General features: G+C 41.4%; 10 protein-coding genes across 21 annotated transcripts in view; 3 read left to right on the forward strand and 7 right to left on the reverse strand.

The window, feature by feature from the left end:
* Positions 1-4897, reverse strand: part of thoc3 (THO complex 3) — a 5396-nt gene extending 499 nt beyond the window's left edge. The window contains exons 1-5 of the mRNA XM_074647605.1: positions 4535-4897; positions 3087-3243; positions 2522-2726; positions 1042-1203; positions 257-357 (exon numbers count right to left, since the gene is read on the reverse strand). Of these exons, the coding sequence (XP_074503706.1) occupies positions 257-357; positions 1042-1203; positions 2522-2726; positions 3087-3243; positions 4535-4720 (811 nt within the window). The 5' untranslated portion in view covers positions 4721-4897. The remainder of the gene's footprint in view (positions 1-256; positions 358-1041; positions 1204-2521; positions 2727-3086; positions 3244-4534) is intronic.
* A 568-nt stretch (positions 4898-5465) lies between these two features.
* Positions 5466-11869, reverse strand: sqstm1 (sequestosome 1). Of its 2 annotated transcripts, none has more exons than XM_074647603.1 (8): positions 11477-11869; positions 8432-8527; positions 7772-8052; positions 7342-7498; positions 7054-7122; positions 6530-6729; positions 6136-6325; positions 5466-6024 (listed from the first exon to the last, which is right to left on the reverse strand). In XM_074647603.1, the coding sequence occupies exons 1-8, from the start codon at positions 11637-11639 to the stop codon at positions 5861-5863; spliced, it is 1320 nt and encodes a 439-aa protein (XP_074503704.1). In that variant the 5' UTR covers positions 11640-11869; the 3' UTR covers positions 5466-5860. The 2 variants fall into 2 exon arrangements, with proteins under 2 accessions (XP_074503704.1, XP_074503705.1); XM_074647604.1 differs by lacking the exon at positions 11477-11869 and adding an exon at positions 9431-9488.
* Positions 11870-15200: 3331 nt separating this feature from the next.
* On the reverse strand, positions 15201-19944 carry rnf4 (ring finger protein 4). The gene is made up of 8 exons (XM_074649478.1): positions 19723-19944; positions 17860-17890; positions 17512-17752; positions 16915-16997; positions 16677-16689; positions 16473-16596; positions 15692-15743; positions 15201-15607 (listed from the first exon to the last, which is right to left on the reverse strand). The coding sequence occupies exons 2-8, from the start codon at positions 17869-17871 to the stop codon at positions 15458-15460; spliced, it is 675 nt and encodes a 224-aa protein (XP_074505579.1). The 5' UTR covers positions 17872-17890; positions 19723-19944; the 3' UTR covers positions 15201-15457.
* Positions 19945-22306: 2362 nt separating this feature from the next.
* On the reverse strand, positions 22307-28526 carry selenot2 (selenoprotein T, 2). Its single transcript, XM_074647607.1, has 6 exons — positions 28273-28526; positions 24084-24194; positions 23878-24004; positions 23706-23793; positions 22894-23029; positions 22307-22766 (listed from the first exon to the last, which is right to left on the reverse strand). The coding sequence occupies exons 1-5, from the start codon at positions 28491-28493 to the stop codon at positions 22908-22910; spliced, it is 669 nt and encodes a 222-aa protein (XP_074503708.1). The 5' UTR covers positions 28494-28526; the 3' UTR covers positions 22307-22766; positions 22894-22907.
* Positions 28527-29863: 1337 nt separating this feature from the next.
* On the forward strand, positions 29864-34726 carry cox18 (cytochrome c oxidase assembly factor COX18). Of its 2 annotated transcripts, XM_074647601.1 has the most exons (8): positions 29864-30079; positions 32322-32704; positions 32741-33081; positions 33231-33331; positions 33689-33843; positions 34005-34120; positions 34203-34310; positions 34441-34726. In XM_074647601.1, the coding sequence occupies exons 2-8, from the start codon at positions 32335-32337 to the stop codon at positions 34600-34602; spliced, it is 1353 nt and encodes a 450-aa protein (XP_074503702.1). In that variant the 5' UTR covers positions 29864-30079; positions 32322-32334; the 3' UTR covers positions 34603-34726. The 2 variants fall into 2 exon arrangements, with proteins under 2 accessions (XP_074503702.1, XP_074503701.1); XM_074647600.1 differs by having other exon boundaries at positions 32322-33081.
* Positions 34727-36147: 1421 nt separating this feature from the next.
* On the forward strand, positions 36148-42722 carry igfbp7 (insulin-like growth factor binding protein 7). Its single transcript, XM_074647606.1, has 5 exons — positions 36148-36731; positions 39252-39361; positions 40703-40810; positions 41013-41136; positions 42011-42722. The coding sequence occupies exons 1-5, from the start codon at positions 36302-36304 to the stop codon at positions 42031-42033; spliced, it is 795 nt and encodes a 264-aa protein (XP_074503707.1). The 5' UTR covers positions 36148-36301; the 3' UTR covers positions 42034-42722.
* Positions 42723-43107: 385 nt separating this feature from the next.
* polr2b (RNA polymerase II subunit B) lies at positions 43108-54027 on the reverse strand. The gene is made up of 25 exons (XM_074647592.1): positions 53873-54027; positions 52706-52778; positions 52210-52360; positions 51960-52072; positions 51636-51855; positions 51391-51549; positions 51109-51273; positions 50609-50805; positions 50215-50334; positions 49869-50055; positions 49562-49705; positions 49282-49421; positions 49011-49122; positions 48733-48887; positions 48100-48298; positions 47752-47920; positions 47407-47503; positions 46422-46516; positions 45999-46249; positions 45800-45889; positions 44449-44556; positions 44113-44226; positions 43809-43969; positions 43502-43697; positions 43108-43336 (listed from the first exon to the last, which is right to left on the reverse strand). Exons 1-25 carry the CDS (start codon positions 53895-53897, stop codon positions 43247-43249), a joined length of 3531 nt encoding a protein of 1176 aa, XP_074503693.1. The 5' UTR covers positions 53898-54027; the 3' UTR covers positions 43108-43246.
* A 970-nt stretch (positions 54028-54997) lies between these two features.
* On the forward strand, positions 54998-57205 carry LOC141775798 (putative pancreatic secretory proteinase inhibitor). Its single transcript, XM_074649484.1, has 4 exons — positions 54998-55243; positions 55394-55425; positions 56686-56798; positions 56931-57205. The coding sequence occupies exons 1-4, from the start codon at positions 55192-55194 to the stop codon at positions 56974-56976; spliced, it is 243 nt and encodes an 80-aa protein (XP_074505585.1). The 5' UTR covers positions 54998-55191; the 3' UTR covers positions 56977-57205.
* Positions 57206-57390: 185 nt separating this feature from the next.
* Positions 57391-60075, reverse strand: mrnip (MRN complex interacting protein). 5 transcript variants are annotated; one of them, XM_074649481.1, is made up of 8 exons: positions 59842-60072; positions 59418-59477; positions 58858-58964; positions 58697-58745; positions 58394-58545; positions 58135-58216; positions 57778-57822; positions 57391-57543 (listed from the first exon to the last, which is right to left on the reverse strand). In XM_074649481.1, exons 1-7 carry the CDS (start codon positions 59899-59901, stop codon positions 57805-57807), a joined length of 528 nt encoding a protein of 175 aa, XP_074505582.1. In that variant the 5' UTR covers positions 59902-60072; the 3' UTR covers positions 57391-57543; positions 57778-57804. The 5 variants fall into 5 exon arrangements, with proteins under 5 accessions (XP_074505582.1, XP_074505583.1, XP_074505580.1 ...); XM_074649482.1 differs by having other exon boundaries at positions 58135-58198; positions 59842-60071; XM_074649479.1 differs by lacking the exon at positions 57778-57822 and having other exon boundaries at positions 59842-60071.
* Positions 60076-61255: 1180 nt separating this feature from the next.
* Positions 61256-68362, reverse strand: part of tbc1d9b (TBC1 domain family member 9b) — a 12121-nt gene continuing 5014 nt past the window's right edge. Inside the window, exons 12-26 of one of the 6 annotated variants that reach the window (XR_012595687.1) lie at positions 67963-68165; positions 67738-67820; positions 67485-67614; positions 66740-66838; positions 66581-66649; positions 66130-66370; positions 65952-66017; positions 65291-65359; positions 64355-64408; positions 63982-64026; positions 63678-63775; positions 62446-63106; positions 62331-62353; positions 62277-62299; positions 61256-62130 (exon numbers count right to left, since the gene is read on the reverse strand). Coding sequence is in view for 5 of the 6 variants with exons in the window: in XM_074649487.1 (XP_074505588.1) it covers positions 62465-63106; positions 63678-63775; positions 63982-64026; positions 64355-64408; positions 65291-65359; positions 65952-66017; positions 66130-66370; positions 66581-66649; positions 66740-66838; positions 67485-67614; positions 67738-67820; positions 67963-68165 (1799 nt within the window). In the remaining variant the exon portion in view is untranslated. Of the gene's footprint in view, positions 63107-63677; positions 63776-63981; positions 64027-64354; positions 64409-65290; positions 65360-65951; positions 66018-66129; positions 66371-66580; positions 66650-66739; positions 66839-67484; positions 67615-67737; positions 67821-67962; positions 68166-68362 lie in introns of all 6 variants that reach the window. The other 5 variants (XM_074649487.1, XM_074649488.1, XM_074649486.1 and 2 more) reach the window with 5 other exon arrangements.

A 68362-nucleotide genomic window follows, 5' to 3' on the forward strand; every position in this document is an offset into this window, starting at 1 on the left:
AGCTGTAGATTCCATTCTTCTCATTTAAACTTTAGTTTTCTAAATGTTGCTGCGCTGACTTGAAGCAGGATTTTTGAGCACCATATTTAATTGAAAAATAAGAATCTCTTGACACTTTAGACCTGTGAAAGCCTACTGTGGATAAGTACCTCATACAACCCCACTTCAAAACACCCAAACCATCCCTTTAACTGCATTTTCTTCTCAGATGCAGCAGACAAAAAGCCCATTGTGCTGTTGGGTCTCTCATACTGACCCGTTTCCACCTCGGCGATGTCTATGAAGTGATCCTCGGAGGCCGACGCCAACATCTTGCCGTCGTGGCTGAAGCTCAGCGTCCTCACCGGCCAGTCCAGCCTACAACGTCAGCAGCAATGAAAAGAAATCCATGATTCAATAAAAAGGATAGATTCAACCAGAATAACTTTACAGAGTCATGTCATAATAAAATAAAGTGGTATGAGTCATATTTAGGGCTGGACAAAATAGTTCAAAGCTTCATGACGTTGACATGCAAACTCTAAATCAACATGTGAATGCTGCGCAGCTTTTGCGTGTCTACTCGTTCAGTTTAAAGACAGTATTTCTGCGAGGATGCATTTAGTGTTGCCAACTTTCTTGCTAGATTTAGGGACGTTTGCAATGCTGCTAGTTAACTTCTTTGGAAAAGAATTAGCAACACTAGTCTTGTTTTTTTGGTTGGATCATTTTAAAAATGTTCTCGCTAGTTTCTCAGCATTACCGACCTTGAATGTGATGAATCACTTTATTAAATTGAGGATTTTGTTTGAGGCTTTTTAGGGTGATGACGTCATAAAATATGACGACAGGCATTCAAAGCTTCATTCAAAAACCTCAACAGAAGCTACAAATGTAAAAAAAAAAACAACAACATCCGGTACAGCCCTCGTCATATTATCATGATATACACATATTTATCAATAAATACCAAAATATAGATAGACTTTTTATATATATTTCCAGATGAAAATTCGAAATATAGTGTTTTGCCATTGAAACGTGAAGCACATAAACACTGACCTGGAGAAGCAGCGGACACACACCAGTTCCTCCACGTTCCACAGGCTGACGAGGGCGTCGGCACTTCCTGTGGCGAAGTATTTCCCCGTGGGGTCGAACTTGATGCAGATGCAGTTGGACGGGTGAGCGTTGATGGACTGGATGGGCTTCAGCTCTGGATAACTGCAAACAAACACGCTGGTCATTTCAGCTCCGAACCACCACAACGACTACAGACTTTAATACAGAACAGCATACGGCACCGGAGACTTTACACAAGTTACAATAATCTTAAAGATCTTGAACACTAGGTGCGTTTGAGTTCGTTTCAACGCTGCATTCTTAACTTACATGAAAAAAAAGAACCACAAATGTGCCGTACTCCGGTTAACACCAAAGTGAGAACGTGTCAGTTAACAGGTGAAGAACACATATTGTGGAATACCCAAAGAACCCTGAGAGAAAAAGCTCCATTTACCTGGCTGGGTTTTCCTTTGGGAATCACAGTGTTGTGTAGAAGATGGGTCAGAAATTAAAAGGAGTGACGACATCGTGTTTCAGCTCACGCGCGTTTAAATTTAGGGTAAAAAAAATTTCCTTTAGTGGTTTTAAATAAAGACACCGCGACGGATGAAAATTAAATCCTTTAAAGAAAACGATCCCACAATGAACGTACTTACAGGGTCGGAGGATATTCAAGATGTTTGGAAAGTTAAGCAAAAATTACAGACAGGTCTTCAGTGGCTCCCTTCACAGTGATGTCAAACTAATTCAAACAGCAGCAGAAGTCATGTGGCGCTGCACACATCATCTCTGCTGTCAGACAACTAAACAGTTTCTCTCTAGTTTGCAGGATGTGATGACTGTGGAACATCATATTCTGCATCCTGATAAAAATGTCTGGTAAATCCATAACTTCACCTACTTCTATCAGTTGCACCAGTGACCTGCATTTTCAGAGCAAAGTTACCAATAAGTGCACCAATATTCTACTTAAATTAGGATTATTGTCTTAAAACATACAAGTCAATTTAAAATTCTTGAGCATAATTTGTTGGTTTGTTGTTGCATTAGAGCCATTTTAAGGCCTTTTTTTCATGGAAAAAAAACCTCGACATATGTACTTTTGATGATGAACAGAGGTGCGTTTTTAGGGGTTTAATAAATGCCAGGAGAGGAACTCAAAAACAAAACAGAACCCATCCTGTGTGTCACCCTGATGCCAGCAATGTGAAAATATTTGGGGGAACAGCATAGAAAATAAAAGATACACAACTATAGACTTCAATCATCAGACTTGAGGATCTGCCTGTAGTATGAAAAACTACAAAAGTATCCAGCGTCACACCTTCAGCCGATAGTGGCTTCACTCGGCAGCTGGCAGGTGTCAGAATGTGAAAACTGACTGAGAGCACATCAGTACTCAGACAGCTTTTCATGAACATATGTGGAGGCTGGGAAGCTTGCAGAGGAATTCTGCAGGACCGTTTTGGTTTCCTACCTCAGTATATTGATGCAGCCGTTGCCGTTTGTGAGGAAGAAGTTGTCGTTGTCGTTGTTCCAGGAGATCTCGTTCACCTCAAACTTGAACTGCTCCTCCGCCCTGGAGCGATGTGTCTTGGCGTCGATGAAGGTCACCACATCGTCTTTGTTCCCAACAGCGATGGTCTGACCATCAGGGCTCCAGCAGATGTTGATGTTCTCTCCTAAAAAAAACATTATACAAGACTTTTTTTTAAATCTTGGAGAGTTTTTGTCGTGCCCTAAAATCGTGGTTTTAGGACTCAGAAGACGCAGGGTGTCTCGTCGGTTCTGTCAGTCGTAGGAGGTGTAATTCAGAACGTGTTACTGTAAAAACTAGCGTCTGGAGTCCTGCTGTTGAGCTTCTGGCTGCAGGTCTGCAGCCATGCTATCTTTGACAGATGTTCTCACATACTGTTGCTGTTGACATGACTACTTTTTTACATTTTATATTTGCCATTTCTGTTTTACATAAGGATGCTTTAAAAAAAAAAAAAAGCTTCTGTGGATCAAAACCCCCGCCACCATATGAACCAAGGCTTCACCTTTCGTATTGACGGTGGCGATGCATTTGGTGGTGCGGACGTCCCATATGCGAATGGTCTTGTCTCCGGATGCTGTGACAAACAGATCTGGGTTGGTTGGATGCCAGCAGAGCTGATCCACGCTGTCACCATGACCTCTGTAGTTGTTCTCTTTCACCTGGGGAGAGACACAAACAGAACATTTAACATGTAATCATCAGCCCACTTCCAACGTCTACCCTAAAGCCCTGAACCCTTATAGACTAAATGACACCTCCGTATAACCAACAGACCATGAGTCGGGGATATAAGGAATGAAAGAACTACAAATTTGCACACAAACTGGTAACAAAGCGGCTGCAAAATCACCATCACTGGTAATTACATCTAAATAAAAACTCCCATATTAAAGCTAATACAGTCCATTCAGATCTTTAAAAATGGGCAACATGCTGCTTGTTTATTTCACTATTAAATTAAACACTATAATATGCAACAATAATTAAAAAAAAGGCTAATTCAATATGAGGTGAAGTGAAGTGTACACATCTTTCGGATCTGTTCATTCGCCATGGACAGGGCTCAGCAACCTTTACTATCTAAAGAGCCATTCTAGGCAAAAAATAAATAAAAAATCTGTCTGGAGCCTCAAAACATGTGATCATTGTGATGAAGGTAACACAGTTTATAGTCTAAGTATATAGTATATCAGTCTAATGCAGTGAGGGCCAAAGAGACAATGTACTACGGAGTATTAGGGCCACATTGAGGGAAAACACATCTGAGATTTACAGAATAAAGTCAAAATATTACAAGAATAAAGTCATAACTTTACGAGAAAAAAAGAAAATAACACGTAAAATGAATACTTTAGTATTAGTATACTATTAGTATACTAATACTTTAGTATTTTAATATTATGACTTTATTCTCTAAATCTCAATCGTTTAAAGTCATTTATGAAGCAAAAATACAAAATATTCAATGTTTACATATTCTGAAAATAAAATAAATTGAATATCTTTAATCTTTTAAAAACAATTGGTCAATTAATCAAAGGGTCAATTGACAGAATAATAATAATAATCAACTATCATGATATTTTTTTTTAAATATGGCAAATATTCCCCATTTTCAGCTTCTCAATTGTGAGTTTTTTTGTTTTATTTGACATTAAATGTAATATTTAGTTTTTTGTAATGCTGGTGGGATAGATTTCACTTTGCTTCTTCTGTATGTACATGTTTTTAATGTTTTATGCTGTTACTATGGATACTGTCATTTTGAGAAAATAAATTAAAAAATTAAAAAATAAAAAATACAAAAAAAATATAAATTTAAAAACAACTAATAAAACAAAACAAAAAAAAACCTGAAACTAAAACTAAAACTAAAACAATCCATTCATTCAGTGAACCGAGGCTAGCCATTAGCATGCTAGCGTTAGCATGCTAGCCTCCTCGACTCACCAGTCGGTCCTTCTCCAGGATGAACACGCTGGCTGTCTTATCGAAGGACCCGGAGGCCAGTCTCCTGCCGTCGCAGCTCCAGGCCACCGAGTGGACCTTGGCGGTGTGAGCCGGGAACTCTCTGCTCTTGTTGTTGTTCCTGAAGCTCTCCTGCATCTCCTGGTAGTACTGCGACTGACACGCCATCTTCACTCTGCACTGTGGGGGAGCCGGGGGAGCCACATCTCGCGAGAGGAGAAAAACAAACAAGGAGACTTGGCAACTCTCGTCGCTGGGAACAGGTTTATGAGCATCACCGCCACCTGCTGGTCCGGAGGGTCAACTCTACATTTTAATCCTAAAATGAATTTACTCCACATGTTTACATAATAAACAGTTATAGTATATTGTTCATATTTTTATTGTAATTATTTTCTATTCTATAATTATGTTCTTGACTTTTGCAGTTATATTTTTAATTTCCTCATAAAGGTCCCATGTAATGCTCATCTTCAGGTTCATAATTGTATTTTGTGTTTCTACTAGAACATGTTTACATGCTGTAATGTTAAAAAAAACACTTAATTTTCCTCATACGGTCTGCCTGGATATACCTGTATTTACCCTCTCTCTGAAACGCTCCGTTTTAGTGCATTTCAACGGAATTGCGTTGCTAGGCAACAGTTTGTGTCCATGTTAACTTCCTGTCAGCTGATGTTATTTACATACACTGCAACAGGAAATAAACTGGGACACAATTAGAATGTTTACGTTTAAAACCGTGTAATGGTCTAAATATTGTTTATTTGTGACATCACAAATGGACATAAATCCTAACGGCATACACTGTTATTAATTGAAGTATTTTTTACTCTTTATACCGCAGGATACATTTTGTATATATTTGTACTGTAAATGTATATTGATATATTTTTTGACTCTTGACCACAGATTAAGTTCTTCATGTGTTTTATTGTTGAGATTAACACAGAACAGCAACATTAAAATAATAAAGCAGTAGAAAGAGTTAATCAATGAGACAACGTATTTATCGATGAGTTTAAGTATTGATTAGTCATAAGAACAGTACTCATAAAGTCAGACTACAGGAAATAACAGGAAAACAATGTTGGAAAGTTAAAATAATAAAGCAGTAGAAAGAGTTAATCAATGAGACAATGTATTGATTGATGAGTTAAAGTATTGATTAATCATAAGAACAGTACTTATAAAGTCAGATTAAAGGAAACAACAGGAACATCTGACTGTGGTAAGAATCATCTCCTGGTTAGATGTGATTGGTTTAGTGTAGCTGATGATGTCAGCGGTGACATCACGGTGACATCATCAGGGCTTGTTTGGGCGTGGCTGTTTGGCGTACTGGATGGCGTCGAGCGCAGCGCCGATGTCGAAGTTTTTGGCCTGAAGGAGACGAGTCAACCAGCCGCCTTCATCGGTGAAACCCATGGACAGCATGAGGGACAGCGACTCCACCAGGCGAGGGTCCGCCTCTGTGGGGGAGGGCAGGAAGGAGAGGGGAGAGGTCAGAGGTCAGAGGTCAGAGGTCAGCAGGGACATCGGACAAGAATTCACAGAACAGGGATAGGGGGATGTGGTCTTACCCTCAGGCAGGTGAGGGTACAGCGCCGCCTCCCTCAGACCTGTTGGACCCTGCTGTCCCAGCGGGGGACCCTGGTCCTGGTCCTGGTCTTGGTCCTGGTCCTGGGGCTGGAGGGACTGCAGCTCTCCGGTGGAGGGGTCCACCTCTTTGGGGTTCAGGTGAGTCCACTCCTCTTCAGAGTCTCTGCGCACCTGAAGAGCACAGACAGGGTCAGGTTTACTGGTCACAGTGGTTGGACTGGTCTGAGATTTAGACCACACTCATGTGGGGTCAGTAGACAGGAAGTGATGTCATACATGTGCTGCCAGAATGTTCTGTTCTGCTTTGAGTCAACTTTATTCGTCACATTACTAGTGAACACACTACAGGAGTTATGATGATGATGAAGAACTGACCTCTGACACGTCACTGTTGGCCCCGCCCTCGCTACTTGCCACACTCGCATCTGCTTCCACCACCCCCCCACTCTGAGGTGGAGGAGTCCCACTCTGAGGGGGAGGAGTCCCACTCTGAGGGGGAGGGACCACACTCTGAGGGGGAGGAGTCACTTTCGACCTCTGGCCCTCGTGCTCCACGTCGATGTCCACGTCGATACCTGCACACACACACATGACATTACTTCCTGTTTAAACTTCACTCATCCTCAGCTGCAAACAGAACCTCTTTTATCTGCACTCTCAGGGGTTAGGGGTTGCCAGAATGTGGTGATATGAGTATGAGACAAAATTTGCGTGTGGATGTCCGCAGGCTGGGACTCTTATCACGCATGAGAAATTTGGAGAAGACTGGTTAATGTAGGACGAAGTTACAACTTCCTGTTTTTTGGCGAAAGACACTTTTTCCACCGCCACGCCACGGCAACATAGTTCCATAATAACTCAAGCTTCTAACAACGGTTCATCACAGTGTCATCACTCACCCAGTGGGCTCAACATGGCCGCCACGCCCTCCCCTATGTTCTTCAGGAAGTCCACATTGGCCTGTGAGGCTGTGCACAGAGGTCAGAGGTCACTGATGATGTCATTAAAGCTACAGTTGTTAACTTTTATAAAAATAACATATATCCTGTAGTACACACACAAACATATACTGTGATGATGTCATTAATGAGTAGAGGTCACTGATGATGTCATTACTGACAGAACGCTCAGTTGTCAATTTATTGATCATTAATTAGATTATCAGCAGTTTATCAACAAACACTGACCAGAGGGAGCGCTGCAGTCAGCAGCAGGTCTGGAGGGTCCTGGCTGGTCCTGATCCTGGTCCTGGTCCTGTTCCTGGTCCTGAGCATGGGTCTGGTTCTGGTTCTGGTTCCCCATGCAGTGTCTCATCCTTTTCATCCACTTCCCTTGAGGAAACCACTACAGACAGACAGACAGACAGGAACAGTTCACCAAAACATCCTGGCAGTCATAGGGCATTGCTAAGTAAACAACTCCTGACAGTCACAGAGCAGGGCTAAATAAATAACTTTTTGTGCCTGCTATAATATATATTATTCATATTTTTAATATTAATAATTCTAATATTGGTGTCAAGGCTGCTGTTATTTAAACAGTGACCTCACTACAGTGATGTCACACAGAGGACAGAGTGACATCACCGTAGCGACCCCTTCCCATGATGCCGCTCACCTGCAGCGGGTGCCAGATGGGCAGCAGAGCGTGCTCGGTGTGCGTCCCTCGAGCCTGGCAGGTGGAGCACAGGTCGTAGTTGGGACACACCGAACACTTGAAGCGAGTTCCCACCACGGGACCCTCGCAGCCGTCACAGGTGACGTCGCGGTGCAGTGGGGGCGGGACCGGGTGAGGTGGCGCGCCCTGAGGAGCTCCGGCTGGAGGAGGAGGAGGACGGTGGCCGAAGGCGAAGGGAGGGAAGGCGTGAATAGGGAAGTCTCGACGGTTCTCCTTCTTCTCTGAAAGAGTTCAATCAAACTTTATTAGAAACAAACAAACAGTTTTTATTGTATTATTATTATTATTATTATAATTAACACAAACACATGAACATATTAATACACAGTTTAGAACGTACGTATGATATTTGGTTTATTTTTTGGAGGACGATGGATATATATAGATATAGATATGTAACCCTAATCTTAAGAGGGTCAAAGTTCAAGGAGCAATGTCATTAGGAAGTAGTATATCCTAGTAGTACGCGTACTGTACATACATACTTGCGTACGTACTTTGTAAGGGCCGCTGCAGTACGTACTAAAAGTCTGTGTCACTTCCTCTCTAACACTGTTCCAAAATAAGAGCTGGTCTTCAGGTGAGATCGTGTGCTTGTACCTTTGATGTAGAGGCGGAAAGTGGCATCCTTCATACAGGCCAGACCCATCATCAGCTCATCATCAGAGGAAAACGCCACCAGGTCCTCATCTTCATCTGAAATATACATCATCATCATCAGTTAATGATATAATGACATCCTATGACCCCAGGTTACATCACTGATTTATAATTATAATATTTACCTCTGTAGTACATGTTGATGTTCCTCAGGTTATTTATATGATTATATATGTTTAATAATGATAATATTTACCTCTGTAGTACATGTTGATGTTCCTCAGGTTATTTATATGATTATATATGTTTAATAATGATAATATTTACCTCTGTAGTACATGTTGATGTTCTTCAGGTTATTTATATTTATATATATTTAATAATGATGTTTACCTCTGTAGTACATGTTGATGTTCTTCAGGTTGTTTATATTTATATATAATAATAATAATAATAATAATAATAATAATAATAATAATAATAATAATAATACCTCTGTAGTACATGTTGATGTTCTTCAGGTTGTTTATATTTATATATAATAATAATAATAATAATAATAATAATAATAATAATACCTCTGTAGTACATGTTGATGTTCTTCAGGTTGTTTATATTTATATAATAATAATAATAATAATAATAATATTACCTCTGTAGTACATGTTGATGTTCTTCAGGTTGTTTATATTTATATAATAATAATAATAATAATAATAATAATAATATTACCTCTGTAGTACATGTTGATGTTCTTCAGGTTGTTTATATATATAATAATAATAATAATAATAATAATAATAATGACAATATTACCTCTGTAGTACATGTTGATGTTCTTCAGGTTGTTTATATTTATATATAATAATAATAATAATAATAATAATAATAATATTACCTCTGTAGTACATGTTGATGTTCTTCAGGTTGTTTATATTTATATAATAATAATAATAATAATAATAATAATAATAATAATGATAATAATAATAATATTACCTCGGTAGTACATGTTGATGTTCTTCAGGTTGTTTATATTTATATATAATAATAATAATAATAATAATAATAATAATAATAATAATATGACCTCTGTAGTACATGTTGATGTTCTTCAGGTTGTTTATATTTATATATAATAATAATAATAATAATAATAATAATAATAATAATAATAATAATAATAATACCTCTGTAGTACATGTTGATGTTCTTCAGGTTGTTTATATTTATATATAATAATAATAATAATAATAATAATAATAATAATAATAATAATAATACCTCTGTAGTACATGTTGATGTTCTTCAGGTTGTTTATATTTATATAATAATAATAATAATAATAATAATATTACCTCTGTAGTACATGTTGATGTTCTTCAGGTTGTTTATATTTATATAATAATAATAATAATAATAATAATAATAATGACAATATTACCTCTGTAGTACATGTTGATGTTCTTCAGGTTATTTATATTTATATATATTTAATAATGATGTTTACCTCTGTAGTACATGTTGATGTTCTTCAGGTTGTTTATATTTATATATAATAATAATAATAATAATAATAATAATAATATTACCTCTGTAGTACATGTTGATGTTCTTCAGGTTGTTTATATTTATATAATAATAATAATAATAATAATAATAATAATGATAATAATAATAATATTACCTCTGTAGTACATGTTGATGTTCTTCAGGTTGTTTATATTTATATATAATAATAATAATAATAATAATAATAATAATAATAATAATAATATGACCTCTGTAGTACATGTTGATGTTCTTCAGGTTGTTTATATTTATATATATAATAATAATAATAATAATAATAATAATAATAATAATATGACCTCTGTAGTACATGTTGATGTTCTTCAGGTTGTTTATATATATAATAATAATAATAATAATAATAATATTACCTCTGTAGTACATGTTGATGTTCTTCAGGTTGTTTATATTTATATATAATAATAATAATAATAATAATAATAATAATAATAATAATAATAATAATATTACCTCTGTAGTACATGTTGATGTTCTTCAGGTTGTTTATATATATATAATAATAATAATAATAATAATAATAATAATAATAATAATATTACCTCTGTAGTACATGTTGATGTTCTTCAGGTTGTTTATATATATAATAATAATAATAATAATAATAATAATAATAATAATAATATTACCTCTGTAGTACATGTTGATGTTCTTCAGGTTGTTTATATTTATAATAATAATAATAATAATAATAATAATAATAATATTACCTCTGTAGTACATGTTGATGTTCTTCAGGTTGTTTATATTTATATATAATATAATAATAATAATAATAATAATAATAATAGTATTACCTCTGTAGTACATGTTGATGTTCTTGAGGTTGTTTATATATATAATAATAATAATAATATTACCTCTGTAGTACATGTTGATGTTCTTCAGGTTGTTTATATATATAATAATAATAATAATAATAATAATAATAATAATAATATTACCTCTGTAGTACATGTTGATGTTCTTCAGGTTGTTTATATATATAATAATAATAATAATAATAATAATATTACCTCTGTAGTACATGTTGATGTTCTTCAGGTTGTTTATATATATAATAATAATAATAATAATAATAATATTACCTCTGTAGTACATGTTGATGTTCTTCAGGTTGTTTATATATATAATAATAATAATAATAATAATAATAATAATAATAATAATAATATTACCTCTGTAGTACATGTTGATGTTCTTCAGGTTGTTTATATTTATATATAATAATAATAATAATAATAATAATAATAATAATAATAATATTACCTCGGTAGTACATGTTGATGTTCTTCAGGTTGTTTATATATATAATAATAATAATAATAATAATAATAATAATAATAATAATATTACCTCTGTAGTACATGTTGATGTTCTTCAGGTTGTTTATATTTATATATAATATAATAATAATAATAATAATAATAATAATAATAATAATAATAATATTACCTCGGTAGTACATGTTGATGTTCTTCAGGTTGTTGAACACGCTCATGGTCTTGGTGCTCAGGTACTCGTAGGAGCAGGAGACCTCCTGGTCCACCGCGAACCTGCGGACCTCCTTCACCGTCTCCTCTTTACCCAACAGGTAGGCCTTCACCGTCACCGACATCCTGCTGTTACCGGACACACTGCGGTCTTTAACACGGTACACAGATAAACCAGACTCCGGAGAGAGAACACGAACCTTCAGAACCTTCAGACTCCTCAGACTCTGAAGTAAAGTCAGTACCTCTGTGACGCAGCTTTAAATCCTCCAGAACCAGACCAGACCTCCTCTGTTTACTTCCGCGTTACACGTCACCGTCATCACGAGAAGTAAACATTGACGCGGCCTCCCATTGGTCCGCTGGCGGAGCCCGGATCAGCTGACCAATGAGAGGCCGAGGAATGACTTAGTACTTCCCAATGAGGGGATTTCCCCTGAGTCACCTGACCAATCAGGTTTAGCCAGTTTAAAGATCACATTAAAGAAAGTTCAAGAAGAACACAAAGCTGTGTCATCGTTATGAAAGACATAATATTATATAATTATCATGCGTAAAAACAGACATTTAATTAAGTAAAATTACTTCATCAGACTTTTAAATATATAATTCATACGACACCTTCTCACACAAAAATGTATCTTATACTGTAAATGTTCTTAATGTATATGTTCTTAATATGCCCTTGTACAAAGTATTTCCTTTTATAATTGTAATATATATATATAACGTCATATAACTTATTATTTTAATGGAGCTTCCCAGCAAAAAGCATTTCACACGATTGTACCTGTATAACCGGCGTGACAATAAACATCTTGAATCTTGAATCTTGATTTAACTCATGTTGTTGTCTCATACATTAGAGTTTAAAGGTCCCATATCGTGCTCATTTTCAGGTTCATACTTGTATTTTGAGTTTCTACCACAACATGTTTACATGTTTTAATGTTAAAAAAATAAATTATTTTCCTCATACTGTCTGCCTGAATATACCTGTATTTATCCTCTGTCTGAAACGCTCCGTTTTAGTGCATTTCAACGGAATTGCGTTGCTAGGCAACAGTTTGGGTCCATGTTTACTTCCTGTCAGCTGATGTTATTTACATACACTACAACAGGAAATAAACTGGGACACATTTAGAATGTTTATGTTTAAAACTGTGTAATGGTCTAAATATTGTTTATTTTTGACATCACAAATGGACAGAAATCCTAACGGCTTGTTTCAAACGCGCAATTTCTAAAAACGAGTTGTGTGTATTTCTCTGTATATTGAGCGTTTTGATAGTTAAACAGTATTTATAAAGCACTTAAACCTGCTTTATAATATAAAATATATGAAAATCTCACTTTTTACAATATTGGACCTTTAATAAACAAAATACAATAAATCACGTTACTGGATAAATATGTAGAACTAATTGGATTATGTTCTTCATTAATTGATTTAGTCAATAAAATGTCACAAACAGGATTTGATATTAGAACCAGCCATCCGCAGGTTAATTGTTGGCCAGTGGCGGGTAAAATCGTCAGGAAATGGGAATCAAGTATCGCTTCCCGTTGAGAACCGGTTCCTAGTTGTCTGATTTATCGATGCTTTCCGACAGTTATGTATTATAACAGAGTATAACGGAGCTGCTATAACGTTAACGGATGTTTCATTGACTTAAATTATATATATTATATTATACAAACATTAGTCAGTATGAATATTGGACCAAGGTCAGTTCTAACGTTATCAGGATGTGTTCAAATGTAATCTTGTAAAATTTTGTTTTTGGGGAGAAACTTGAATAAATCCAGTTATTTGAAGGAGATAGATTTTTTTTTTTAAAGATTCTGAGTGGTAGACAAAAAAACAAACTTACCTGTAAGTTAATTACCAAATAGTTGTTAATTCATTTTCTGTTGAATTAATGAATCAATTAAAAGACTCTAGAATAGATGATAAATATTAAAATGACATAAAAACAAATGAGAAGTTATTTAAAAGAACACCGTTTCTACGGTGACGTGTTCCAGATAAATATCAGAAAATAAAATCAAAATGTAATAAAGATTTAAACTGAATGTTAATTTGTGATTTCTGGTCAAACTGTGTGGTGATATTTAAAATCATCTTTCACAAATAAAATATTTTATTTCAACTGTTTATGCATTTATTGTGATATTTTGCCGCAGTTATTTTATATACATATATAGAACCTTTTCTTAATAAATCTTTATTTTCACCTACATCACTTAACATGTGCTGCATTACGCTGATGCAATAGATGTGGCATAATAAATATCAAGTTCATGAATATTCTAGATGAATCTTTTTGTAATTCCCCTGTGCTGATCTGAACTTTATGCAGAGTGCATTAACAAGAGTTTTTGTTTATTCTTTTTTAGTATGTATGAGCTCATCCCGTGTGATTGTGTCATCAGCCAATCAGCAGCAGACTTTGTTTCAGGTGACCGTGACTCATCAGTCTTGTGACTCCTGTGAGCAGTCTGTCTGAAGTGACTCAGAGTCACAAGATCTGTAGTTCTATTATCTGATAACAAACCTACAGCAGACTCTGACGTCCCAGAATGCATCACTCTGTCACTAACAGAGGCTGGACAACAAAAGAAAACAAGACAGTCATCTCTGCTTCACCATGTGACTGAACACTTCTACTCTATTTACTATCCTTCAGTATACCTTTACAGTACATTACTAGAGTATTTCCATTTCCTGTTACTTTATACTTCTACTCCTGCTATCCACTATTTCAGAGTACTTTTTACTGCACTTTTTATCTGACAGCTAAAGCTACTTTACAGATTCATATTATTAATACATGTACCACTGTATACTACTAGATACTGTTGTATACTACTACATACTGGTGTATACTTCTACATACTATTGTATTCTTCTGTATACTATAGTATTCTTCTATATACTGTCGTATAATCCTATATACTGTTGTATACTACTACATATTGGTGTATACTTCTATATACTATTGTATTCTTCTATATACTATTGTATTCTTCTATATTTTGTTGTATACTTTTATATACTATTGTATACTACTATATACTGTTGTCTATTACTATATATTGTTGTATACTACTACAGACTGGTGTATACTTCTATATACTGTTGTATACTACTACATACTGGTGTATACTTCTATATACTGTTGTGTATTACTCTATAGTATTGTATACTTCTATATACTGTTGTCTATTACTATATATTGTTGTATACTACTACATACTGGTGTATACTTCTACAGACTGTTGTGTATTACTATATAGTATTGTATACTTATTTATACTGTTACATTCTTCTATTTACTGTTGTATACTACTATATACTTCTATAAACCGTTGTCTACTACTACTATATACTGTTGTATACTTCTATATACTATTGTATACTACTATTTACAACTATATACAGTTGTATACTACTTCAATATGTCAATCAAATATAATATTTAATCGTGATTATTCACATTATTGTCCATACTAAATCAATAGTGTTACCTGAGTGTTACCTGTGTTTCCTGAGTGTTACCTGAGTGTTACCTGTGTTTTACCAAGGGTAACCAGATGAGAATAGGGGACATACAATACCTGTGTATTACCTGAGTAACTGATTTCAGTTTCAAACAGAATCAACTGAAAACAAAGAAACTTCACAGAATTTAATAGAATTTATTCCTACTTTAACACATTTTATCCGTCACAATAGAAAATAAACAGAGCCCAGAGACGAAGAAAAAACGTAATAATAAACTGAGAATATCAAATATATATCAATAATACATATCAATCAATAATGAATCAATAATCGATCGTTACCAGTCTTTAATTAAAACGCAGCTCACAAAGTCTTTTGTTTCTGATAGATCTGATGACGTCACTGATCCAACGGTACCTCAGGTGTGTGATGATGTCAGATGTAGAGGGGGTGGTACTGGCGGTGGGTCAGTCTCTTCCTGCAGGTAGGACAGGTGTGTGATGATGTCAGAGCATCTCTCAGACACTGGCTGCAGAACACGTGACCACATTTAGTGGAAACGACCAATCGGCCGCTCTCTACGATCTGTGAAGAAAACAACAACCGGCCAATCAGAACGCATCATTCTACCTGCTGTCCAGGTGTGCAACAGGTGTGCTTGAGTCTCACCTCAGAGTATGAGTCCAGACAGACGGGACAGCTGATCGTCCCCGGAGTCGACCTGTAACACACAGAGAGATTCTACTGTGTTCTAGTGGTGGGATCAGTCTACGACCTGGCTGTGATTTAAAGATGATGTTACCTGGGATCAGTCTATTACCTGGCTGTGATTTAAAGATGATGCTAGTAGGGATCAGTCTATTACCTGGCTGTGATTTAAATATAATGTTAGCGGGGATCAGTCTATTACCTGGCTGTGATTTATAGATAATGTTAGCTGGGATCAGTCTATTACCTGGCTGTGATTTAAATATAATGTTAGCTGGGATCAGTCTATTACCTGGATGTGATTTAAATATAATGTTAGCTGGGATCAGTCTATTACCTGGCTGTGATTTAAAGATGATGCTAGTAGGGATCAGTCTATTACCTGGCTGTGATTTAAATATAATGTTAGCAGGGATCAGTCTATTACCTGGCTGTGATTTAAATATAATGTTAGCTGGGATCAGTCTATTACCTGGCTGTGATTTAAAGATGATGCTAGTAGGGATCAGTCTATTACCTGGCTGTGATATAAAGATAATGTTAGCAGGGATCAGTCTATTACCTGGCTGTGATTTAATGATTACTTTAGCCTGGATCAGTCTATTACCTGGCTGTGATTTAAAGATGATGCTAGTAGGGATCAGTCTATTACCTGGCTGTGATATAAAGATAATGTTAGCTGGGATCAGTCTATTACCTGGTTGTCATTTTTAGATAATGTTAGCAGGGATCAGTCTATTACCTGGAGAAGCTGGGGTTCTGTACAGAGGACATTATTGCAGTGTTGACGACAGGGGGCGCGTCCTCGTCTTCATCACTGCTGACGACGTAACTCTCACCTGTGGGGACTCTCCTGTTCTGAGGGCCTGATGGAAGACACCCAGAGAAATGTTGGACTGTTCCTTTAATGAAACTTTGTCAACATGACGACTGAAAGACGTCTTACCTTCGTCCACCAGCTGGATCGTCACGGCAGCAGAAGAAGAAACAAAAACAACAGAAGAAGAACAGTTACATTTGATCAGTTTCTCTTCAACGACCAAACTCTCTGAAACACTGAACACACCAACGATTAAAGTCCAGGTGTAGCGGAAATAAATGTGTTCCGAGTTTAATTAATAGTACTGTGTATTACTGTGTATTATGTGTATTAGATGCAGTACTGTGTAGTACTGTATTGTTACCAGTACTGAGTCGTTGTTCGTCAGGTCGACCACAGCAGCAGCTTCTGATCCCTCACAGGTCAGATCCACCACCTCCTCTACACCTGAACACAGATCAGTTATTGATTATTGATCACAGGTCAGATCCACCACCTCCTCTACACCTGAACACAGATCAGTTATTGATTATTGATCACAGGTCAGATCCACCACCTCCTCTACACCTGAACACAGATCAGTTATTGATTATTGATCACAGGTCAGATCCACCACCTCCTCTACACCTGAACACAGATCAGTTATTGATTATTGATCACAGGTCAGATCCACCACCTCCTCTACACCTGAACACAGATCAGTTATTGATTATTGATCACAGGTCAGATCCACCACCTCCTCTACACCTGAACACAGATCAGTTATTGATTATTGATCACAGGTCAGATCCACCACCTCCTCTACACCTGAACACAGATCAGTTATTGATTATTGATCACAGGTCAGATCCACCACCTCCTCTACACCTGAACACAGATCAGTTATTGATTATTGATCCGGAATGCTTATTGGTTGACTGATAGTAATCTATAACAGAGGAGAGTATTGATCTGTACTGACTGTCCTCGGTATTGTCCATCACGTCGATGGTCTCTGTGGGGGGTGCAGGGTCGACATCAGACGTCGCGCTAACGTTAGCCGTCCTGTTAGCTGCTCTGTTAGCGTTAGCCGGCGGCCTCCTAGCGTTAGCCGGCGGCCTCCTAGCACTGGCCGACGGCCTCCTAGCGCTGGCCCCTCTGCTGGTCTTGGTGCTGGGTCTGGAGACCAGAGGACTTCCTGTGGTCCTCCTCTTCCTCTGAGCCTGACCACACACACATCACAACACACACTCATTACATCACAGCGGTGATGACATCATCGTGATGATGAATCGTGATGAAACATGAGGAGAAGAAGAAGAAGACGTACAGCGCTGCTCATATCAGAGACCCTGAAGACGCTGCAGAGGAAACACAGACGGAAAGACATTAGACTGAGTTACGTTATTATTCATTCATTATTAATACAGAATACAACCAACTAACACATTATGATGTTATTACAGACTAAACTTTACTGATCCCCAGCAGTATATAGAGTAGTTAAAGGGGAGCGGCGAGCTCGTGGCGGCCACAGAGCTCCACCTTCACCAGCTCAGGGCACAACACCAACTTTTAACAGTGGTTGCCAGGCAACCAGGTATCAGCTTTGGGTTAGAACCAGTATGGAACCAGCATAGAACCAGCATGGAACCAGCATGGAGCCAGTATAGAACCAGTATGGAACCAGTAAAGAGTCAGTAAAGAACCAGTTTGGAACCAGTATGGAATCAGTATAGAACCAGTATAGTACCAGTATAGAACCAGTATGGAACCAGTACGGAACCAGCAAGAAAAGAGCAAGTATGGAACCTGTAAAGAACCAGTAAAGAACCAGTATGGAACCTGTAAAGAACCAGTATGGAACCTGTAAAGAACCAGTAAAGAACCAGTATGGAACCTGTAAAGAACCAGTATGGAACCAGTATAGAACCAGTATGGAACCAGTATAGAACCAGTATGGAACCAGTATGGAACCAGTATAGAACCAGTATAGAACCAGTATGGCTGTTCGTTGGATGAAAGCAGTTCTCACATCGACCTTGATATCAGATTAATACCGATATATGATACAAATATCAGACTGGTAACAGGAAAACAACTGTTTATTTCTGTGTTTTATACATTTTGTGTCCTATTAGCTGATGGATCAATAAAGTATCGATCACAATAGTCCTGTTTTATATCGATGACCAAGGCCTCACACATGCGGAAATCACCAATTAATTAAAAACCAGTTGAACCAGCCAGGTGTGTTCACTCAGGCCGTAGCCAGGTGTTGTGTTCACTCAGGCCGTAGCCAGGTGTTGTGTTCACTCAGGCCGTAGCCAGGTGTTGTGTTCACTCAGGCCGTAGCCAGGTGTTGTGTTCACTCAGGCCGTAGCCAGGTGTTGTGTTCACTCAGGCCGTAGCCAGGTGTTGTGTTCACTCAGGCCGTAGCCAGGTGTTGTGATCTCTCAGGCCGTAGCCAGGTGTTGTGTTCTCTCAGGCTGTAGCCAGGTGTTGTGTTCACTCAGGCCGTAGCCAGGTGTTGTGATCTCTCAGGCTGTAGCCAGGTGTTGTGATCACTCAGGCTGTAGCCAGGTGTTGTGTTCACTCAGGCTGTAGCCAGGTGTTGTGATCACTCAGGCTGTAGCCAGGTGTTGTGTTCTCTCAGGCTGTAGCCAGGTGTTGTGTTCACTCAGGCTGTAGCCAGGTGTTGTGATCACTCAGGCTGTAGCCAGGTGTTGTGTTCACTCAGGCTGTAGCCAGGTGTTGTGATCACTCAGGCTGTAGCCAGGTGTTGTGATCACTCAGGCTGTAGCCAGGTGTTGTGTTCACTCAGGCTGTAGCCAGGTGTTGTGATCACTCAGGCTGTAGCCAGGTGTTGTGTTCACTCAGGCTGTAGCCAGGTGTTGTGTTCTCTCAGGCCGTAGCCAGGTGTTGTGATCACTCAGGCTGTAGCCAGGTGTTGTGATCTCTCAGGCTGTAGCCAGGTGTTGTGTTCAAATCTGTTACCTTTCGAAACGTGATTCTTTCTGGTGTTCAACGTTCATTTAATGAGTTTAAATATAAATAAACATTAAGTTAGAGGCGACAGATTGATGTCAAAGGAAACGTTACACTCTGTTAAGGTTCAAAGCTTCAAAGGGAAACAGATTGTGTTGTCAGTTAGCATAGTTAGCATTCCAGTCAGCTAGCTGTGTTCACTCACCAGTTAGTGTGTTTCCTCTCCTGTTGTTAGCTGTTAGCAGTTAGCTTCTGTAGTAGAAGTTCAGCAGCATTAACGTTCACAAACTGAAACATTAGATAATAAACTGACTGATTTATCAGCGCTGAACAGCTGATGCTGACGTTAGCTCCAGGTTAGCATGTAGCGCCTGTTTGAACCATGGAGGTCTGAGCTGTCTGCTTCTGCTGCTTCTTCTTCTTCTTCTGTACCGGAAACTGTTCAGCAGAGTTAGAGACTCACTTCCGCCTCCCGCTGTCCGCTCGTGAAATGTCTGAAAAAAAGATCTGAAAAATGTCAAAAAAAAAATCAGAGAAAATGTCCGAAACAAAGGGTCTGAAAAAATGTCTGAAAAAAATATTTGAAAAAAGTCTGAAAAAAATATTTGAAAAATGTCCGCTAAAAAAAAGTCTGAAAAAAAAAATTAAAATAATGTCAGAAAAAAAAGTCTGAAAAATGTCTGAAAAAAGAGTCTGAAAAAAAAGATCGAAAAAAAATCCGAAAAAAAAGTCGGTAAAAAAAGATCTGAAAAATATCCGAAAAAAAGATCTGAAAAATGTCTGAAAAAAAAGTTTGAAAAAAAAGATCTGAAAAATGGCAGACAAAAAAAGTCTGAAAAAAGTTCTGAAAAATGTCCGAAAAAAAAATCTAAAAAATGTCCGAAAAAAAAGTCTGAAAAAAAAAATCTAAAGAAATGTCAGAAAAAAAAGATCTAAAAAAAAGTCAGAAAAAAAAGTCTGAAAAATTTCTGGAAAAAAAGTCTGAAAAAATAGATCGAAAAAAAATCCGAAAAAAAGTCGGTAAAAAAAGATCTGAAAAATGTCTGAAAAAAAAGTCTGAAAAAAAAGATCTGAAAAATGTCTGAAAAAAAGGTCAGACTTCCAGAGGTCGGACGCCCAGAGGTCGGATTTCCAGAGGTCGGACTTCCAGAGGTTGGACGCCCAGAGAACAGGCCTGAGTGAGCGGAGTTTACCCGGAGACAGAGCTCCTCAGCTGGGTGAAAGCCCCTGTCTCTACCCCAGTCTGAGTCCATGGAGGATCACAGATGACAGTCAGGTGAGATCACTCGTCATCGCCACTTCACCTGAAAACTTTTTCATCTCAATGTTTCTGTCTCAGAGCCTGAAATCTAAAGATCACAGTTTATATTTAATTTCATTCACCTTCTTTCAGCTCTTCCATTTTAGCTTCTTTCAGTATTTTAACACTTTCATATGTTTTAGCGACCGTTTTGCGTTTCGGAGTCCTGAGCTGTGTTTAAATAAAAGTCTCTCTTCAGGCTGAACTCGACAGGAAACAGGAAGAGGAACTAAACTCTTCTGACTCCCAGCTGGATTACAACACCATCCAGTCCGGTTTCCATGGCAACACTGATGATCACCTGCAGTGGCTCTGTGAGATGATCTCAGGTAAGCGAGTGCGGATGCTGTGATGTTGATAGAAACGTTCCAACACACACACACAGGATCAGAGATCAGTCAGAGATACCGGGTACCTGAAGCCCCAGTCAGAGATAGCGGGTAAATAATATAGAGAACTATTGATGTAAACATTATACTGATAAATAATACTGAACACAGACCAGGTTAGGTCCGCAGCATCAGTTACCATGGCTATCTAACTAGGTTAAAGGAGAGTCTCCTTCGTTGCGTGAACAACTTTAGGCTCAAAATACCTCGTTAGACCACTAATATCACTTTGTAGTACACCCCTCTGGTAATCTGACTTCGTAATACGCCCCTCAGGTAAACACTGGTGCGTTCCCGGGTAAAAACTAGAGTAGAAACGGATAAAAACTTGAACGTAGATGACGGGTGAATCCTGAACACTTGTGTTTAGTTTCTATATTTTCTGTTTCAGGTGTTCTGCAGTCGCTGCTTGTCTCACTTTGTCGCTCTACTTCAGATTCATGACTTCAAAGTGCTGCTGACTGAAGACCAGACGACAGACAGGTTACCTGTCTCAGACCAGGTGTTATAAACAACTCTGTACTGTAATGTAATAATGATACAATAAAAACGTGATGTTATCAGAAAATAAAAAGAGTTTGTACTTTATGATCAATAAAAACCTGATTAGACTTTCTGATCGGTAACTCATGTAAGTCATGAGAAGAATTCAGTGAACATCTGATGAAGATATAATTACAGTCATAAGTTCTGATGAAGTTCTGATGAAATCTGTGGATCACCAGACGAACAGAGATTCTGTTTCTGAAACATTTTACAACTCAACTTTCACCATCATATTGTGTTGGAGACTAAAATCTGCAAACCAGGAAACATAAAACGAAATATTAATATGCACCGTCCCTGTCAAATAAAGTAAGAAACTAAAAACTGAACTGACGTGATATACCAACGTGACTAGCAACAACGTGACTAGCAACAACATTACTACCAACATTGTGACTAGCAACAACGTGACTAGCAACAACAACGTGACTAGCAACAGCATTACTACCAACATTGTGACTAGCAACAATGTGACATACAACGTGACTAGCAACAGCAATGAGATTAGCAACTACGTGACGAACCACAACTATTTATAATTTAAAGTCAGGAACTGAAACTTCTGAGTTTATTTCTTGTTTCAGACATTTTACAATGATGATGACATAACTGACAGTGAAGATGATCATTTGTTACATTAACCAGATTTTAATGATTCATTACATTTCTGTTTCCTGTCTGCTACTTCCTGTACAGACAGAGGCTAAGTAGCATGGAGCTAACAGTTGTACCGTAGTTTTAGTCTGAACAAACTAAATAAATAAAAACAAACTGAACTAACAGAAAACAGTCAAGTCCAGTAGAGTCGCCAGTCTGGAGTGCAGCTGACTCCACCTGTGCTGATATTGCATTATGGGTACTGTAGTGCTGAGCTGTGACCCGGCGTACAGGGAACGCTCGTTTTGTGGCGGGGGACATCCGGCTGGGCCCCGCAGAGTCTGCTTTAAGGCCGAACCTTCATGAACGCCAGCGGCTGAACGTACCACTGAGCCAGGACACCTGAACGCAGCACAGCTGAGGAGAAACACACAGGTGAGAGAGTGACAAGTGAGAGTTACGTCTCAACCACTTTGTATTTATATTTATTTATCTAATCTAGCCAGGTTCACCTGTGTGTGTGTGTGTGTGTGTGTGTGTTCACCTGTGTGTGCAGCTCTAAGTGGAGGAGAAGCCCATGGAATCCACCTGGTTCATCTTCAGGTGGTTGTCGAGGATCTGGAAGATCTCCTGGATGTTCGGGACGTAACCCGACTGAAGCTTCGACCACACAGGGACGTCTGTGAGAGGGGACAGGAAACACTGTTACACCGGGAAGTACCAGTCAGAGAGAGGGGACAGGAAACACCGTTACACCGGGAAGTACCAGTCAGAGAGGGGACAGGAAACACTGTTACACCGGGAAGTACCAGTCAGAGAGAGGGGACAGGAAACACCGTTACACCGGGAAGTACCAGTCAGAGAGAGGGGACAGGAAACACCGTTACACCGGGAAGTACCAGTCAGAGAGGGGACAGGAAACACTGTTACACCGGGAAGTACCAGTCAGAGAGGGGACAGGAAACACTGTTACACCGGGAAGTACCAGTCAGAAAGAGGGGACAGGAAACACCGTTACACCGGGAAGTACCAGTCAGAGAGGGGACAGGAAACACTGTTACACCGGGAAGTACCAGTCAGAAAGAGGGGACAGGAAACACCGTTACACCGGGAAGTACCAGTCAGAGAGGGGACAGGAAACACCGTTACACCGGGAAGTACCAGTCAGAGAGGGGACAGGAAACACTGTTACACCGGGAAGTACCAGTCAGAGAGGGGACAGGAAACACTGTTACACCGGGAAGTACCAGTCAGAAAGAGGGGACAGGAAACACCGTTTTCTACCTCGTCCTGTCCTCCTCCAATCAGAACTAAACGTTCACAATGAGGTCATGTTTTGGACCAATGAGAACTCACCATTCAGAATGACCTCAAAGGCTCCCGTAGACAGGAAGTGAGTCTCCATCATGTTACAGAGGAAGAAGGCCATCAGACAGGAGAAGATCTGACAAACAACAACAACAGTGACGGGGTTAAAACTGTTACTGTGGTAACCATCTGAAGCATCTGTTGCCATGGTAACAGGTACCTTGTTGTCCTGACTCCAGGTCCAGGCTCTGGGAGTGTCGAGGCCGAGGAGGGTGAAGGGATTCTGACCGCAGACGATCAGCAGGATGGAGAGGAGCTTCAGGTAGGATACCAGGTTACCAACAATCCTGAGAAGAGATATCAGGTTACCAACACACCTCAGAGCTCACCTGTTGAAGGGGGTAGTTTAGTGATGTCAGAGCTCACCTGTTGAAGGGGGTTGGGGGGTAGTTTTCTCCCTCGATGCGGATGTCCGGGTACAGCTGGCTGATGGCTCTGGAGTACTCCTGGAACACTTTACTGTAACCTCAGGAGATACTGAAAACACACAGAGAGGATACACCTGTCAGGTATGTGACTGGCAAAGGTCCAAAAAGCAGGAAAATCTACCGAGCGTCTGCATCCTCCCACGCACTAAATACAAACACGCCCTGATCATATACATGATTATATATGACCAAATACACATACTACTGTAATACAATAGAACTACTGTGTATCTACTGCATAAATACTGTAGAACTGCTGTATATCTACTGTAGAACTACAGTATATCTACTGTAGAACTACAGTATATCTACTATATATCTACTGTATATTTACTATATAATTACTATATAAATACTGTATATCTACTATATATCTACTGTATATCTACTGTATATCTACTATATATCTACTGTATATCTACTATATAATTACTGTATATCTACTATATAATTACTATATATCTACTATATATCTACTGTATATCTACTATATAATTACTATATATCTACTATATATCTACTGTATATCTACTATATAATTACTATATATCTACTATATAATTACTGTATATCTACTATATAATTACTATATATCTACTATATATCTACTGTATATCTACTATATAATTACTATATATCTACTGTGTATCTACTATATAAATACTGTATATCTACTATATAATTACTATATATCTACTGTATATCTACTATATAAATACTGTATATCTACTATATATCTACTGTATATCTACTATATAAATACTGTAGATCTACTATATATCTACTATATATCTACTGTATATCTACTATATAAATACTGTATATCTACTATATATCTACTGTATATCTACTCTATAAATACTGTAGATCTACTATATATCTACTGTATATCTACTATATAAATACTGTAGATCTACTATATATCTACTGTATATCTACTATATATCTACTATATAAATACTATATATCTACTATATAATTACTATATATCTACTATATAAATACTGTAGATCTACTATATATCTACTATATAAATACTGTATATCTATATATCTACTATATAAATACTGTATATCTACTATATAAATACTATATATCTACTATATAAATACTGTATATCTACTATATAAATACTGTATATCTACTATATATCTACTGTATATCTACTATATAAATACTATATATCTACTATATAAATACTATATATCTACTATATAAATACTGTATATCTACTATATATCTACTGTATATCTACTATATATCTACTGTATATCTACTATATATCTACTGTATATCTACTATATATCTACTATATATCTACTGTATATCTACTATATAAATACTATATATCTACTATATATCTACTGTATATCTACTATATAAATACTATATATCTATTATATAAATACTGTATATCTACTATATATCTACTGTATATCTACTATATATCTACTGTATATCTACTGTATATCTACTATATAAATACTATATATCTACTATATAAATACTATATATCTACTGTATATCTACTATATATCTACTATATAATTACTATATATCTACTGTAGATCTACTATATATCTACTGTATATCTACTATATATCTACTATATAAATACTGTATATCTACTGTTTATCTACTATATATCTACTGTATATCTACTATATAAATACTATATATCTACTATATAAATACTATATATCTACTATATATCTACTGTATATCTACTATATAAATACTATATATCTACTATATAAATACTATATATCTACTATATATCTACTGTAGATCTGCTATATAAATACTGTTTATTTACTGTTTATCTACTATATATCTACTATATATCTACTATATATCTACTGTATATCTACTATATAAATACTATATAAATACTATATATCTACTATATAAATACTGTATATCTACTATATAAATACTGTACATCTACTATATATCTACTATATATCTACTGTATATCTACTATATATCTACTATATATCTACTGTATATTTACTATATAAATACTATATATCTACTATATAATTACTATATATCTACTGTAGATCTACTATATATCTACTGTATATCTACTATATATCTACTATATAAATACTGTATATCTACTATATAAATACTATATATCTACTATATATCTACTGTATATCTACTATATATCTACTATATAAATACTATATATCTACTATATAAATACTGTATATCTACTGTTTATCTACAATATATCTACTGTATATCTACTATATAAATACTATATATCTACTATATAAGTACTATATATCTACTATATATCTACTGTAGATCTGCTATATAAATACTGTTTATTTACTGTTTATCTACTATATATCTACTGTAGATCTGCTATATAAATACTGTTTATTTACTGTTTATCTACTATATATCTACTATATATCTACTATATATCTACTGTATATCTACTATATAAATACTATATATCTACTATATAAATACTATATATCTACTATATAAATACTGTATATCTACTATATATCTACTATATATCTACTGTATATCTACTATATAAATACTATATATCTACTGTATATCTACTATATATCTACTATATATCTACTGTATATCTACTATATATCTACTATATAATTACTATATATCTACTATATATCTACTGTATATCTACTATATAAATACTGTATATCTACTGTTTATCTACTATATATCTACTGTATATCTACTATATAAATACTATATATCTACTATATATCTACTATATATCTACTATATATCTACTGTATATCTACTATATAAATACTATATATCTACTATATAAATACTATATATCTACTATATATCTACTGTAGATCTGCTATATAAATACTGTTTATTTACTGTTTATCTACTATATATCTACTGTATAAATACTATATATCTACTATATAAATACTGTATATTTACTATATATCTACTGTATATCTACTATATAAATACTATATATCTACTATATAAATACTGTATATTTACTATATAAATACTGTATATCTACTGTATATCTACTATATAAATACTATATATCTACTATATAAATACTGTATATTTACTATATATCTACTGTATATCTACTATATAAATACTATATATCTACTATATAAATACTATATATTTACTATATATCTACTGTAATCTACTATATATCTACTGTATATCTACTATATAAATACTGTATATCTACTATATATCTACTATATATCTACTGTATATCTACTATATAAATACTATATATCTACTATATAAATACTATATATCTACTGTATATCTACTATATAAATACTATATATCTACTATATAAATACTATATATCTACTATATATCTACTGTAGATCTGCTATATAAATACTGTTTATTTACTGTTTATCTACTATATATCTACTGTATATCTACTATATAAATACTATATATCTACTATATATCTACTATATATCTACTGTATATCTACTATATAAATACTATATATCTACTATATAAATACTATATATCTACTATATATCTACTGTAGATCTGCTATATAAATACTGTTTATTTACTGTTTATCTACTATATATCTACTGTATAAATACTATATATCTACTATATAAATACTGTATATTTACTATATATCTACTGTATATCTACTATATAAATACTATATATCTACTATATAAATACTGTATATTTACTATATAAATACTGTATATCTACTGTATATCTACTATATAAATACTATATATCTACTATATAAATACTGTATATTTACTATATATCTACTATATAAATACTGTATATCTACTATATAAATACTGTATATCTACTATATAAATACTGTATATCTACTATATAAATACTGTATATCTACTATATATCTACTGTATATCTACTATATATCTACTGTATATCTGCTATATAAATACTGTTTATTTACTGTTTATCTACTGTAGAACTAAATAAGCACATTAAACCGTCTGTTTGTTCGTGTTTAATGTTCAGTCAGAGACATGATAACAAACAGGGTTAATCGGGTTTAATGTCTCTAATCAGGAGATTATCTCCTGATGCTAGCTGTTAGCCTGTTAGCAGTTAGCCTCGGTGCTAGTACTCACCAGTACCGGAACCGGAGCGTGGGTCCGGTGTACATGGAGGGTTTGGGGGGTTTCCCGGGCTCTGTGTCCGGTAGGGTGTCCGGTGAGAGCTCCGGGCTGCCGGCCGCCTGTCCTCCGTGCTGCGGGCTGAAGGATGATCTGCCCTGGTAAACGTCCCGCACCGTGAGGGCCGTGAAGAGCAGCAGAGCGGCCAGCAGGCCGGCCTGACTGTACTCGGCCATGTCTCTCTGACTGACTGATCCGCGCGGAAACACCGTGATCCACGTCCGGTAGGACGCTTCACAATAAAAGAGCAGGGGAACACAGCGGTTTGGTCCAGTGTTGGAAAGAAACTAAATACATTTACTCAATAACTGTGTTTAAATACTGTTTAGAGGTTCTCGTGCTTTACATAAAATATTATTGTATATTAAACATTTCTACTTTTTACTGCACTACATTTATTATTTGTTAAGATAAGATCAGATATTCCTTTATTAGTCCCACAGAGGGGGGATTTGCAGTGTACAGCAGCAAAGGAGATAGTGCAGATTCAGATTTTACACATTAAACATGAGTTTATGATGCATTTTAATCTTAAAGGTCCCATATCAGCTCATTTTCAGGTTCATACTTGTATTTTGTGTTTCTACTAGAACATGTTTACATGCTGTAATGTTCAAAAAACACATTATTTTCCTCGTACTGTCTGCCTGAATATGCCTGTATTTACCCTCTGTCTGAACCGCTCCGTTTTAATGCATTTCAACAGAATTTCAACAGAATTAGGTTGCTAGGCAACAGCTCGGGTCCATGCTTACTTCCTGTCAGCTGATGACATTCACATACACTGCAACAGGAAACAAACTGGGACGCATTTAGAATGTTTATGTTTAAAACCGTGTAAAGGGTCTAAATATTGTATATTTGTGACATCACAAATGGACAGAAACCCTGACAGCTTGTTTCAAATGCAGAGTTTCTGAATACGGGCTGTGTGTATTTCCCTGTGGATTGAGTGTTTCGATACTTTCACAGTATTTATATAGGACTTAAGCCTGCTTTATAATAAAAAAACATGAAAATCTCACTTTTTTATAAGATGGGACCTTTAAACTGCCCAACAGTATAATTATTTAAAATCTTATGCTACAAGATTAAAAGGCTTTTACACATTTATGCATCATAATAATCAATAATATATGTTAGTCATTATGCCTTGTAACAAGTACTTTTAGTACTAAGTAAAACATTTACTTGTGATGGAGTATTTTTGTTGCTTTAATACTTTGACTGAATATTTCTACTTTTATTATATTTATATTTTTTAGGTTTTTTATTTGAATACCCTGAATCATTTAAGATCAAGTGTTGTCTTCATGTTCACCACACACTACTCCAATTTTGATGTTATAATGTTCTGTCTTAAGTATATTATATTAAATCATCACAATACTTTGTTGAACTTGCCTCTACACACACAATGGTGTTTCATTCTTTTATTGTGAAGGTATGGCCATGTTTCCGGTTTGATTCTGGTTCCGGGTGAACGTTTCCGGTAAATCTTCGTTTCTTGATTATTTATTGTATTTCTCTGAAGCGTGATCGATGTTTTCATTTCTTTATAAATAATTAATTAATATTGTTTTTATTTACAGAAAGGGTTCTTTTTCTTTTTTTTTAGTGACGTCACATTTACGCGACACACGGCGGTAAACAGTGTGACGTCATCTCTGCTGCCGGTGGATGGAGGATGAAGGTGAAACAATAAAGAATATAAAACCAGAGTTTAGAGGGTCTGAAACGTGACCCGGCTGACGTCACACAGGTACGTTCAACTCTCTACCTGTTTAGTGATCTTCACTGAGATCCGTCCTGCTAAATAATAACAGCTTTATTAAAGAAAAGAGATCAGTGTTGTTCTGTTCTACTGGAGACTCACCTGTTGCACCTGTTGCACCTGTTGCACCTTTATGTCTCAGCGACTGAATGCAGAAAATTTAACTCAATAACTATAAAAATTACTAATAATAATCTGTGTCTGTCTGTGCAGGTCTGTGTAGGTCTGTGCAGGTCTGTGTCTGTCTGTGCAGGTCTGTGTCTGTCTGTGTCTGTCTGTCTGTCTGTGCAGGTCTGTGTCTGTCTGTGTAGGTTTGTGTCTGTCTGTGTAGGTCTGTGCAGGTCTGTGTAGGTCTGTGTAGGTCTGTGTAGGTCTGTGCAGGTCTGTGTAGGTCTGTGCAGGTCTGTGTAGGTCTGTGTCTGTCTGTCTGTCTGTGTAGGTCTGTGCAGGTCTGTGTAGGTCTGTGTAGGTCTGTGTAGGTCTGTGTAGGTCTGTGCAGGTCTGTGTAGGTCTGTGTAGGTCTGTGTAGGTCTGTGCAGGTCTGTGTAGGTCTGTGTAGGTCTGTGCAGGTCTGTGTAGGTCTGTGCAGGTCTGTGCAGGTCTGTGTAGGTTTGTGTCTGTCTGTCTGTCTGTGTAGGTCTGTGTCTGTCTGTGTCTGTCTGTGCAGGTCTGTGTCTGTCTGTCTGTCTGTGTAGGTTTGTGTCTGTCTGTGTCTGTCTGTGCAGGTCTGTGTCTGTCTGTGTAGGTCTGTGTCTGTCTGTGTAGGTCTGTGTAGGTCTGTGTCTGTCTGTCTGTCTGTGTCTGTCTGTGCAGGTCTGTCTGTCTGTCTGTCTGTGCAGGTCTGTGTCTGTCTGTGTCTGTCTGTGCAGGTCTGTGTCTGTCTGTCTGTCTGTGTAGGTCTGTGTAGGTTTGTGCAGGTCTGTGTAGGTCTGTGCAGGTCTGTGTAGGTTTGTGCAGGTCTGTGTAGGTCTGTGTAGGTTTGTGTCTGTCTGTGTCTGTCTGTGTAGGTCTGTGTCTGTCTGTCTGTCTGTGTAGGTCTGTGTCTGTCTGTGTAGGTCTGTGTCTGTCTGTGCAGGTCTGTGCAGGCCTGTGTCTGTCTGTGCAGGTCTGTGTCTGTCTGTGCAGGTCTGTGCAGGTCTGTCTGTCTGTGTAGGTTTGTGTCTGTCTGTGTCTGTCTGTCTGTCTGTCTGTGTAGGTCTGTGTCTGTCTGTGCAGGTCTGTGTAGGTCTGTGTCTGTCTGTGCAGGTCTGTGCAGGCCTGTGTCTGTCTGTGTAGGTCTGTGTCTGTCCGTGCAGGTCTGTGTCTGTCTGTGTAGGTCTGTGTAGGTCTGTGCAGGTCTGTGTCTGTCTGTGCAGGTCTGTGTCTGTCTGTGCAGGTCTGTGTCTGTCCGTGCAGGTCTGTGTCTGTCTGTGTAGGTCTGTGTCTGTCTGTGTAGGTCTGTGTCTGTCTGTGTAGGTCTGTGCAGGCCTGTGTCTGTCTGTGTAGGTCTGTGTCTGTCCGTGCAGGTCTGTGTCTGTCTGTGTAGGTCTGTGTAGGTCTGTGCAGGTCTGTGTCTGTCTGTGCAGGTCTGTGTCTGTCTGTGCAGGTCTGTGTCTGTCCGTGCAGGTCTGTGTCTGTCTGTGTAGGTCTGTGTCTGTCTGTGCAGGTCTGTGTAGGTCTGTGTCTGTCTGTGTCTGTCTGTGCAGGTCTGTGTCTGTCTGTGTAGGTTTGTGTCTGTCTGTGTAGGTCTGTGTCTGTCTGTGCAGGTCTGTGTCTGTCTGTGCAGGTCTGTGTCTGTCTGTGCAGGTCTGTGTAGGTCTGTGCAGGTCTGTGTCTGTCTGTGCAGGTCTGTGTCTGTCTGTGCAGGTCTGTGTCTGTCCGTGCAGGTCTGTGTCTGTCTGTGTCTGTCCGTGCAGGTCTGTGTAGGTCTGTGTCTGTCTGTGCAGGTCTGTGTCTGTCTGTGCAGGTCTGTGTCTGTCTGTGTCTGTCCGTGCAGGTCTGTGTAGGTCTGTGTCTGTCTGTGCAGGTCTGTGTAGGTCTGTGTCTGTCTGTGCAGGTCTGTGTCTGTCTGTGTCTGTCCGTGCAGGTCTTTGTAGGTCTGTGTCTGTCTGTGCAGGTCTGTGTCTGTCTGTGTAGGTTTGTGTCTGTCTGTGTCTGTCTGTGCAGGTCTGTGCAGGTCTGTGCAGGTCTGTGTCTGTCTGTCCTGAACTGGTCTTTAGTCCTCAGTCCTGTTTGTGTCTTCATGTTTCAGGAGGGGGGTCATCATGTTGAGTGTGGGGGGGTCGGTGAGGTCCGGCGTCCTGCAGCTTCCTGTACGAGGACTCTGTTCTGCTGCATTCAACAACAAGTCACCTCCACCTGGTCACACCTGGTCTACACCTCCGTCAGCCAGACTCACTGCAGTCCGCCGTCACATGGTACCCGTCAGGACACTGTCAGGTGGAAGGACACTGTCAGACGTCGAGACGCTGTCAGACTTCAGGACTCTGTCAGGAGTCGGGACGTTGTCAGACGTCAGGACGCTGTGTGTCGGGATGTTGCCAGGTGTTGGGACGTTGACAGGTGGCGGGACGTTGCCAGGTGTCAGGACGTTGCCAGGTGTCGGGACGCTGTCAGGCGTTGGGACGCTATCAGGTCTCAGGAGGCCATCAGGAGTCGGGACGTTGTCAGGTGTCAGGAGGCTCTCAGGAGTCGGGATGCTGTCAGGTGTCAGGAGGTCATCGGGTGTCGGGACGTTGCCAGGCGTCGGGATGCTGTCAGGCGTTGGGACGCTGTCAGGCGTCAGGAGGCTCTCAGGTGGCGGCCGTGATGACGGTGCAGGTGCAGGTGCAGCCGGCTGGTACGGCAGCCTCTCGGACTCAGCTCCAGTTCACCTGTGCGAACACTTCCTGGTCAGCGCGCAGCAGGTGAGCGGGCTGCCGTGGTGGCTGAGCATCGTCGTGGCTACGCTGTCAGTCAGGACACTCATCACTCTGCCGCTCGCCACCTACCAGATGGTCATCATTGCCAAGGTGAGTGACGGGAGACGACGAGAGGAGGAATTATTGATTAATCTGCTGATTATTGATTGATCGATCAACAATTTAGTCCATAAAGCATCTGAGACATTAAGAAAGTGGAGCCATCACGGTAACCATAGTAACCTCTGGGTAATGTCCAGGTGGAGGCGCTGCAGGCGGAGATCTCGCAGCTGGCGAAGAGGCTCCGATATGAAGTTTCAGTCCGAGCTGCAGAGAAAGGCTGGACGGAGAAACAGAGCCGGTAAGAAACAACACAAACAAATAACAACAGATTAATTTTTAAACATCTAAAGTCTAAATCTGTGTGAGTCAAAGAAACTCCCGTATTGTCAATGTAGCTAGGAAAGCCATCATCCTCTGAATGCTCTAGGTCTCTAGTTTGATCCATCCATCCTCTGAATGCTCTAGGTCTCTAGTCTGATCCATCCATCCTCTGAATGCTCTAGGTCTCTAGTTTGATCCATCCATCCTCTGAATGCTCTAGGTCTCTAGTTTGATCCATCCATCCTCTGAATGCTCTAGGTCTCTAGTTTTTGTCTGTAAAGTTTCCTGAGGCTGTGATTATCCTGGAGGTCACCACAGGTCTGTTTCTCGTCAGGTTCCAGTTCAAGAAGAATCTGCGTCGTATTGTTTCTCAGCTCTACATCAGAGACAACTGTCACCCTTTCAAAGCCAGTCTGCTGGTCTGGGTCCAGCTGCCTCTGTGGATCAGCCTCTCTCTGGCCCTGCGAAACCTCAGTCTGGATCAGTCTGGTAAGCTAACACCGAGTCCAGACCAGTCCGGTTAACTGACTCTGTACCAGTCTAGTACACAGAGTCCGGATCAGTCTGGTAAAACTAAATGAACTACCAGTTAACTGACCCTGGACCAGGTCTTTGTTCCATTAACTCCCAGTAAACCGTGTTGTCTGCAGGGCAGCTGTCTGATCTGGCAGCAGGAGGCGCTCTGTGGTTCCCGGACCTCACCTTACCGGACTCCACCTGGATCCTACCGGTCTGTCTGGGACTCACCAACCTGCTCATCGTAGAGGTCAGTCTGTTCAGCAGGTGTGTGACTATCACCTGACCTGATGATGTCATCTAACCTAACCTCCCCCTCTCTTCTTCTTCAGGTGTTTTCTCTTCAAAGAGTCAACCCGTCTCGTGTCCAGAGGATCATGACGAACGCCATCAGAGCGTTCTCCGTGTTGATGATTCCCATCGCTGCTGCAGTTCCTTCTGTGAGTTCAACACACATATGAAACTAGAGAAGCTGAGGAGTCCAGCTGCTCTGGTTTGATTTCATGCTGATACCTGAATCTTCTACCTGTAAATATCTACCTCTCTTCTACCCCCCCCCCTCCCCCCCAGTCCATGGCGCTCTACTGGTTCACCTCCAGTCTAGTTGGATTCAGTCACAACCTCGTCCTTCGTTCTCCTACCGTCCACAAACTCCTCAAACTCCAGACTCCTCGATCGGAGTCTCCTTACAGAGACCTGCTGTCTGCCTTCATCAGCAAATACTGCAAATAAATACACAGAGTACTGCTAGTACACATCGAATACTTTAACTACATCATGTCCTCGTCACTGACTGTACTGCATATTTCCTCTGAATGTTCTGACTGTTGAAGATCTGATAAACGTGTTGACAAACTCCTCTGAGTCTCCTTCACTTATTAACATATTTAAATCACGTGTGTGTGTGAGTACACATTATATATATATATTATATATATAATATATTATAATAATAGCAACAGTGGGACCGGCAGAGACCGGCAGGGACTTCCTGTTGAAACAATAACAGGAAGAATCGATGTGACCTCCGACTCTGAACATTTCCTGTTTATTATTTCCTCGGCGACCAGCTGACGCCCAGTAATGAACAGATGAAGAAATGAAACCTTTACAATGAAAACCACTGTGGTACTGGTCCGTACTGGTCCGTACTGGTCTGTATTGGTCCGTACTGGTCCGTATTGGTCTGTATTGGTCTGTTCTGGTCCGTACTGGTCTGTACTGGTCCGTACTGTTTTTGTATTCATCTTTATTGATCTTTGTTCTCAGTGGGTGATAGAATAAGGAAACTGTATGGAAGTTCATTACTGCCATGAAAATTAAAATTAAAAAATAGGAATGCAGTGAACCGGTTAATATGAGTCACATGACCTTTAACCAATCAGATCGACCTGATCAATGAACCAGTTAATGAGTCACATGGCCTTTAACCAATCAGATCGACCTGATCAATGAAATCTGCTGTGATTTTTTAGTAGCAATCTGATATTTTCGTTTTCACGTAAAATCAATAAATCAATCGATCAATAGAATCAGAAGTTTTACATTTTGTAATGAACGTCATCAATATTTAATCTGCTGGTAAATTAAAGGAGCTGATGTTGATTTAATTTAATAGATTCAAAGACCGACGTGTTGACGTGTTATATACATTTTAAACAGCTTGTTTTGTTAAAAGTGTTTCTTTGTTTGACAAATTTAATTCTCTCGTTACTGACGGACTGAAATAACACATTATTTAATGCAATGCTATTATCAGAGCTATTAATAAAGCTATTATCAGAGCTATTATTAGTGTTATTACTGTATTAATTAGCATTTATCAGGTTAGTAAAATACTTTTCTAGTTACTGGCAGAATGAAATAACACATTATTTAATTTAATGTTATTATTAGAGTTATTACAGTATTAATTATTTATCAGGTTAGTGAAACATTTTTCTTCAGTTCTCAGTAACAGGAAACAGCTGTGTGAAGATAAACGATGAGTTCATTGATCAGCAGCAGATTATTAATTAATTAATGAATTATTATTATGAATTATTATTATTAATGACGTCACTGCAGATAAAGTTTGATTCAAACCATCAGATTCTGACTCTTTAACTCGCTTCTTTATTGTTCCGACCTTTTTATCAGAGTATTTCATTTTAGTATTAGTATTAGTACATAGTAGTATTATCAGTATTGAGTCAGTGTTGGTCCTCCATACATCCTCTGGTCTGTGTCAGAGAGTCCAGGATCAGGATCAGGTCTTGGTCTCCTGAGTGAGGCGGAGTCAGTCAGCAGCTTTAAACAGCTTCTAGTCTGCTGATCAGATCAGAGTGTTCAGACCAGTACCCAGTACAGACCAGCACAGCTCAGACCAGCACACTTTAGACCAGTTCAGTTCAGACCAGCTCACTTTAGACCAGATCTCCATCAGACCACCATGAAGTCTGTCTCCGTGTTTCTGTCTCTGGTTCCGGTCCTGTATCTCCTCTCGGTGCAGGTCTCTGCGGGTCCTAGTTGTGGACCGTGTGACCCGGATCAGTGCGCCCCCCTCCCGGTGCCGGTCTGCCCGTCTGGGACTCTGCTGGACTCCTGCGGATGCTGTCCGGTCTGCGCGGCCGCGGCGGGCGAACTGTGCGGCGGCCGTCGCGCGGCAGCGCGCCGCTGCGGAGCCGGTCTGGAGTGCGTCAAGAGCGACGAGGACAAGAAGAAGAAGATCGGAGTCTGCGTCTGTAAGACCAACTACGAGGTCTGCGGGACCGACGGGACCACATACCGGACCGGCTGCGACCTGAAGACCGCCAGTCTGACAGCAGAGACACAGGGACAAGAACCCATCACAGTCCAGAACAAGGGACGCTGTCCTAAAGGTGAGACACACACACAGGTGAGACTGACACACACAGGTAAGACTGAAACACAGGTGAGACTGACAAACAGGTGAGACTGACAAACAGGTGAGACTGAAACACACAGGTGAGACAGAACCACACAGGTGAGACTGAAACACACAGGTGAGACAGAACCACACAGGTGAGACTGACACACACAGGTAAGACTGAAACACAGGTGAGACTGACAAACAGGTGAGACTGAAACACACAGGTGAGACAGAACCACACAGGTGAGACTGAAACACACAGGTGAGACAGAACCACACAGGTGAGACTGACACACACAGGTAAGACTGAAACACAGGTGAGACTGACAAACAGGTGAGACTGACAAACAGGTGAGACTGACAAACAGGTGAGACTGAAACACACAGGTGAGACAGAACCACACAGGTGAGACTGAAACACACAGGTGAGACAGAACCACACAGGTGAGACTGAACCACACAGGTGAGACTGATACACACAGGTGAGACTGACACAGGTGAGACTGACACACAGGTGAGACTGAAACACACAGGTGAGACAGAACCACACAGGTGAGACTGAACCACACAGGTGAGACTGATACACACAGGTGAGACTGACACAGGTGAGACTGACACACAGGTGAGCCTGACACACACAGGTGAGACTGAACCACACAGGTGAGACTGACACACAGGTGAGACTGACACACAGGTGAGAGTGAACCACAGGTGAGACTGATACGCAGGTGAGACTGACACACAGGTGAGACTGACACACAGGTGAGACTGACATGCACAGGTGAGACTGATACACACAGGTGAGACTGAAACACAGGTGAGACTGACACATACAGGTGAGACTGACACACAGGTGAGACTGACACATGCTAAGCTAGGCTAACAGTTTCCCTCTGCTTCCAGTCTTTGTGCTAAGCTAGGCTAACAGGCTTGTGATTAAAGCAGACTGACACATTCAGACTCTGCAGTAAAAAAACTTTTTTTCATTTAATTTAAATTAAAACTCAGCTGAAGAAATAATAGTTTTATAATTTTTTATAATCATTAATCAGAAAATAAATACATATATACCGGTAACATGATGTTTTAATGGTTGAGGTTGGACTTGTCGCTGCCCAACGCTCTGACAGTAACAGACGGTGAGTGATGATAATCCACCTTCATCCCTCTGAAAACACTGAATTCCATTCTACATGAAAACCCTCAGTGAGCACGCTCAGAGCAAACCGAATTCCTCTGAGGTCACAGAGGATTTACTGTCTCTGACGGATTCCTGCGACCTGTTTCATCCTGTCTCACACCAACTTCCTGTTGATTATCTTTATTTAAGACTGATTCTCCGTCACCAACTTCATGTTGATTATCTTTAATATAAAAGGACTGTTTGTAAGAATCATAAATGTCTTGTTAACAGCGACACCTGTGGCTGTTAAGTCAACGAAAGTCAGCGTCCTGTTGCTGTCGCTTGTGCTCGCTCTACATAGACATGAAGGAGCATCGCTCAACACAGTGAGGAGACACACGTCAGCTAAAAGCACAATATCACTCTATATTTCAGCTGCTTGGCAGTAATGTTAGCTGACCAGACGAAGGTCTCTCCATGAATCAATGCTGATCCTAGTGTTGGCTTTTCCTGCTTCAGCCTCCCGACCGCGGCCGGAGGGAACAGGGGAGACGCCGGAGTTTTGGTCGGAGACGATAACGTTTCTCTCTGCGGAGCCCTGTCATTTCACAAGACACGGGAAACCTCTGTTGGTCTGGAGGAGCTGCAGCAGTTATTTCTGCACAAACGTCCACTGAACATTCACTAGATATTCTCAGAGCTAAACTAACTCTACTGCAGTGTGGAGTGAGCAGCATGCACGTGAGAGGTGGAGCGAAAGAGAGAGAAGGAGCGTGGTGTGTGAGTGAAGGCAGCAGAGGAGCAGAGGAGCAGAGTACAGCAGAGACTCCGGTCCTGGAGACCAAAGCTACAGTCTCCCCCGCGTCCTCCGACCGCGGCCAACACTGTTTAACAGACGGGCTTCACTAGATACAACCAAGAGGTTTTGGTGCTTCCGTGTAGTTTGTGTTGGAGTCTGAGTATGAACAGTGTAGACACACGCGAGCGCGCATATGCGAGCGCGCATGAGACACCGACCCGGGTGATTTATACGTGTAAGAAGTTACAAACAGTCCCTTTAAGAGTGATTCTCTGTAACCAAACTTCATGTAGATTATCTTTGATTTAAAACTCGAACAGATTCCTACAACCTGTTTCATCCTGTCTCAGACCAAACTTCATGTTGATTATCTTTAATTTTCCGTACTGTCTCGGATGGATTCCTGCGACCTGTTTCATCCTGTCTCAGACCAAACGTCATTTAGATTATCTTTAATTTTATGGACTGTCTCTGGCGGATTCCTGCGACTTGTTTCGTCCTGTTTCAGACCGATCGCCTGTAACCAAACTTCATGTAGATTATCGTTAATTTTACTGACTGTCACTGACCTGTCTGTCTGTCTGCAGCTCCCGTCATCGTCACTCCTCCAGGAGAGGTGTACAACGTGAGCGGCTCTCAGGTGTACCTGAGCTGTGAGGCGGTGGGCGTGCCCACACCCGTCCTCACCTGGAAGAGGGTGAGTTTCTCTGTCATCACTCACACTGAGTAGCTCATCAGGTGCAGTAGTTTAAAGGTCCCATATCGTGCTCATTTTCAGGTTCACACTTGTACTTTGGGTTTCTACTAGAACATGTTTACATGCTGTAATGTTCAAATAAAACTTTATTATCCTCGTACTGTCTGTCTGAATATGCCTGTATTCACCTTCTGTCTGAAACGCTCCGTTTTAGTGCATTTCAACGGAATTGAAACATAATTGCGTTGCTTGGCAACAGTTTGGGTCCATGTTTACTTCCTGTCAACTGATGACATTCACATACACTGCAACAGGATGTCAACTGGGACACATTTAGAATGTTTACGTTTAAAACCGTGTAATGGTCTAAATATTGTATATTTGTGACATCACAAATGGACCTAAATCCTAACGGCTTGTTTCAAACGCACAATTTCTGAATACGGGCTGTGTGTATTTCTCCGTATATTGAACGTTTTGATAGTTTCACAGTATTTATAAAGAACTTAAACCTGCTTTATAATATAACAGACATGAAAATGTCACTTTTTATAATATGGGACCTTTAAAAGATGAAATCTTCCATATGTTCTCTGTCTGCCAGTTTCACCCTAAATGTTATATAAATACATGTTATCTATTGTCAGGCAGGATGAAATATTAAAATATAAAAACGTAAAATATGAATATAATAACTAAAAAGATGTGATTTCTCTGAGATATATACACATATGAGGGGACTGTATGATGAATGTGTGGAAACAGAAAATAAACAAGCTTCGATAGAGATCTAAAACGCTCAAAGGACTTTTTTTAGTTTTTGTCTCAGAAATCACAGCGTGGAATCCTGAAGACAATATATAGATATAAAAATACAGATGTTTCTGTTTCCTTTAATGAATATTAATAGAAGGTCTTTGTGAAGATGACTGATTATGTAGTTAAAATATAAGAATGTGATGTCCTGATGAGCTCACCTGCAGCCTCAGGTGTTCAGGTGTTCTTTCTCTCGGCAGGTTCAGACTCCGTCTGTTGACATTTGTGAACTTTGGATCAGATCGCGTGTATGTTTCCTAAAGAGTGAAAAAGAACAAGCTGCTGCATGTTTCTGAATCGGAGGAAAATGTTGCTCATGACTTTTTCTGCTTGTTCACCGACTCCGACTGCACTAAAACTAAACGTTTCCTAAACAACAACATTTATTAAAAATTTAGATCCTGCAGTTAAAGGATGACGATGTTGTTGTTGTTGTTGTTGTTGGCTGATGAAGATGATGATGATGATGTTGTTGTTGTTGGCTGATGAAGATGTTGATGATGACGTCGGGGTGTCTTCCTTCAGGTCATCGGTGGGAAGAGGAGGATGGAGCTCCTTCCTGGAGACAGAGACAACCTGGCCATTCAAACCAGAGGAGGACCAGAGAAACATGAAGTGACCGGCTGGGTGCTGGTTAGTCACATTTATTCATACATAATATATATATACTGTATATACATTAAAGGGCCAGGGTATAGGATTTAGTGGCATCTAGTAGTGGAAAATAAAACTCCAGCAACACTGATAGCAATAACCTTGTAGTGACAGGAAGTGATGTCATGACTTCAGCTGTCTGTTGGACCAATCAACATCATTGGTCGTTCTTTTATTTCAGATCTCCCCTCTGACCAAAGAAGAAGAAGGATCCTACGAGTGTCACGCTGCCAACTCCAAAGGAGAAGCTTCAGCTGTCGGAGCGATTCACGTGGTCGAGTCCATCGATGACATCGTCAAGAAAGGTAACGTTACGACTAAACATCAACGACCTTTAGAATCAGCTGAACGTTACGACTAAACATCAACGACCTTTAGAGTCAGCTGAACGTTACGACTAAACATCAACGACCTTTAGAGTCAGCTGAACGTTACGACTAAACATCAACGACCTTTAGAATCAGCTGAACGTTACGACTAAACATCAACGACCTTTAGAGTCAGCTGAACGTTACGACTAAACATCAACGACCTTTAGAATCAGCTGAACGTTACGACTAAACATCAACGACCTTTAGAGTCAGCTGAACGTTACGACTAAACATCAACGACCTTTAGAGTCAGCTGAACGTTACGACTAAACATCAACGACCTTTAGAGTCAGCTGAACGTTACGACTAAACATCAACGACCTTTAGAATCAGCTGAACGTTACGACTAAACATCAACGACCTTTAGAGTCAGCTGAACGTTACGACTAAACATCAACGACCTTTAGAGTCAGCTGAACGTTACGACTAAACTTCAACGACCTTTAGAGTCAGCTGAACGTTACGACTAAACATCAACGACCTTTAGAGTCAGCTGAACGTTACGACTAAACATCAACGACCTTTAGAGTCAGCTGAACGTTACGACTAAACATCAACGACCTTTAGAATCAGCTGAACGTTACGACTAAACATCAACGACCTTTAGAGTCAGCTGAACGTTACGACTAAACATCAACGACCTTTAGAATCAGCTGAACGTTACGACTAAACATCAACGACCTTTAGAGTCAGCTGAACGTTACGACTAAACATCAACAACCTTTAGAATCAGCTGAACGTTAATAATTTGAAAATCATGTAAAAAGCTTGAAACCCTTCTGTGACTGATGATGTCATTTCCTTTCAGTGACGAAGGAAGACGAGCTGTAATCAGCTGATCAGAGATCGGTGAAGACGGTGATGTCACATCAAACAGCTGAAATGACGTTTTTTAAACTTTCAGTGAAATTATCAGATTATTTTTCTTCTTCATGTAGTTCTGGATTAAAAAAACATTTATTTTTAAATTAAGTTCATATTTTGTTCAGTTTTCTTGAGTTTAACGACTTAGTTTCAATTATAAAAGTTATAAAATAGATTTAAATCCTCTGTGTTTTTCTTTGTGGATTCAAAGTTTTAGTTTAACTTTCTTTATTTTAGCATTTTATATATTTTTTAATCATTTATTATCATTTTCTTTTCTGAACAGATAACTGAAATCAATCAGGCTTTTATTTTGGAAAAACATGAATCTGATCACAGCCAGAGTTAAACTGTGGGTTACCATAGCAACAGTAGTGATGCAGGTCACCCTGGCAACAGCACTGATGCAGGTGATGCATTCATCATTTATTATTTCTTATGTAAAATAAAAATCAGTTTAATGAACCAGATTTTCATCTGAAGAGATCAGTTCTCTGATCAGTTTATAAGAACACAACAATATAACTATTGATCAGTTCAGGTCAGTGTATTACGTTTATTTTGTTTAATGAACTCTGAGCTTCACAGTTTGTTGATGGAAATGGAAATTATTTTTCTGTTTTTCTCTGAATAAAATAAAGTATCTTTACCTGTAATACCGTCGGTATTTTTTATTTTTTGTTGTGTGACCTCATTGACTGAATATAAAGATGTCCGACACTTCTCCACGTCCTCCCGCTGTACTAAAGTGAAGCCTAAATATACAGAATTGGGAGCTGCCATATTGATAAAGCAGAGTCTGCTCAGTCGTGATCGGGGTTGGAGCCGCGGTATCGAGGTCCCGCCCACACACCCACACGAGCCAATCACAAGCAGAGCACGGCCACAGCCTGTTAGCGTGCCACCTAGCTGCTAAGTTAGCACCACACTAGCTGGTTCCCTCCACTAACAGGAAGTGATCATCTCCCTGGTTCCTGATCATGTGACCTGTTTGTTTGGTCACATGATGTCTGTAAACCAATGAGAACTCAGGACTCAGAATCATCATCAGAAACTATGATTTATTTTACTTTCACAATAACAAAGTTAGACAACATGAAAACTATAAAAACATTAAACTTCCTGCTGCAGATGTCACATTTATAAGTATGCAGGGAGGCGTCTCATTGGCTGAGCCGCTCTATGACGTCATCATACGGGGAGCGATGCTCATCGACATCAACTCCTGGAAGAGAAGCTTACAGGCGTACGGCAACCGGACCAGAGAGATCTGATGGACAGACGGGTAGAGAGACAGAGAGACGGGTAGAGAGACAGAGAGACGGGTAAGTAAAAATAAGACAGGTAGAGACAGAGAGACAGGTAGATAGATTCTCTGTCCTCACAGTAGAAATGATTAATAAACTACAGATTCTGTGGTATTGATCACGTGTACCTGTGTCTTGTTGCGGCAGCCTCGACACTCGTACGTGTGCGTCCGCGTATTGGCGATGGCCATCAGTCCACACAGGTTACAGACGTGAACTTGATACGGATCGGAGGCCTCGAACAGACGCTCCTTGAGAAACTGAGCAGCTCCGTGAGCGATCTGACAATCACGCTCCATCTCGCCAAACCGCAGACCGCCATCACTGAGAGAGACAAAACAGACAGACAGGTGAGTGATCTGACAGTCACGCTCCATCTCAGACCGCCATCACTGAGAGACAGACAGGTGACACAGACAGGTAGACGGGTCTCACCGTGATCGGCCCTCCATCGGCTGTCTGTTGAGGATCTGGACGGGACCGCGGGCCCTCGAGTGGATCTTATCGTCCACCATGTGCTTCAGACGCTGGTAATAAGTCGGACCGATGAAAATCTGAGACGTCAGCTTCCTCCCCGTGAACCCGTTATATAGAACCTGATCACAGATAATAATCAATAATTAGTCTCGTAAACTGTGACGTGAACAGTCCCTGACATCACACTGACATCACGCACTCCAACAGGGACGCAGGGTTCATGAGTTTGAGTTTAACAGGAAGTATATAAAGTGTGAGTGACCTCATTTCCTCTCAGGTGGTATCCGTATTCAGACAGCAGGTTCGATACTTTCTGCACGTTGACGGCGTCGTTAAACGGCGTGGCGTCACCGATCTCACCTTTGTTCGCAGAAACCTGAAACGTGACACGCACACAAGCTTTTTGTTAATAAAGTTTTGATTCTGTTTAAATGAAATGATTCTTAGTTATACTCTCGTAGCTTATTATTAATGTGTTGTTATTATTATTATATTGATAATGATTATTACCACAGCCTGATAATTACCAATCTATAATTAGCGATAATTACTGCGTAAAAAGTTAGAGTATTTCCGACATATATTTATTGATGACTACCTTGCCCTGCAAACACTCGATCAGATGGCCGACTGTCATTCTGGACGGGATGGCGTGAGGATTGATGATGATGTCGGGTGTGATTCCCTCGCAGGTGAACGGCATGTCCTTCAACGCAAAACACATCAAAACGTTAAGAGACGCTCAGAACATCAACATTTAGCAGCGTCACGTTCACAGATTTAAAGATGGAGGATGCCTCCATCGCAGCTTTAGTTACAACGCACGTGTGTCTTACCCCGTAGCTCCCGAGGGGGTCGAAGACTGATGCCAGCCTCCATTTAACAGCCTTGTTTACCTCCCTTGAGTTGACTTCCTGTCTGTTTACTTCCTGTTTACCTCCCTTCAGTTGTCTTCCTGTTTACCTCCCTTCAGTTGTCTTTCTGTTTACCACCCTTCAGTGGACTTCCTGTCTCTTGACTTCCTGTTTACCTCCTTTCAGTTGTCTTCCTGTTTACCACCCTTCAGTGGACTTCCTGTCTCTTGACTTCCTGTTTACCTCCCTTCAGTTGACTTCCTGTTTACCTCCCTTCAGTGGACTTCCTGTTTACCTCCCTTCAGTTGTCTTTCTGTTTACCACCCTTCAGTTGACTTCCTGTTTACCTCCCTTCAGTGGACTTCCTGTTTACCTCCCTTCGGTTGACTTCCTGTTTACCTCCCTTCAGTTGTCTTCCTGTTTACCTCCCTTCAGTTGTCTTTCTGTTTACCACCCTTGAGTTGACTTCCTGTCTGTTTACCTCCCTTCAGTTGTCTTCCTGTTTACCTCCCTTCAGTTGTCTTTCTGTTTACCACCCTTCAGTGGACTTCCTGTCTCTTGACTTCCTGTTTACCTCCTTTCAGTTGTCTTCCTGTTTACCTCCCTTCAGTTGACTTCCTGTTTACCTCCCTTCAGTGGACTTCCTGTTTACCTCCCTTCAGTGGACTTCCTGTTTACCTCCCTTCAGTGGACTTCCTGTTTACCTCCCTTCGGTTGACTTCCTGTTTACCTCCCTTCAGTGGACTTCCTGTTTACCTCCCTTCAGTGGACTTCCTGTTTACCTCCCTTCGGTTGACTTCCTGTCTGTTTACCTCCCTTCAGTTGTCTTCCTGTCTGTTTACTTCCTGTTTACCTCCCTTTAGTTGACTTCCTGTTTACCTCCCTTCAGTTGTCTTCCTGTCTGTTTACCTCCCTTTAGTTGACTTCCTGTTTACCTCCCTTCTGTTTACTTCCTGTCTGTTGACTTCCTGTTTACCTCCCTTTAGTTGACTTCCTGTTTACATCCCTTCAGTTGACTTCCTGTTTACCTCCCTTTAGTTGACTTCCTGTTTACCTCCCTTCTGTTGACTTCCTGTCTGTTTACTTCCTGTTTACCTCCTGTCTGTATTGGATCCCACAGGTTCCTTTCTGTCCGTGTCGGCTGGCGAACTTGTCTCCGATCTGAGGAATCCTGACCGAACGAACCTGCAGGAAACAGGAACAGGTGTTTTATTGTCAGGTGCGGTCTCAGGTGTTCTGTCACATGTTGTATCGGGTGCAGTCAGGTGTCAGGTGTGGTGTGGCGTCCTCTCACCCTGATCTTGCAGAACTTGTAGCCCTCCTGGTTCAGAGTCACCATCACCTGGTCCACGATGCCAGTCTCGCTGGTTCTCAGAAAGGTACTACAGTCTCTCTTGGTGTAACGCCGGTTGGTGCTGTCCAGCTCGTCGTCGTTCTCCGGCAGCGTCACCGTCTTCCCGATGATCACGTCCTCGCCGGAGACACGAACGCCGGGCGCGATGAGCCCGTCGTCGTCTAGCTTGTCATAGATGGCGTGTCTCATACCTGAGGACGATTTTAATTTGTTCTTAATCTGTAACGTAAAGTTAGCCCCGCCCCCACCACAGACATCCAACACCTGTGACTGGACGTTCTTATCACACCTGAGATGATTGACAGGTGTTCTCATACTGCAAACACACCAGACTACAAGATTTTAGTTTTTATCAGTTCTCACCCTGACAGGTTTCACGTGTCGGCTTCTCAAAGATCTCCTCCTGATCGAAACCTTTCTTAGACTCCTGCTCTTTGTAGGATCGATAGAAAACAGACCTGTAGGGTGAAAAAACAACGTATAAAATAAATAACACTGGGATTACACCAGTAACAAACACTGGGATTACACCAGCAACAAACACTGGGATTATACCAGCAACAAACACTGGGATTACACCAGTAACAAACACTGGGATTACACCAGCAACAAACACTGGGATTATACCAGCAACAAACACTGGGATTATACCAGCAACAAACACTGGGATTATACCAGCAACAAACACTGGGATTACACCAGTAACAAACACTGGGATTAAACCAGTAAACACTGGGATTACACCTGTAACAAACACTGGGATTACACCAGTAACAAACACTGGGATTAAACCAGTAAACACTGGGATTACACCAGCAAAAAACACTGGGATTACACCTGTAACAAACATTGGGATTACACCAGTAACAAACAATGGGATTACACCAGCAACAAACACTGGGATTATACCAGCAACAAACACTGGGATTACACCAGTAACAAACACTGGGATTAAACCAGTGAACACTGGGATTACACCAGTAACAAGCACTAAGATTACACCAGTAACAAACACTGGGATTACACCAGTAACAAACACTGGGATTAAACCAGTAAACACTGGGATTACACCAGCAACAAACACTGGGATTACACCAGTAACACTGGGATTACACCAGAAACAAATACTGGGATTACACCAGTAAACACTGGGACTACACCAGTAAACACTGGGACCACACCAGTAAACACTGGGATTACACCAGTAAACACTGGGATTACACCAGTAAGAAACACTGGGATTACACCAGTAAACACTGGGACTACACCAGTAAACACTGGGATCACACCAGTAAACACTGGGATTACACCAGTAACAAACACCCGGGTGTAGAAGTTAGTAACTGACCTAAAGAAGCCTCGGTCCACGGCCGACCTGTTCATGATCACAGAATCCTCCTGGTTGTATCCCGTGTACGAGGCAATCGCCACGATGGAGTTGATACCTGAAAACAAGAAGATAGTTTCAGTTAGAGAAATGCAGAAGAGCTCAACAGGTCGCCTGAAAACACAAACAAAAGTCACCTGGTCTCAGGTAAGTATTGAGAGACTCAGCTGAAAGTTTATGCCAGAATAAAATAATGGGCTGACCTTCTACAACTGAAAACCTGAAGAGCATCACAACGTTTTACCTGTATTTTCATACTTGAAACTTATCAGTCTGACTGTACAGGTGTGTGTGTGTGTGTGTTACCTGCAGGCAGCTCTCTGAAACGCAGGTACTCCATGGATCGGGTGGTGACCAGCGGTTTCTGAGGGTAGTACAACACGTGAGCCAGCGTGTCCATTCGTACGTGGAAGTTGGTGATGTAGACTCCCATGGCCTGTTTACCCATAGCAGACTGGTACGTGTTCCTGGGGGACTGAACAACAGGACCAAATAAAAATGGTGTAACATCTCACTGAGATGTCGTAGATACACGATCACCCTTCAATCCTGCATTCAGGTTTCCTTTTTCTATTTGTTTCTGCAAACCTGACTTGGTCCCTGAAAATCCCAGCAGCTTCTTTTAGATGTTAGTTTTAGTGTGTTTGTTTGTACCTGGTTGTGATCGGGGAAGGGGATGATGGAGGCACAGACTCCGAGGATCATGGACGGATGGATCTCACAATGCGTGTAAGTGGAGCAGTAGGCCACGCCCTTCTCCTGGAGGTCATCGGGGGTCATGGCGAGCATCACCGTCTCCTCCTCCAGAGTGTCGATGTACTCCACCACGCCGCTCGCCACCAAATCCTGCCAGCTGACCGCCACAAACAAAACACAAACAACAACTTTACTTCAACAGAAACTTTAATAGCGAAGTCGACAAACTCTACCAGAGTACTGTCTCACCTGTAGTTGTAGTACTGTCTCACCTGTACTCTCTCTAACCTGTAGTTGTAGTACTGTCTCACCTGTACTCTCTCTAACCTGTAGTTGTAGTACTGTCTCACCTGTAGTTGTAGTACTGTCTCACCTGTACTCTCTCTAACCTGTAGTTGTAGTACTGTCTCACCTGTACTCTCTCTAACCTGTAGTTGTTGTAATACTGTCTCACCTGTAGTTGTTGTAATACTGTCTCACCTGTAGTTGTTGTAATACTGTCTCACCTGTAGTTGTTGTACTGTCTTACCTGTAGTTGTTGTACTGTCTCACCTGTACTCTGTCTCACCTGTAGCTGTTGTACTGTCTCACCTGTAGTTGTTGTACTCTCTTTCCTTCAGCTGGTCGATGTGTCGTCTCTTCAGCAGTAGTTTCTGTTTCTCAACGATCAGCAGCGGCCGGCAGATTCGGCCGGCGTCCGTGTAGATTCTGATCTCTCGTTCTCTGATGTCTCTGATCATCGACACCTGAAACGTTCAGGATGTTTAGATAACGTAGTTCAGATGTTCGTCAGTTTAAAAGGTCACGGTAGGTGATGTCATCAAATCCCACGTGCAGACCAAAAACCACATGTGTCACTTTGTGGTTACCTCAGACACGATGATGTCCATCTGTCTGCGAAGTTTCCTCAGTGTGTTCATCAGTTGTTCTGGATCTTTGTGGATTCCCACCCAGCAGCCGTTCACAAAGATCTTTGTGGCACTAAAACATAAAGAAACCAAATATAAATCACACATAATGTCACAGAGAGTTTCAGCAGTTTAAGTTTCATGTAAAAGTTGAATATTTTAACAGTCTTAATAGTGTGCAGTAGTTAATGATACATTATTCATTATTAAATATCACGCTGAGGTGACTGACTCTGCGATGGCGGCAGGTGAGATCTCCTCCAGGTTCTCCATACTCCACTCCTCCAGAAACTCCAGGATGGGGGACGGCTGAGAGCCCACAGAGATGTAGGCCATGAGGGCCAGGTTCTTCACCAGACCTACGGCGTGACCCTGGAACACAGACGCCGATGTTACTCACTACGTTAACCAATCAGACTGTTCAGTGAGTAACGCTCAGCAGCATCCTCCGTCTCTGAGTTAATCTGGATTCATGCTGTTGGTGTTTTCAGGTTATTTGTGTTGTTTTTTACCTCGGGCGTCTCGGCCGGACACACCATCCCCCACAGCGTGTTGTGCAGCTGTCGGGGTTTTGCCAGTTTGCCGTCTCTGCCGATCGGAGAGTTGACTCGGCGGAGATGTGACAGCGTGGACGCGAAGGTCAGACGGTTCAACACCTAAAGCAGAACAATAAAAAACAGGATGAGGATTCATGTGAAAACAGACGATTACAGCGGAAGATGTCGGCCTGATGTTCAGCGGTCGACCTTCTCGGCTCCGATAGGTTCACCTTTTATAACTACGCCTGTGTGACGGATGAACATCTGGCGGTTCTCTCACCTGGGACACTCCAGCTCGGGCCTGGTGAGCCTTCTTCACGTCGCCCCAGTTCCCCGTGGCGAGCGAGTACTTGAGGCCGTCGGAGATGATCCTGGTTTTAATGGCGAGCTCCAGGTTGAAGTCTTTTCCTCTGTCGATGAACTTCTGAGCATAAATCCTGATCTCCTTCAGCAGGTTCTTAAACATGCTGAACATGGAACACAGAGACTTTGATTATTTACATTCACAGGACATAAACCTACAGTAGATCACCTTTTATATGATGTATTAATGGACTAATATACTGTATGTATAAGCTGAGTGAGTGGAGGTCAAAGGTCATGACCGTGCATGAAAGAAGCCCCACCCTCTGAACAGGAAGGCCAACAGCGGCCCGGCCAGGTCCAGTCTCTTGTTGCCATAGTGATCTCTGTCGTCCAGCTCTCGTCTGCCGAGAGCAGCCAGAAGCAACCTGTGGACCATGTACCTGCAGACACAGTCATACACACCGTCATTCACGGTAGTCAGGTAGGACTGACACACCTGTACAGGTGCATCTCAGGTAGGACTCACCTGTACAATTCAATTCAATTTATATAGCATCAAATCATAACAGAAGTTATCTCGAGACGCTTACATGTGCATCTCAGGTGGGACTCACCTGTACAGGTGCGTCTCAGGTGGGACTCACACGTACAGGTGCGTCTCAGGTGGGACTCATCTGTACAGGTGCATACAGGTGCGTCTCAGGTAGGACTCACCCTAAGAAGTAAGCCTTTTTGGTTTCACAGAAGTCGCTGACTCCGACGTGCGGCAGCATCTCTTTCTGCAGAACTTCTTTTGCGTATTTGATTCTTCGTTCTTTCGTCACTCCGGGTTTCGCTCCTCTGGAGCCGATAAAGTTCAACGCCACGTTCTGCTCCTGGATCACAAACGCTTCGTCCAGAGACGGCTTTACCTGGAAATACAGTGACATCACTGGTGACATCACAGCCAGTCTGGTTTTGTTTGTTTACCTAGCATACAGCGCTGCTGCTGCTGATAACTGATAACTGGTGCGCTGCCAAAACTTTCCGCCTAAAACTCCAGTATTTCTGTTCCAGGTGTGTCGTAGTCGACACAAACAGCTGTTTGGGTCACAAGGCGGACCGAACCGAACGTCCTGTACCGAACGTGTCGATACAACTCCACGTATTGTTACACCTCTAATGTTTACCAATCAACAGTCAGTACCTGATCAACAACTGATAATCAGACGTACCATCTCCATCATCTCTGGATCGTCAAAGTCATAGATGATGTGTTCCAGGATGTCTCGGTCCGACACGAACCCCAGCGCTCGAAACACGATGATGATGGGAACTTCCTGTCTGATGTACGGCAGCGTGGACACGATCCTCTGACCGATGGCGCTCTTCTTCACGCCCTGAGATAGACGATCAACGAATAATCAATCACATCCGTCTGCTGATCGATCAGTAACCTGGTTATTTACATGTATTCAATAAGGAGTCTTGTGTGCAGGTGAAATGTCAGGACTCACCTGTCCTCCTCTCGCCATCATGCTGACCCAGATGGTGCTGGTGGGACGGGACGAGTTCTCCAAACACGACCGACACTCGCCGGTGTAGGCGTACTTTGAGTCCTTCTTAGCAAACACGTACACCGTGTTGGTGGCCATCTTTTCCTGAGCGATCAGCACCTGAAAACCAGCACAGGAACCAGTTTGTGTGTAAATATATATATATGTTTTCAGAGACGGCGGTGCATCGTGATGTCAGAGCGAACCTTCTCAGAGCCGTTGATGATGAAATAACCTCCAGGGTCCAGCGGACACTCGTTGAGCTCACACAGATCACGGTCCGTCAGGCCGCTCAGCAGGCAGTAGGTGGAGCGAAGCATGATGGGAATTTTACCAATAAAGGTCTTCTGGTGCTGAGTCTGCAGCTGGTCCTCGCCTTCCTTGATGATGGTCTTTGTGATGTCAACATACAGCGGGGCCGAGTACCTGAGGGGGGGATCACACAATAACACAGACCAGGTGAGACCAGGTGAGACCAGGTGAGACCAGGTGAGACCAGGTGAGTCCAGGTGAGTCCAGGTGAGACCTACGTGAGGTTTCGTAGTCGGGCCTCGTTGGGCATCATGGGAGACGGCGCTCCGTCCCTCTCCCAGTGGGTGGGCTTGGACAGGTAGATCTGCTCAAACTTCAGCAGGTACCGAGGCTGAAACAGAAAACAGAGGTCACAGTGATGTCACAGGAGCTTAGACCAGGACCCTCCTACAGAGACCCTCTCTGAGTGTCTCTAAACCTCCCAGACCAGGTCCTGGAACTAGTCCAGATCAAGGTGCTGCTCCTCACCGGCTCCTCCACCTCTCCGGAGGTGTGCTGGGCTTCAGCCTGCAGGTCGATGGGCGGAGCGTCTTCCACGATCCTCTGAACCGACATCTGGATGAACTCATCGAACGAATCCAGCTGCTGCCGCACCAGACCCTTCTCGTCAAAATAAGAGCTGGAACCGAACACACAGACAATCTTGTCAAAATAAGAGCTGAAAGCTGCCTGAATAAGAGCAGAGTGTAACCCTGGACAACCGAGACATCCAGATTATAATCCAGAAAAAAGAACTGTCATAAATTACCGTGGACTGATTTTCAAAATAAAAGTCTGTTCAGTCGTTAAATACATCAGAGTCTCTTCAGTGTTGCATCAACAGTTTCACATCTAGAATCTCATTAAATAAAACCAACAGATTCAGGTCCTCTGCTTTAAAACTGAGCTGTGTGACATTTTCACATTGTACTCCAGTAAACTGATCATTTTCTCCACAGGTGAGCTGAGATCCAGGTGAGTTTACCTGATGACGATCCAGCAAGCTTCCTGCCACAAATCTGAAGTGATTTCATCTTCGTCCTCGTCGTACTGAGTATCTGACAAACACACAAACATTACACATATTATTACTGGTCAATAGTATTACTGATCAATATTTATAATCACAGATCAATATATGTAGGCTGACCCAGCTGCTTAGACAATGTCTTTATTTCCACTGTATTTATGTCTTTAGTTTCACTGTATTTGTGTGTTATTGTTAATTTATTTATTTTCACTGTATATATGTGTTATTTTAACACTATTTATGTCTTTATTTTAAATCAAGTTGTTTGTAATGTTGTTGCAGTTTGTCCTCATCAGTAGTTTTATAAAGTTCTCAGTTTGTCCTCATCAGTAGTTTTATAAAGTTCTCAGTTTGTCCTCATCAGTAGTTTTATAAAGTTCTCAGTTTGTCCTCATCAGTAGTTTTATAATGTTTTATAAAGTTCTCAGTTTGTCCTCATCAGTAGTTTTATAATGTTTTATAAAGTTCTCAGTTTGTCCTCATCAGTAGTTTTATAAAGTTCTCAGTTTGTCCTCATCAGTAGTTTTATAATGTTTTATAAAGTTCTCAGTTTGTCCTCATCAGTAGTTTTATAAAGTTCTCAGTTTGTCCTCATCAGTAGTTTTATAATGTTTTATAAAGTTCTCAGTTTGTCCTCATCAGTAGTTTTATAATGTTTTATAAAGTTGAAGCTGAAGATAATTAATAACAATGTGAACAGTTAAGTTTGTAACTGAGTTATTAACTACAGTTACCATGTGCTTCAGTGTTGAGCTATAAATATTGCATGTAGGGCTTTAAGTGCATTTTACTGATAACACAGAACAGTCAGACTTTAAGGTGTATTTAATACTTTAATAGTTTTAGTGCAGCCTGTTAGCCTGCTAGCCTGTTAGCCTGCTAGCCTGCTAGCCTGCTAGACTGTTAGCCTGTTAGCCTGTTAGCCTGCTAGCCTGTTAGCCTGTTAGCCTGCTAGCCTACTAGACTGTTAGCCTGTTAGCCTGTTAGCCTGTTAGCCTGCTAGCCTGTTAGCCTGTTAGCCTGCTAGCATCAGCTGAAACAAAGCGGAGCTGTTAGTCTGTAGCTGATTGAAGAACAGCTGAGGTTAGCGTGTGTGTTAGTGAACAGTGATGTGCAGCTCACCCTCAGCTTCGTCCTGATCGTACATCTTCTGTCTTTAGATTGTTAGATTAAAGTAAAACTCCGTCACGACGCTGTGATGAGCAGCGTGACCCGGAAGAGGTAGCCGGTGTTCTTCTTCTCCGTCTTTAATGAGAGTGGACCTGGACGCGTTGATGACGCAGTGCTGGCCTCCGCAGTCTGCACCACGACACTGCACCTGCTACCTGGAGGAGCAGGTATAGACAGTGACGGCCAACAATTAATTATTAAAGCTAAATAAACTAAATACCAGATATAAATATACCAAAATGAGCTAAATATACAAAATAGTAAAAAAGTTTAAAGTGAAATTAAAAAGTACAAAATTAATTGAACAGTGCAGATAAAGTGGCAGCAGTATATAACTAGTATATAAACAGTAGTATATATGTAGTGCAGTATAGTATAGTGCAGTGTAGTATAGTATAGTGTAGTATAGTATAGTATAATGTAGTGCAATATAGTATAGTGTAGTGTGGTGCAGTATAGTGTAGTATAGTATAATGTAGTGTAGTGTGGTATAGTATAGTGGAGTGCAGTGTAGTATAGTGCAGTGTAGTGTAGATAGATAGATAGATAGATAGATAGATAGATAGATAGATAGATAGATAGTAACTTTATTAATCCCGAGGGAAATTCAAGTTTCCAGCATCACAGTTCCATAGTGCAAAAGTGCAAAAAAAAAAAGTGTAGCGTAGTATAGAAAAGTATAGTATGGTGTAGTATAGTATAGTATAGTATAGTATAGTATAGTATAGTATGGTATGGTGTAGTCTAGTGTAGTGCAATGCAGTGTAGTGCAGTGTAGTATAATATAGTATAGTATCGTACTATTTGTGTAAATATGTTGTGGTGCAGACTCGTGACAGTTTTGTTTTTCTGCTCTGCTGTTTGTGTCACTCGTTTTACTGATAGTATAGTATAGTATAGTATAGTATAGTGTAGTGCAGTATAGTATTGTATAGTGTAGTACTACAGTGTATTTGTGTAACTATGTTGTGGTGCAGGCTCGTGACAGTCTTGTTTTTCAGCTCTGCTGTTTGTCTCGTTCGTCTTGCTGGTAGTTTTCTGTCCGTCAGCGATATTTCAGCGCAGACAGAATGTTGATCCCCAGATTAAGTCCTGAACAAAAGAGAGCAGACGACAACACAGAGCTCGTCCTCTATATGACAACAGCACTCCAACGCTAAACATCACAACCACAGAGGACCTGCACAGAGACACAGCAGCAGCCAATCAGACACCAGGATAAAACAGCTTTTCTTATTTTTTGGTTTCATTGGACTTTCTGGATCTTCAGGATGTTTAGCAGGACGCTTCTGCTCGTCTGTGTGGCGGTTTTCTTCTGTGCAGGTAAGACTGGACCAGACCAGACCAGACCAGACCAGGTGTTTAAACAGGGTCTGATGTAGAGTCCACATCAGACTGGACCAGACCAGGTTGGACCGTACGGAGTCAGGTGTAAAAACATATACCTGAACAACTTTCCTGTCTGTTTTTCAGATGCTGAGGACAAGTCCCGCGTCTACAGGAGGGTAAGAAACAAACTCTTTTTTACCAGATGAAATGATTTATAGTCAATTTAACATAATTAATCCCTTTGAGTTACTGTTTATAATGGTATTTCATTTATACAAAATATATTTTTATTCATTATTAAAATAAGTCGTACACCAGCAACTTGGTAAAAAAAATGTTTAAAATGAATAGAATTTTTATTTATTATTAAAATAATACATCGTACAGCGCTGCACGGTGGTACAGTGGTTAGCACTGTCACCTCACAGCAGGTTTGAATCCGACTTGGGGCCCTTCTGTGTGGGGTTTGCAAGTTCTCCGTGTGTTAGCGTGGGTTTACTCCGGGTTCTCAGGTTTCTTCCCATAGTCCAAAGCCATGCAGGTTAGCATGGGTTTGCTCCGGGTTGTCTGGTTTCCTCCCGCAGTCCAAAGACATGCAGGTTAGCGTGGGTTTACTAGGATTCTCTGGTTTCCTCCCGCAGTCCAAAGACATGCAGGTTAGCGTGGGTTTACTCCGGTTCTCCGGTTTCCTCCCACAGTCCAAAGACATGCATGTCAGCGTGGGTTTACTCCGGGTTCTCCGGTTTCCTCCCGCAGTCCAAAGACATGCAGGTTAGCGTGGGTTTACTCCGGGTTCTCAGGTTTCCTCCCACAGTCCAAAGACATGAAGGTTAGCGTGGGTTTACTCCGGGTTCTCAGGTTTCTTCTTATAGTCCAAAGACATGCAGGTTAGCGTGGGTTTTACTCTGGGTTCTACGGTTTCCTCCCACAGTCCAAAGACATGCAGGTTAGCGTGGGTTTACTCCGGGTTCTCAGGTTTCTTCTTATAGTCCAAAGACATGCAGGTTAGCGTGGGTTTTACTCTGGGTTCTACGGTTTCCTCCCACAGTCCAAAGACATGCAGGTTAGCGTGGGTTTACTCCGGTTCTCCGGTTTCCTCCCACAGTCCAAAGACATGCAGGTTAGCGTGGGTTTACTCCGGGTTCTCAGGTTTCTTCTTATAGTCCAAAGACATGCAGGTTAGCGTGGGTTTTACTCTGGGTTCTACGGTTTCCTCCCACAGTCCAAAGACATGCAGGTTAGCGTGGGTTTACTCCGGTTCTCCGGTTTCCTCCCACAGTCCAAAGACATGCAGGTTAGCGTGGGTTTACTCTTTCCATTCAAATTCAAAGTGTCTGTATTGGCATGAAGGTTTCAGGAGGTAAAATGGAAGAGTAGCTGATGTGATCTGTATTTTAGTTTTCTGTTTAACACCGATCTACCTGTCGTTGCTGCAGCCCTCCTGTGTGGGGATGAGCGTGACTCAGGCCTGTCCTCTCAACTACTCGCCGGTGTGCGGCAGCGACGGCGTCACCTACCCCAACGAATGCTCTCTGTGTGTCCACAGACTGTGAGTCAATCATTCATTCATCTCATCTTCTGATGGTTTACTTCAATGTTAACTACAATGTTAGATCATTGTTTACTATGTTGTTTCCTTCATTATTTACTTGATTGTTTACTGGTGATTATTTGTGTTTAGGGAGCAAAACGCCGACATTTTGATCGTGACGGAGGGGCCCTGCTGAGGATGACGTCATCACACTCCGCAGTGATGTCATCACACTTCTAACAGATGATGATATGACGTGTATATTTGACTTGTTTGAATATTAGCATGTAACACACACACACACTGATGACTGCAGCCATAATAATAATCCTTCAAACACATTCGTTTTATAGCTGTTTTATATTTTCATATCTGTAATTTTTCATTGAATCTTTCAACAATAAAGCTTTTCCTTTTTCTCTGAATGCAGCTGTTTGTCAGGTCTGTTGGGGGGGGGGGTGTACGGGATGATAAGCCCACCTCACGGCGGTGTGTGTTGTTATTAAAATGCACGGCGAGGCCGACACCATCCGACATGGTTAGTTAAGCGACTCATGAAGGTTTGCAGAGCAGGACAGGCAGAAAGAACCAGATGACTGAGACGAGCAGATACAACGAGGACACTTTAATAAAGAAAAAGTCTTTTAGATTCAAACTAAAACTCCACGCAGCAACGACAAGGAACCAACAAAGAAGAATAAACAGTGAGCGACTACTGGGGAGGTGGGAACAGGTGAGCAGCAGGTGTGCCGAGTGAAGAGATCTGCAACGACAAGAGAGGAGAGTAACTAAATAAAATATATATAATATATATTAATAAATAAAACTGACTACATAATAATAATATAATAATAATACTATTATTCTACTAATACTAATAAATGACATCAATCAAACATCTGCTGTTGGAAACTCATTGGTAAGTACGCTCGGTAGCCAGAGGGGGCGCCAAAGAGCCAATGTTACATTTCTTTGTATTGTACTGTTTTTTAGTTACAATTGTTCGGCTGCTTTATTTCCTCCGTTAGTCCTCTCCAGAGTCCTGTAGACAGGGTTACGGGTTTTATGAAGTACTATATACTATATGATATTATATCAGATGTTGTCAGAGTATTCATGGAGCCAGACCGTGATTAGGTTCAGGGGTTTTGTGAAGTACTATATACTACAGTATGTGATACTATGTGATACCACAGCAGAGCCGCACATAAAACTAAATATCTTTTCCATCTCACTTGCACATTAAACTGCATAGATGCTAATTTTAGCTAACAGCGCTAGCATTGATGACATCTGGTAGCTCACCTGTCACTGAACTAAGTGATACATGTTGTTGGGGATGTCAGCATGTTACCTGTTCAGGTGTCCAGCTGTCCTGTCCTCCTGCGTCCGTCCATCCTTCTACTCTCTTCCTCTTCCTGTTAAACATCAAAGACCTTTTAAAAATCACCTTTCTGGATTTATAATCAAACTTTAAAGACGCAGTGATTTGAATATTTTAATTTGTAAATCCGTCTTCTGTCCCTCACTACAGGTGTGTTTTATAAACCACTCTGTTGACAGACAGGTAGGGGGGCGTGGCCTCTAACAACAGGCCCTCTCTAAAGTCACACCTGTCAATCATGTTGTTGCCACGGAGCTGCTGCCTGTCCATCACAACATTCTCCTCTTCATCCTCCTCTGGCTCCGCCTCCTCAGGTGTGTCCAGGTATTTGCTCCAGCGGCTCTGGCTCCCCTGAGCCTGACTCACCTGAGCCTGGCTCCCCTGGAGACAGTCAGAGTCAGATACATTGACTGTGTTTTACAACATTCATTAAATATTTTTAAATATTGAAGTAGAAACACTAAATTAAGACGTGTGTGTATGTGTGTATGTATGTGTGTGTGTGTGTGTGTGTGTGTGTGTGTGGGGTCACCTGGTCATCTTCCTTAGGCTCATCCTCTCCGTCTGCCTCCACCTGCTTCCTGTAAACACCAACCATCAGAGCTCACGTTAAAGCAGCAGGATGCAGTAACAGGTGAAGACACCTGGACACAGAGGTGAAGAGTGCTGCGTATGATGGGACATGTTGGTTACCATAGCGACCAGGTGTGGTGCTCTTGCTCCTCCATCTTGGCTCCTCTCGTGGCGTTGAGTTTCTGAACATGGCGTCTGCAGTCGGCCCCGGAGCCCCGCCCAAACTCCTGTCAACCAATCAGCACACAGTCCGACAGGTTGAGCAGGTAACAATGGAGCCTCTGAACACCTGGTATACATCTAATTACATACTTCATAATTATATACAACTTAATAATCATACTACTTACTACTCACCAACATGTACAGAACTGACTAAAAACTTAATGATTGAAATGTCTTATTGTGGCTCCAGACGGTGTGGTGAAAACTGTCGGGTAAACCTAAATGATGAGCTCAATGAACCACTGAGGAGCACCAGTGCAACCAGTGTAAACAGCCAGTGTGTGGTCCTGTAGCTGGTGAACATACTGGAGCATTTAGCAGCTCAACAGTTGGTAGAGACCCAAAACAGAGCTAAAAGAGAGAACTGGACTGTGACTCCTGGTGAATCACGGTGCTGCTCTGTCAATAAACATCAGTTAGAGAAGCTTTAAAAGAGTAGAAGTTCATATTCTGACCTTCAGCAGCGACTGTTTCTCTCCACACAGTTTACAGCTCCACCTGAGCACCTTCTTCACCTGTCAGACACAGCACAGGGCAAAAACACACACTGTTTACAGCTGCTCCTGTCAGACACAGCACAGGGCAAAAACACACTGTTTACGGCTGCTCCTGTCAGACACAGCACAGGGCAAAACACACTGTTTACAGCTGCTCCTGTCAGACACAGCACCGGGCAAAAACACACTGTTTACAGCTGCTCCTGTCAGACACAGCACCGGGCAAAAACACACCGTTTACAGCTGCTCCTGTCAGACACAGCACCGGGCAAAAACACACCGTTTACAGCTGCTCCTGTCAGACACAGCACCGGGCAGGTTCACACAGTTAGCCGTTAGCTTGTAGCTCAGCTGTGTTTGTCCGTTTCAGGTGATTAGTTACCTGTTGAACCTGGAAGCTCTGACAGCTGAAACACTGGAGGACGTGAAACTCCTGAACCATGACGGACGGACAGTTAACGGCTCCGGTTCTGGTTCTGGTCCTCCGGCTCAGTTTTTCCCGGGTCTTGTTGAACCGCGGTGACGTCACAGCCGAGGGTCAGAGCCGAGTCCAGCCGAGTCCAGCCGAGATGAGCCGAGATGAGCCGAGCCGAGCGCCTCCTCTCGGCCGGAGGACAACACTGACAGCTCTGACTGGTTTATTATGTCGGTGTTTTCCAGCTGTGTGAACATCTGTTTTCAACACGTCACTGATCAATAAACCTGATCAGAAAAAACTTCAAACATTTAAGAAACAAAAATGGAAATAAATAAAAATATATGAATTTAAATTAAAATGTTTAAAATAAATCAGTTTTCATGTCAAATGGACAGAAACTAAGACTGAGACCAAATAGTCCTTAAAATTACATCCTGTGTCCTTTCCTAACCACTTCTCCTTTCCTAACCACTTCTCTCCTTTCCAAATCACTTCTCCTTTCCTAACCACTTCTCTCCTTTCCTAACCACTTCTCCTCTCCTCTCCTAACTACCTCTCCTTTCCTAACCACCTCTCCTTTCCTAACCACTTCTCTCCCCTCCTAACCACCTCTCCTTTCCTAACCACTTCACCTCTCCTAACCACCTCTCCTCTCCTTTCCTAACCACTTCTCCTTTCCTACCCACTTCTCTCCTTTCCAAATCACTTCTCCTCTCCTCTCCTAACCACCTCTCCTTTCCAAACCACTTCTCCTCTCCTAACCACTTCTCCTCTCCTTTCCTAACCACTTGTCCTTTCCAAATCACTTCTCCTTTCCTAACCACCTCTCCTTTCCTAACCACTTCTCCTCTCCTCTCCTAACCACTTCTCCTCTCCTTTCCTAATCACTTGTCCTTTCCTAACTACTTCTCCTCTCCTTTCCTAACCACTTGTCCTTTCCTAACCACTTGTCCGTGACCTGGATGGAACTCATCATGAGGGAAGGTGTGAAGGGGAGTCGGTGAGGACGTAGGAAGTGACGGCAGCGGTGCTGATGATGAGAATCACGCTGCTCTGACAGATGTTTGCTTTTTTGAACCAACTTTATTAACACGTATAACATGAGCTCAGCGACAATGTGCCTTATCTCCTTTCCTTTGGTAAAAGACAGTACTAAAGGAGATAGGAAAGGAAGCATTGAAGCTCCCTTCTTTTGGTAAAGGATGGTGCTGAAGGAGATAGGAAAGGAAGCATTGAAGCTCCTTTCCTTTGGTAAAGGACGGTACTAAAGGAGATAGGAAAGGAAGCATTGAAGCTCCCTTCCTCACTATTCACCTCAGACTACATGTCAGACTGCAGCTGACCTTTAGACAATGAACATGACACCACAGAAGAAGAGTGAATTCCTTCAGTATTTATTAGACAACAGATTACAGATCAATAACCGATCGATATGATGGATTTTAAAAGCAGAATAAATACAGAGAATAAAAACATCCTGTGACATCATCGCTTCAACAGGAAGTAAACAGGACTGATGTCATCAGAAACAGGCAGCACAAACAAACAAACAAGGCTTCAGTGACGTCAACATAAAAATACTACAGGTGTGAACTCACCTGAGAGGAACAGGTAATACGACCTCATGATGTTATTAATATTCAGTTAATATAATCTGAACTGTAAAGAAGGAAAATAAAACATTAACATTAATATTCTCTAGAGAACTCTTCATTGTTTATGTTCTTAAAGTTTTATTTTCTTAAAATCAATGATAATATTTCAGTCTGATTCCAACATAAATCACCTGATTAACAGGTGTTTCTTTAATCTACCTGAATAAACGTTTACCTGCTGCCTCGACTCCCGTCCTCCAGAAACAACAATAACGATTCTCTCACGGATTTTAAGGTTTGACGACTCGATTAGAAACACAAATGTTTTTAGGTCTTTGTCAGCCGACTGTTTACCTGCTCCACCTGCTCCACCTGCTCAACCTGCTTCACCTGCTTCACCTGTTTCACCTGCTGCACCTGCGCTACCTGTTCCATCTGCTTCACCTGCTCCACCTGCTTTACCTGCTCCACCTGCTCCACCTGCTGTGAGTCAGCTGGTCAGGTGGACAGGTGGAGGTGAGTCAGGTGGAGCAGGTGGACAGGTGGAGGTGAGTCAGTTGGTCAGGTGGAGGTGAGTCAGTTGGTCAGGTGGACAGGTGGAGGTGAGTCAGTTAGTCAGGTGGACAGGTGGAGGTGAGTCAGCTGGTCAGGTGGACAGGTGGAGGTGAGTCAGGTGGACAGGTGGAGGAGAATAAGGTGGACAGGTGGAGGTGAGTCAGGTGGACAGGTGGAGGAGAGTCAGGTGGACAGGTGGGGGTGAGTCAGGTGGACAGGTGGAGGTGAGTCAGCTGGTCTGGTGGACAGGTGGAGGTGAGTCAGCTGGACAGGTGTAGGTGAGTCAGCTGGTCAGCTGGACAGGTGGAGGTGAGTCAGGTGGACAGGTGTAGGTGAGTCAGCTGGTCAGGTGTAGGTGAGTCAGCTGGTCAGGTGTAGGTGAGTCAGGTGGACAGGTGTAGGTGAGTCAGCTGGACAGGTGTAGGTGAGTCAGCTGGTCAGGTGGAATGCTGAGTGAGTTCGTGGTCGGAGGAGGAGCTAACTTGGCGCTCCACCACCCTCTGGGCCTTACAGGCGGCCATCTTGTTCTGGATGTCCCTCTTGTTTTCGAAATAGTCGACGAGCGGCGGCTCCGTCAGCAGCGATGCCAGCACCTGCTCGAAGGTGATTGACCAATCAACATCCAGCACGCTGCCCCGCCTCTGCTCGCCACTGCCGATCAGCACGGTGTCGTCGGCGATATCCTCGCACTGCAGCGAGCCGGAGCTCACCACCGAATACGACGACACCGATGTGTCGTCTTTGGTTTCCTCGTCCGACGTCTGCGGAGCCAGCGGCTCCAGCTGAGCGTCGGCCAGCGCCTGGCACACCTGAGACTCACCTGACGCCCCCCGAATAGGCTCCTCCTCCCTCTGAGGCTCAGTGGGCGTGGCCTGTGTGGTAGGCGTTGCCGGTGTGGTGGGCGGGTCCTGAACAGCGGCGTTGTCCGTCTTCTTGCTGCCGTTGTTGAACTTCTTGCCGACCTCTCCGATGCGCAGCAGCAGGCTGGCGACGGTGGCGATGGAGTGATACAGCTGCTGCTCCAGAGGCTCCTCACTGAACATGTTGTACAGAGTCTTACACAGGTCTATGAACTGCTCCTGTAGACAGGAGACAGGAGACAGGGTCAGAGACCTGAACCTGAACCTGAACCTTGAGCCTGAACCTGAACCTGAACCTGGACCTGGACCTGAACCTCTACATGAACATGTACAGAGTCTTCCACAGATCTCTGAACCTGAACCTGAACCTGGACCTGGACCTGGACCTGGACCTGGACCTGGACCTGGACCTGGACCTGGACCTGGACCTGGACCTGGACCTGGACCTGGACCTGGACCTGGATCTGAACCTCTACATGAACATGTACAGAGTCTTCCACAGATCTCTGAACTGCTCCTGTAGACAGGAGACACAGTCAGATACCTGGACCTGAACCTGAACCTGGACCTGGACCTGGACCTGAACCTGAACCTGGACCTGGACCTGGACCTGGACCTGGACCTGGACCTGGACCTGAACCTCTACATGAACATGTACAGAGTCTTCCACAGATCTCTGAACTGCTCCTGTAGACAGGAGACACAGTCAGATACCTGGACCTGAACCTGGACCTGAACCTGAACCTGAACCTGAACCTGAACCTGGACCTGAACCGGATCTCCTCCTCACCTGGTTCATCCTGGGCAGGTCTTTGATGGTCTCTGTCTTGGGTTCCTTCTCTTTGGCCCACATCCTCAGGTAGTACCTGTAGTCCTTCACCTTCTCCTCTGAAACAACACACAGGTCAGAGGTCAGAGGTCAGAGGTCAGAGGCCTACAGAGTACAGTACAACACACACCTGTGGTCAGGTGAGTCAGTAGGTGGATCCACTGTGACAGACAGTAGTTACTGGTGCAGGTAACAGTGGACCTGGTTCTGACTCTAGTCTCTGTAGTGATGTCACACAGTGACACCTCGCCTGTAGGTCATTTACCTTTCATCTCCTCGCTGTCTCCGTCTCCGTCTTTCCCGTCCTCACCTGCACACAGACAGATCTTCATCATCATCTTCATCTTCATCATCATCATCACCATGACAACGAGGTTAAGAATGAAAAGTGTTGAAACTGTTTGTTAGTTAAAGTGATGAGTAATCTCTCCTGCTCTGATCCTCTGGCCACGCCCCCTCCAGTGATGTCATAGCGCAGGTTAAACACCTGAGCTTCAGACTTTGTCTTGTTACATGTCTGATACATAACCCTTACCTACTGTATGCCTAACCTCAACCAATCTACCATCTAGTGGGCGGGGCCAGAGGAGCAACATGTCCGACAGCAGCCGGTTTCCTCAAACCACAAAAACACAAACCTGATGTCACTTCCTGTTGCCTCAAAATGTCCCGATCAGACAGGAGGGAGGATTCTGGAAGGAAAGATCACACAAAGAAGAAGAAGAAAAAGAAGAAGAAGATGCATAAGCAGACGAACAAGAAGAGAAAGAGGAAGAGGAAGAAGAAGAAGAGCGATCAGGCAGCGTGTGAGTGAGGAAACATTCAGATCTGTTAATGAGAAGATTTGATTGATGATTCATACAAACTGTTATTAACACTTCATATTAATAAGTGTTAGTTAATAGGTAATAAGGCCTTCATAAATACTTATACGATGTTTATTAACATTATTATGTGTTAATAAGACTATTTACGTGTTAATAATAGCATTATAAACACGTTTATTGTTAGATTATAACATTTATTAGCACTTATAAGAAACTAGTTTATATAATAATGTTATTAAAAGCCTTATGAGTTTATTATAACTGTTTATAGCATTACAAACACATTGAGTTTTTAACTAGTTTTATTAACTGACCTGTTATATCACTGTTAAACATGTACTAACCTTTTCTTGTTGCTTTATTAAGATTAATACATATAGTACATATAGTACAGTAGTATAGTACATACATTAGTACATACACACTTTATTTTGCATTTACTAGCAGTTAACTATGCATTAATTAACATTTAATAAGTGCTTATACATGTGTCATAATCTAACAATAAACGTGTTGATAAAGCTATTATTTTATTTTATTATTTATAGTCTTATTAACAAATAATAATGTTAATAAACATCTTATAAGTATTTATGAGGGTCTTATTAACTATTAACTAACACTTATAAGAAGGACCTTAATATGAAGCATTCAGCAGTGTGGACGATATACAGACATGGAGACATTAGTAGTAGTAGTTATTACTGCAGTAAAAGAGTAATTTACAGTATTTCTCTGTGTGTTTACCTTGTGATTCGTCGTCAGTGAAGAAGTGTGTTGCCTCCAGAGCAGACTCCGCCTCCTCAGGACACAGAGCTGCAAAACAAACAAACAAACAAACAAATAGATAAATAAACACATAAACAAATAAATAAATAAACAAACAAATAAACACACAAATAAATAAATAAACGCACAAAAAATAAATAAATTAACACAAATAAATAAATAAATACACAAAAATAAATAAATAAACACATAAACAAAAAATAAATAAACACACAAACAAATAAATAAATAAGCAAATAAATAAACAAGCAAATAAATAAACAAACAAGTAAATAAACACACAAACAAACAAATAAAAAAATAAACAATGGCTACCTAGAGACATGTTTAGATGTACCTGCAGAGCCCAAAAGGTAGAAAACACCTGTAATCTTTATTTTTATTACAGTAAATATTCTCAACTATTAATCAAAGGTAAGATATTGATCATGACGTCTCGGGTCTCCATAAGTGGGATTTCAGTGATAGAGGTGTGTTTATAACATTCACAGCATTTATAAGAGCTCAGGTAAATTAACACAGGAAACGTTCACACCTCTGACGTCGTCTTGTCAACATGGTTTCTATACAGGAGAAGGTGTATTTCACACACATGAACATGTCCAGGTGTGACTGTTACCTGGTGGGAGGTGGAGTTTGTAGAGCAGTTTGAGTTTCTCCGTCATGTCCCCGTGATACATCCCACCTGGAGACACAAACAGACTCTGATCAAATCTATAATCTATAATCTATAATCTATAATCTATAATCTACCAGCAGATATTTAACCCTGCTGGTTCTGCTGGTTCTGAACTCACTGAGTCCGGTGATGAACTCCTTGAAGTTGACCAGTCCGTCCTGGTTCTGGTCCAGGAGTCGGAAGAGGCGGGCCGACAGCGTGGAGGTGTGGCCTACACAGACCCAGGGGGCGAGGGCAGTGAAGAGCTGGGTGAACTGGGCCGGGTCGATGCGGTACTGCTCCAGGTAGGGGAGGCTGGGATCATGACGCTCAGCTGCAGAGCTGCAGGAGCCCCAGTAACAGCTGGTCATGTGTTTGGACTGAAGAGAGAGAGGGAAGAGTTAAACACCTGACACCTGCAGATAGAACTCAGGGCTGAAAAAAACACACCCTATATTTGAATGTACAGGTGACAGGTGTGTAGGCCGAGGTCGTGACTGTAAACAATTACAGTCAGGTGTTAAACCGTTTAACTCACCTGTTAGTCAGGTGTTAAAAAGCACCTTTTTGGTCTAACCTTATATTCTGACCTTAAAGAGACAGTAGAGATCTTCCAGCTCCTCGATACTGAAGGCTGACTCCGTCATCATCGCTCTCACCTGCGCACACACATACACACACACACCTATAAACACCGTGTCTACATTAGCATGTTAGCATTTAACCCGCAGCACGGTGACATCACCCACCACGCTCCTCTTGGCTGTGTCCTCCAGCGACTGGATGACCTTTAACCTCTGTTTGAACCTCATCTGCTCGATGACATCGGAGCGCAAGCTGCCGAACTTCTGCTCAGAGAAGAAACAGAGATTACCTCAAAAAATACTCCAGGAAAGACACTGCAAGTCCAGGAATTAGACTGAGACCGTACTGCAGCGGGACGGAGACAATGCTCCAGAAATTAGATGAGACCATACTGCTGCAGGAATTAGACTGAGACCGCACTGCTGCAGGAATTAGACTGAGACAATGCTGCAGGAATTGTATGGAGACCGTACTGCTGCAGGAATTAGACGGAGACCATACTACTGCAGAAAATAGATGGAGACCGTGCTGCAGCAGGATTTAGACGGAGACAATGCTGCAGGAATTACACGGAGACCGTACCGCTGCAGGAATTAAACTGAGACCGTACTGCAGCGGGAATTAGACGGAGACCGTACTGCTGCAGGAATTAGATGGAGACAGTACTGCAGCAGGAATTAGACGGAGACCGTACTGCTGCAGGAATTAGATGGAGACAGTACTGCAGCAGGAATTAGACGGAGACCGTACTGCTGCAGGAATTAGATGGAGACAGTACTGCAGCAGGAATTAGATGGAGACCGTACTAATTGCTCTGGTTTGACCTGCAGGGGGAGCACACACACATAGGGGTGGTGGACAGGGTGACAGTAGATCAGTGTGATGACATCATGACGATGTCAGTCTGACCTCGTAGGACGACTTGATGAGGTCGAAGATGTCGATCTCGGGCGGAGGATCGTCCCCGCTCGTCAGGAGGGCGTGCAGGTGAGGGGTGGGCGGAGCCACAGTCTGTTTATTCACAACGTTATCCAGGTACCTGCACACACACACACACACACTTAGACTGAGACTATTCTATAGCCTGATGAGTTGAAACTGATGTTGAATCCTGATAAAACAACGAATGATGAACCAGTGAACCTCCATCTATGACTCCTACCTGCCCAGGATGGTCATGGCTTCTCCCTCGTCGCTGCAGGACAGCAGGGCGTCCATGCTGTCATGGAGTACAGCCAGCGCCACCTGCAGATGGATGGAGGGATAGATGGATAGAAGAGTTAAAGTAATGTGTAGTGACTGGAAGATGAGCTGGATGCCGTCGTAGAAGAAGCAGCTGATCAACTGAAGAACAGTCGGTCAGGTGTTGTGACTCTCAGACTCTCACCTGGAAGATGACCTTGATGCCCTCGTAGAAGAAGCAGTCGACCAATAGGACGGCGCTGTCGAAAGGCATCACGGACAGGAAGAGGGTGAGGAACCAGGACAGGCTGATGGTGGAGATGACACCCAGATCCTGCATGTGTTCATAGAGCAGCGGCAGGAAGGCTCGAGTCAGCTCCTCAAACACGCCCTGATCCACCAGAGCACCTGGATAGGGACAGGAACCATATCAGAGTGGGGCTGACCTACAACCCCGGTGCTGTTACTGACCTACGACCCCGGTGTTGTCACTGACCTACGACCCCGGTGTTGGTACTGACCTACGACCCCGGTGTTGGTACTGACCTACGACCCCGGTGTTGGTACTGACCCACGACCCCGGTGCTTTTACTGACCTACGATCC

The sequence above is a fragment of the Sebastes fasciatus genome, chromosome 10 (assembly GCF_043250625.1).
Source record: "Sebastes fasciatus isolate fSebFas1 chromosome 10, fSebFas1.pri, whole genome shotgun sequence".
In the NCBI taxonomy this organism is placed as follows: Eukaryota; Metazoa; Chordata; class Actinopteri; order Perciformes; family Sebastidae; genus Sebastes; species Sebastes fasciatus.

What these genes read in the sequence shown, in the direction of transcription:
- polr2b (XM_074647592.1), bottom strand. Translation starts at nt 53,897, where the DNA reads ATGTACGATCAGGACGAAGCTGAGG. An exon ending in TGGACATCATCGTGTCTGAG is followed by an intron (nt 48,888 to 49,010) that starts GTAACCACAAAG and finishes TGAACGTTTCAG; the next exon opens with GTGTCGATGATCAGAGACAT. An exon ending in GGATCCAATACAGACAGGAG is followed by an intron (nt 44,557 to 45,799) that starts GTAAACAGGAAG and finishes TTTGCGTTGAAG; the next exon opens with GACATGCCGTTCACCTGCGA.
- LOC141775798 (XM_074649484.1), top strand. Translation starts at nt 55,192, where the DNA reads ATGTTTAGCAGGACGCTTCTGCTCGTCTGTGTGGCGGTTTTCTTCTGT. An exon ending in AGTCCCGCGTCTACAGGAGG is followed by an intron (nt 55,426 to 56,685) that starts GTAAGAAACAAA and finishes TCGTTGCTGCAG; the next exon opens with CCCTCCTGTGTGGGGATGAG. An exon ending in TCTCTGTGTGTCCACAGACT is followed by an intron (nt 56,799 to 56,930) that starts GTGAGTCAATCA and finishes ATTTGTGTTTAG; the next exon opens with GGAGCAAAACGCCGACATTT.
- sqstm1 (XM_074647603.1), bottom strand. Translation starts at nt 11,639, where the DNA reads ATGTCGGTGACGGTGAAGGCCTACCTGTTGGGTAAAGAGGAGACGGTG. An exon ending in CCAACAGTGACGTGTCAGAG is followed by an intron (nt 6,326 to 6,529) that starts GTCAGTTCTTCA and finishes TGTGCTCTTCAG; the next exon opens with GTGCGCAGAGACTCTGAAGA. An exon ending in GTACCCTCACCTGCCTGAGG is followed by an intron (nt 6,025 to 6,135) that starts GTAAGACCACAT and finishes CCTCCCCCACAG; the next exon opens with AGGCGGACCCTCGCCTGGTG.
- cox18 (XM_074647600.1), top strand. Translation starts at nt 32,335, where the DNA reads ATGTTGAGTGTGGGGGGGTCGGTGAGGTCCGGCGTCCTGCAGCTTCCT. An exon ending in AGATGGTCATCATTGCCAAG is followed by an intron (nt 33,082 to 33,230) that starts GTGAGTGACGGG and finishes GGTAATGTCCAG; the next exon opens with GTGGAGGCGCTGCAGGCGGA. An exon ending in TCGCTGCTGCAGTTCCTTCT is followed by an intron (nt 34,311 to 34,440) that starts GTGAGTTCAACA and finishes CCTCCCCCCCAG; the next exon opens with TCCATGGCGCTCTACTGGTT.
- mrnip (XM_074649479.1), bottom strand. Translation starts at nt 59,901, where the DNA reads ATGGTTCAGGAGTTTCACGTCCTCCAGTGTTTCAGCTGTCAGAGCTTC. An exon ending in GGCAACAACATGATTGACAG is followed by an intron (nt 58,217 to 58,393) that starts GTGTGACTTTAG and finishes GATTTTTAAAAG; the next exon opens with GTCTTTGATGTTTAACAGGA. An exon ending in ACAGCTGGACACCTGAACAG is followed by an intron (nt 57,544 to 58,134) that starts GTAACATGCTGA and finishes TTGTCGTTGCAG; the next exon opens with ATCTCTTCACTCGGCACACC.
- igfbp7 (XM_074647606.1), top strand. Translation starts at nt 36,302, where the DNA reads ATGAAGTCTGTCTCCGTGTTTCTGTCTCTGGTTCCGGTCCTGTATCTC. An exon ending in CAAGGGACGCTGTCCTAAAG is followed by an intron (nt 36,732 to 39,251) that starts GTGAGACACACA and finishes GTCTGTCTGCAG; the next exon opens with CTCCCGTCATCGTCACTCCT. An exon ending in CGATGACATCGTCAAGAAAG is followed by an intron (nt 41,137 to 42,010) that starts GTAACGTTACGA and finishes ATTTCCTTTCAG; the next exon opens with TGACGAAGGAAGACGAGCTG.
- rnf4 (XM_074649478.1), bottom strand. An exon ending in CAGAACCCCAGCTTCTCCAG is followed by an intron (nt 15,744 to 16,472) that starts GTAATAGACTGA and finishes TGTGTGTTACAG; the next exon opens with GTCGACTCCGGGGACGATCA. An exon ending in GTCTGGACTCATACTCTGAG is followed by an intron (nt 15,608 to 15,691) that starts GTGAGACTCAAG and finishes TTTTCTTCACAG; the next exon opens with ATCGTAGAGAGCGGCCGATT.